General features: G+C 34.8%; 2 protein-coding genes across 2 annotated transcripts; both read right to left on the bottom strand.

Moving 5' to 3' along the window:
- Window positions 1–3,498: 3,498 nt before the first annotated feature.
- Window positions 3,499–52,820, bottom strand: LOC111064555 (aminopeptidase N). Its single transcript, XM_039435137.1, is given in 16 exon segments — window positions 3,499–4,795; window positions 11,555–11,636; window positions 12,665–12,716; window positions 12,719–12,807; window positions 15,566–15,733; window positions 18,580–18,779; window positions 22,683–22,693; window positions 23,580–23,784; window positions 26,255–26,520; window positions 28,038–28,194; window positions 28,890–29,073; window positions 30,642–30,951; window positions 32,333–32,493; window positions 35,120–35,421; window positions 37,177–37,377; window positions 52,585–52,820. Coding segments are annotated over 15 exon segments (2,523 nt in total). The 5' UTR covers window positions 37,372–37,377; window positions 52,585–52,820; the 3' UTR covers window positions 3,499–4,654.
- Window positions 40,813–41,256, bottom strand: LOC111064558 (dynein light chain Tctex-type protein 2B-like). The gene has a single exon (XM_022352307.2). It carries the CDS (start codon window positions 41,254–41,256, stop codon window positions 40,813–40,815), a length of 444 nt encoding a protein of 147 aa, XP_022207999.2.
- Window positions 52,821–61,163: the final 8,343 nt, after the last annotated feature.

Here is a 61,163-nt window from a genome sequence, read left to right as displayed (position 1 = left end):
CAGTCGATGTTTTTAGCTTGATGCTGTGTCCCTTCAGCCCACTCCACACCGGGGCAATAGTGGCATCCACTAATAGCCGCCAGTATACAGTATTGCAAAATTCCATCACAATAATACATTAGCAGCATGTAAACTAGGACCACTCTGTGTTTCTTGCAGAACAACTAGAATCAACACTATAAATGGCCATATTCAAACCCCTTATTACAGGGACAATAGACGGGGCTTCAGTTACCGTCACTAATGTCCAGGTCTAGTGGACGCAACTATTGTCCCTGTGTGCAGGAGGCTGTTTGATAAAAATGAGCAGCAACTCTGTTGCTGAAAATGTCATTAAATACATATGATCCTATAAAAAAAATCTCGAAATACCTATATATTTATATATTACATTAGAAATCATCTCAAAGATGATGCTTTCAGTTCTAACCCTTAAAAATAACGACCAAAACTAACTATTAGGAAACTGTGTTCTAAAATCTCTAGTGATCTTTAATAAATATCTAATCACACGTGTAGATTATCGTCATGTCTATCGAAATAAACTCAAGAGCTTTCGATCCTTTTCAGATATTGCAGCGTTTAACATTCGAACTCTGTTCAAAAGTGATAACAATTTAGATTGAGTGTACGAATTACGAATAAATGTTGTGAGATAAATATGAGAAAATACACTAATTTCCAATGATCTCAAAAATCCATAACCATTCATTTTAACCAAGATTAAATGTATTTGCATTGGCGTTTGTGAAATATATGTACCGGTAATGATAATATTTTTTTTATTTAATGAACTAGTACCTTTTTTTTGTTTCTCTGTGATACTCAAATGTAATTAGGGTATGATTCATACGGAGTACTATCAAGTTTCTCCATGAAAATTAAATAAGTACAGAAAATTTAATTTTCCTCTATACATGAGTGGATTTGTGTAAATGTGTAACAATGAATTAAAAATAAACCTATCATTTTATTTTTAACGATGACTATTTTTGCAATTTAATCAGTAACCTACCACCCACTGCATTTTTTTAAACTCACCATATTCACGGCATACCAACCAAAATTAGAGTTTTGAAGGAAATAAAATTTTGAAAATTTAATGTTTGTATTTAACCACCCATCCCTGTTGTTTCTGCCTGAAGAAATTCATTATTTTTGACAAATAAAAACATTATTGGTATGCCTCAATTGTGCCTCTTGAAGCAAGGAATACAAATCTGCAACCAGCTTTATAGAATTCACTACCGTTCAGAAAATATGGCCTTCTGAAAATTAACTCATTCTGTATAGTAGCTAGAGACGCCAAATTAGGCACAGCCATTTCTCAGTTCTAACTCTATCTATGGTGCAAATTTCAGCCAAATCTCAAATACTTTTTTATCAAAACGCACGATGGATACATGGGTCTTATGATCTTTGATGCGAGAAACACGAATCTGGAATCGTCGTGAACCACACTGAGACAAGAATTGTCTCATATTTGGCTTAAATTTTGTCATATCTCCCGAACGGTAGGGAATTTTGAAAATATGATTCCAGATTCGCGTTTCTCGCATCAAAGACCATAAGATCACAAAGTTTGAGCGATTTTCATTTTTCACAAAAAAATGATTGGTAGCATGGACTAACGTGAACCACACTGGACCATCGTGAACCACACTGAGACAAGAAGTATCTTAGATTTGGCTGGAATTTGGTCATTTCTCCTGAACCGTAACGAATTTTGCAATTATGATTCCAGATTCGCGTTTCTAGCATGAAAGACCATAAGATCACAACGTTTGAGCGATTTTCATTTTTCACAAAAAATTGATTGGTAGCATGGACTAACCATCGTGATGGTTCACGAGACAAGAATTATCTCAGATTTGGCTGAAATTTGTTCATATCTCTTGAACGGTAAGGAATTTTGCAAATATGATTCCAGATTCGTGTTTCTAGCATGAAAGACCATAATATCACAAAGTTTGAGCGATTTACATTTCTCACAAAAAATGATTGGAAGCATGGACTAACCATCGTGAACCACACAGAGACAAGAAGTATCTCAGATTTGGCTGAAATTTGGTCATTTCTCCTGAACGGTAACGAATTTAGCAAATATGATTACAGATTCGTGTTTCTCACATCAAAGACCATGAGATCACAAAGTTTGAGCGATTTCCATTCTCCACAAGAAATTTATTGGTAGCATGGACTAACCATCGTGAACCACACTAAGACAAGAAGTATCTTATATTTGGCTGAAATTTGGTCATATCTCCTGAACGGTAAGGAATTTTGCAAATATGATTCCAGATTCGTCTTTCTCTCATGAAAGACCAAAAGATCACACAGTTTGTGCAATTTCCACTTTTCACAAAAAATTTATTGGTAGCTTGGACTAGCCATCGTGAACCACACTGAGACAAGAAGTATCTCAGATTAGGCTGAATTTTGGTCATATCTCCTGAACGGTAAGGAATTTTGCAAATATGATTCCAGATTCGTGTTTCTCGCATAGAAGACCATAGGATTACTAAGTTTGAGCGATTTTCATTTTTCACAAAAAGTTGATTCGTGAACCACACTGAGACAAGAAGTATCTCAGATTTGGCTGAAATTTGGTCAAATGGTCATATCTCCTGAACGGTAAGGAATTTTGCAAATATGATTCCAGATTCGTGTTTCTCGCATAGGATTACTAAGTTTGAGCGATTTTTATTTTTCACAAAAATTGATGATTATTATAGTATCTTAAATTTGTTTGAAATTTTCACCATATATGTAGCTTCACCTGAAAAATGTCGGAACCAAATTTGACACTCTGAGCTACTATACAGTGTGAGCTATGCAGCTTTTAACATAAAATTTGCAAATTTTCAAATGAACGGTAAGGAATTTTGCAAAAAATGATTCCAGATTCGTGTTCCTCGCATCAAAGAGCATAAGCTCACGAAGTTTTAGCAATTTTTATTTTTCACAAAAAATCGAGAAAAACCATGGACGTGCGTCTTTGAAACAGAAAAAAAGTATCTCAGATTTAGAGGCTGACCAAACAAGTGTCGTGCTATTATATGATACATTTCTCTACAATACAGGGTGAGTTATCCACTGAAACATAAAATCTTACCTCCACCCTCAGATCAGAAAATTCACTGATCTTCAAACGCTTATAACTGAAGGATGGGAGTGAATTTCGCCAATGTGATGACATTACATTGTTCCTATCGTCAAGTACTGTCATTCCTGAGAGTATGAGCCATTTTATCTTTGACGATTTTTGCAAAAATCCATGATGGATTCCATCAAAAATGCAAATTTCCCACATTTGCTCGATATTCGGGATAAAATATTTTATGTTTCAGTGAATAACTCATCCTGTATTGTAGCGAAACGTTTGATATTATAGCACAACACTTGTTAGGTTAGAATGTCACCCAACAATAGTTCAGTAATAGGAAGTAATTATGTTATTACTGGATACTACAATGGGGATCACAAAACATTCCACTATTATTTTCATCAATATTTTTTAATACACATAAGTTAAGTACACATTATATATTTCCATTAGTGATGTGGTAAAATGGTTTTATAAAAAACAATATTCAAAACATAAAAAACTAATACTAAAATACCATATTTGTAAGCAACAAACAGTTTCAATCGAATAAAAACTTAGTTTAACAAAATTTGATCAAGGGTGAATTGGTGGATTAATATTTGTCCTGAATTTTAAATGTGAGTAAGGTAGATAAAAAATATTACTAACAAAAATGATAATAGGATTGAATATTAAAGTTATAAATGGAGTAAAAATAGTTTCCGCTGTAATTTAATGAATGAATTAATCAATTCCATTCTAAAAAAATTACGAGGTCTCGATTTTCAAAAGTGGAAAATATGAAAATTTGTTTGGTACAACAAGGTACAACAATGCAAAGTTCAAATTTTGTTGGATGGTTTAGATGTGAACTGGTGAAATAAATTGAGCACAACATAGTCCTGATTAAAAGCCTGCACTATAAAATAAACAATGCTAAAATTCTGTTCTAGAATTTATAATAAATTAAGATTTATTAATGGAAAAACAAATCCTGGATCGAAGAATGTAGAGATCATATTCCTGGTTCACAGCTTTGCACAATACATTAAATAATTCTCAAATTTTGTTCAAAAGTTGACATTAAATTAAAACTGGTACTATAAAGTGCAACATAATGCTGGTTTGAAGCTTGTAAATAAAATAATTCACAAATTTTGTTCGAAACTTTACTAAAAAACGATTTTTTTTCAATTCTGTACAATTCTAGTTGATTAACATGATAAGGAATCTGTTTTGATGAAATCCTGGTTTATAACCATAGAATGGAATCAAACTATCAGAATGAAATAATGCTCAAATTTTATCGAAAGTGGAAATTCACCGTAATCTAGTTTCAGATAGTCTTGTTTTATAGCTTCAAATTGAATTAAATATCATAGAATGAAATAACGCTCAACATTTGACGATAAATAAAAAGATTTAAAAAAGCGTGTACAACAAATCCTGGTTGAACAACTTGGTACACAAAATTAAGGCTTGAATTTTGTACGCAAAATGCCTGATAGTTTACCATTTATAGGGAAGTCACAGATATTTATTTCCAATATTTCCATGTGCTCTCTTTTAGAGCGTAACCAGCCGCTGTATTTTCGAATAGTAGTTTCCGAACCAACGGATATTGACGACTGTAGACTCAATACTCTGCGTGGTCGCCAAAAGTGAGTATTTCAGGTAATCCTTGTGTTGCTCCACAAATTTTTTCAGCTGCAAAAAAATCGAAATCAAGTACTATTCCTCTCATTGATAGACGACAATCACAAATCACAATAATCAAACAATAATATGATTGAGAAAGAACAACAGTCATAGCAAATATAGCCCAAAACTGACTCTTTCCCGAATTTTCATTTCCAACAAATAATAAGTTTACATTTTCACTTTATGTACTATGAGATTTATTTCTAATAGAACAAATTGAGAAGCTAACCTGAATAAACAAAACTGTATCAATTTCAAACAATTGAAATTCAAGTAGATTTAGTACCCACCCGGTTACACGTACGTGTATTAAATTTAACCACTGATTAAAGATCTCGTGGCATTTAATCACGATTGAATTTAATGGACGTACATGCAACCAGGATAAGGAATAGTGCACCATTGGTTAAGTAGATCTGATAACTACTATTAAACTAATTAAACATACTACTAGCATGAGTATAAATAAAATTAGAAATCTAAGTCCACTTTTAAAATTGTTTTGTCATTACTAGCATTATTTAGGGCCGGTTTCCGAGCTCGGGATTTGGCCAAGTTCTAGACTTTAAACAGCTGGAGTCAGAAAATTGGCTATCCAAAACGGGGCGTAGTCGCAGTAAAACGACTAACGATTTTGAAATTAAATTTCAAAAAACCAGAAAATTAAACACAAAATAAAATGAGGAGAAAATAGTGTAAAGTTTCAGCTATTTTGAATTATTTAGGAATGTTTCTTTCGTCAAGGAAAATCGTTTCCAATTATAGAAATGAGAAAATAAGGATTATGATAAAAACTGCGACTACGCCCCGTTTCGGAAAGTCAATTTTCTGACTCCAGCTGTTTAAAGTCTAGAACTTGGCCAAATCCCGAGCTCGGAAACCGACCCTTATTGCTAATACACTAGCATGAGTTATGATGGAAGTAGATTAGATAAGTAACGAGCTCTCGGTACTCCTGTCGGAAGGGTGACTGCTTGACGCAAGCTCCACTAGCTGACTGATATTATGAGTATTCTAAAATTAATAAACTCTCGCATTGGAACAGCTAAAGGAGGAAAGTTTCTAATTTTTTTCTATACAAAAGTGTCATTTATTTAGGTTTAAAATAGATAGATTGGTAGATTGGTTTGGTAATAGGTAGATTTAATAATCTACTTTGATAATAGGTAGATTGGTTTGTAATAATACTATAGTCAGGTCCACGTTATAATGGCAGTTTTTAATTAGCAATGGTATTGCTATCCTTGTCTATAATTCAACAATGCGGATAACGCTATCTCTTTCACGCTTTGCTCTGTTGCCAGATCGTCTTTAAACAATGTAGAATTAATAATTCATTAACAAAATATGTCATCTTAATCATGAAAATTCTTTATGAAACTATTGATAAAATTTATTTCTTCCTTATTAAAATATAATTGATTATTTTAAGCAAGAATTAACAGTTAATATTACAACAATAAACCTGTATCAGCTACCGTCTATAGAGGGCATTGACAAGACAGAGGATCGGCAACGTTGTTCTGTTATCTTTTCTCCACTGCCATTATAACGTGGACTCCTCTGCCATTATAACGTGGACCTCACTATAGTTTTACTATAGTAGGGTCCACGTTATAATGGCAGCATTTGATTAACATAGGTGTTTCTATCCTTATCTATCATTTGACAAAGCAGATAGCACTATCCTTTTCTAGCTCCGCAACGTTATCAGATAGTTTTTCAGCAATGTAGAAATATAATCAATCAACAAAATATTTTATCTCAATCATTATGTATTGTTAAATTATTGAAAAATATTATTTTCTTGACGTATAAAACACCAGGTGATTTAAAAAGGAGTTTACAACTTTAAAAATTTTTATAAATCTTATTAAACAAGGTACTGAGCTGGTTTTGGTGTTGTTTTAAAGGAAAACACTTCAAGTTTTTTACCCTTGGACTAAAGATGTTCTATGTGACTTTCGTTGGTTATCCTGCAGACATCCCATCGATAGTCGATTTCTTCCCAGACTCGCACTAGCATTTCAGGTGTAACTTGCTCAACAGCAGCGCAAATCCTTGCTCTAAGTTCAGGTAGAGTGGCTGACAAAGGAGGTACCATATCTTCTATGAAACCCCACAAGAAAAAATCCAGCGGTGTTAGTCTAGGGAACAAGGGGGCCATGCAATTGGCACATTACGGCCAATCCACTGATTTGGAAAGCGGTCATTAAGAAAATCCCGTCAGTCAGATAGTGTGGTGGTGCGCCATCTTGCATAAAGAAGACATTTCGTTCTCGGTCATACTCATCGATCTGTGGTATCAAACATTTTTGTAACATATCAAGGTAACTTGGCCTCTGGAAGGAATGCAGTCGATCTAGTTTTAGGCGTGACATATGGCACTGGAAAGCCAGGTAGCGAGTACACAAACGCTGTGGTCTTTTTGCCTTCGCCAAATGTAATTGAGCGATTTCCATCCCACCAAATTTGTAATTTAACCAGCGATTTATAAGTAAAATTACATTCCAACGTTTTTAGTCGTTACATAGAATCTAGACTTTAAGATTAAAGTTCAACTTTCAACTCAGAATTCAACTTTTTCGATGAAACTAAAAAAAAAACATTGTTTTTTTTCTTAATATAACTTCGCTTAGATTTATTATAAGATGTACTAAAAAGGGTGGATTTTATGACAAAATAACGGGGATAATGGTTAAGTTACTCTATATTGGTTTGCAATATTGTTCATCCAACATATATTTTAGTAAAAATAAATTAAAATGTACATCCATGTCGTGACAATTAGAAGTTTCCCCAGTCTGTGACATTGTAAAAATGCTAGTTCTACGGAGGCTATTCCACAAAATCACTATAACTATTTTAAAACTAATTTAATAAATCGCAATAACTATTTCAATAATTATTTTAAAACGGCTACTAACTTAATGGAAAAGTAACACAACATTTCAACGTTTACTCCGGTCAGCTGCTGTTTAGGGTTTGTAGTCACACTACCGAGTCGTCAACAACATGGCACCACTCGTTAATTTCCCCCTACGCCTCAGACCTCAGAAGCCAAGTTATGAGCGGTGAACAGTACAATATGCCGATTTTCAAACCAAAACACACAGCTAGCACGCTCGGGGGTCCAGTGAAGGCAGCCATCTTTGATGTAACAGCCGCTAGCGCTTGTGCGGCGCGACCAGGCGCTTGTGCGGCGCGAGTAAAAACTTGGAGCATTTTGCTTTGAAACAACACCAAAACCAGCTCTGTACCTTGTTTAATGATATTTATATGAATTTTTAAAGTTGGAAACTCCTTTTTGAATCACCCGTATATTTGATTACTTTCAACAAGAATGCACAGTTAATATTACATCAGATAAACCGGTATCAGCTATCATTCAAAGAAGGAAGTGGCAATAATCGGCAACGCTGATGTCCTATCTTTTCCACTGACATAACGTAGACCTCACTATAATATAAACTCCTCTTCAAACTGGATTCGCTCACACCTGTGACTGGCACAGTGAAAATATAATTTCAATAAGTTCTCTGATTGGACTATTCACACTCAGCACGGCCGAGCAAGTATGGATAGTCCCATTTGAACTTATTGATATAATATTTTCACTGAACCGGTCACTTTCACTGTCACTGGTGTGTGCGAATCCAGCTTAAACAACACACTCTCAGTGTGCTAATGAAAAATAAATATCTACATTCTAACGGGGTATCACATACACCTCTTTTTGAATCATGTCGTTCTCTTGCATGCGTTTCATTTTCTGCTATCCAAAATAAATCACGTTTTTTTCACAATGCCTTACACCTGGTGTAAAATGTGAGTCTTGTACTGTATATGAATCCCAGAAAAGTAATTCTATATATTTATTTATTTAAGTTAATTTAAAGTACTATAATAAGTACTAAAGTACTATAATAGTAATAATAATAGTAATATAGGTAATACTTAGTATAAGTATAAGTATAATATAATATAAGTATACTATTAGTAATACTACAGTACAGTAACTATATTACCCACAGTATGGCCACTGACTGTCACGCTTCGATTGGTTAGCTCGGTCACATGGTACAAATCCGCCATTAAGATTCCAAACAAACTTTCAAGTCCTATCTTATAGCATTAGAAATTTTGAACTTATCACTTCTTTCACCGATTGTAAACATATTTTGAACTCACGATGAGTTTGATATATCATTTTCGAAGGGAAATTGATTATACTTTAATATAGGCAATAAAGAAAATTTTAAACACTAATAAAGCTTGTAACATTAATTTTCCTTCCTTCGGACTCATCGCAGACCACTTCTAGAGCTTTCGCGGACAACTTATTGGGAACCAGTGATCTAGATAAATATGCAGAAAGATAAATTTCAATTTTATTGTATTTCCTCATCCAATTTATTGGATAAGGAAAACTACAAATAATCCAATTTCAAATTACTTTTTGCGGCTCAATTAAATATAACATTTTAAGAAATTTTTAACCGTGATTAAGTAGTACGTCTTGACTTCTATTATTGATTCTCTTCAGTACTGAGTACCCTACCCATAACATGTTCAATAATTGGTCAATAGTTATTGATATAATATGGATTTAGAGTTGCATTACCATGAGCTTAAGATTTGAAATATCACTAAATATGAATAATAATGGTTATGGGTTATGTGTTTTCTTTTTCAATTGCTTACAAATCATTAAGTAGAACTATGGCTAGAACAATTTGCTTTTTCACAGTTTATATCCAATATTGTGTTTACAATATTTTTAGTCAGACTTATTGGCTGTCAACTAATAAAACAAAATATTTGAATGTTATGGAATCTATTGTGATGAGAATTCCATCATATTTCTACAAATAGATATGAGAACTTTATTATTATTTGTCAATGGAACAAAATTTATTACAATATCATGACATATTTCAAAAGTTTTTTGGAGATTCAGCTTTTAGGTTACGTTACCTACCTTTCATTTTCACTCGCTATTATCTACGAATCACTATTTCAAGTTCCAAAACTATATTGGGAATATAGAAAAAACATTAAAGAAATTATATGGAAGTTAATAATCACAAAAATATGCATTAATAAGTAAAGGCAAGCTATTTTACTTATAATCGCCTATAAGCTCCATTGTAAAATTCAAATATTTGGAATCTTCATGGCGGCGGCGGCGGGGAAAAAAATTTCCAATGGCCATACTGTGGGTAATATAGTTACTGTAGTAATACTAATAGTACTAAAGTACTATACAGTAGTGATGTTAGCAAACCCTACATGGATACTAGTCATGTGATCACGGTTGCCAAGGTGACGGTTTTAGCAACGAACGTTTACAATAACTACCTAGTTAGAGTTTTATAAGAGATGTTGGAAGATGAGTTTGTATTTTTATTTTTATCTTGTTCAATGTACACTTTTAATGGATAAAGTGTCAATTACAAAAGCACATTTACAACAGTACTATAATTTTAGTACTGTGAGTTTACTGTAAGTTGGTTGTGAAAAGAAAACACTTAAGCTGCGTTTACACCAAAGTTATCAACAAAATGTTAATAACTTAATCCTCATAGATTCTATTAGATTAAACATAACTCAACATACACATGATGAACATATTTATTTGTCAAGTTCCGTTTAATTTAATAGAATCTATAAGGATTAAGTTATTAACATTTTGTTAATAACTTTGGTGTAAACGCAGCTTAAGTGTTTTCTTTCCGCACACATTCGGTTCGTTTCGTTTTCGGCAGATTCCGATAAGTGTGAAACCGTAATCCGGTTTGAATTTGGTACCGAATAGAAACCGCATAGAACCGAACGCCCACTTGACACTAATAAATTCCATCAGGTTTAAATTCGTTTCTAGCGAGGAGCTACTTTCACACACATTCGGTCCGGTTTGGTTTGATTTCTGTTCGTTTTCGGCCAATTCTGATAACTGTGAAACGGTGATTCGGTTCGAATTCGGTTCCGAATAGCAACCGCATGGCGCCGAACGCCCACTCGACACGAATAGGTTTTATCATATTATTCGAATTCATTGCTAGGAAACAGGAAAGAAAACAAAGTCTTTCACACATGCTCGGGATTTTTTATTTTAACCTGATATCATGATTATATGTTTCAAAATCTTCTATGTCAGAATCATATGGTCAATTCATTTCAGTTAGTTCACTGGAGGATTTTTTTTCTCAATGAATAGTTTGCTAAAAAAATATGAAGATAAATTAAAACTCAGGGAGAATTTTATTATTTTATTTTTCCATGAAAATTACATGATTTCATTAATGGAGAGAAGAGATGAACGTTATGTACCATGTGTCAAAACAAGAAACAAATTTTCAATTTAAAAAATAATCACTCTGAACGTCCAAAATTAACATAATCAAAAAGAAACTATTCAAGAGTTCACAATTTTGAATTAACTTGAAAATTTTGTAGTTTAAAAAATCACATCTTTCTATTTCAACACCAGATAACACCATGTTATATTTTAAAACCAGCATGAATATTGTGAAAATCCAAACACAGCTGTGTCTGAGAAGAAAAAACCTTACGAATTAAAATCTGATATGTATGAAAGTCTCATTTGTTTTCGGCAACGAACCGAAAACGAACCGAGCCGAAAGAAAACGAATGTGTGTGAAGCTAGCCTTATGAAAGAAAATCTTCGTACTAAACTGAATACTATAAAATATTATGTTTGAATAAGAGACTAAATTAATGAAAATAAATAAATGTACCAACCTCTGTCAATTCCTCATCATGAATCATGTGATCAGCGACTGTTGAAACGTATCTGCCAAGTCTTGTGGTCTTTGGGCCGTAGCTGGTGGACAAAAGTAAATATTAGTGGTAGAAATATATTGTCTAAGCTTATGGTCATTGGGATTATAATGTACAAATTAAACATAAACTGGAAATTAATACACTAGATACCCCCTGGGTTGAAGAACTCGCTCATGAACTGTTGTATTGATCTCTGAGATCCGCAACTTGAAATTATATAGAGATGGTGAGAATTATTATGGAAACAGCTAAAAATATATTTCTCAAGTAGTAGGTTCCATGGAGATCCTATTCCAATTGAAAAAAAATACTTTCTGTCGTTTTAAAACTTTTGTCCGCCATCTTGGATCCGTCATGTGGATACAACTTCATTTCGAATCCAGTTCCATTTTTTCAAATGGGAAGGTGGTCATGTGATACACCATGATTTCTAGTGAAATTGGAGTGGCCGTAGTCGAGTGGATTAGATGCTGGCTTTGTAATCCAGAGGCCCGGGCTCGAATCCCAGCCCGGAAAGATATTTTTCTCGGGCCACTCCCGTGTTTCGGATGGACACGTTAAATCGTCGGTCCCGGCTGCCTAAAAAGCAGTCGTTAAGTCATGTCAGAGGCCCTGAAATTGATCAGTTGCGGCATGAAAACTCTGATACCAGACATGAGCCAGCCAGGTCACACGATATTATTATTATTATTATTATATACCATGATTTCGATACAGAATTTCAAAGGAAAATTAATAGCGAAGCCTGCACATCGATATCTCAAACCGTTTCAATGATCTCAACATTTGAAGATACTAATAAATGATATAAAAATGAAATGAATGAGTACCTATACATTGAATAATCAAGTGTTAGTAAACCCTAATAGTAGCTTCTCTCAAAAAGTAATGATCAAAAAAAAAAGAAGGATTTCCCGAGTAAACTTTTTCATTTTGATAGTTTGATTATATACAAATCGAAAAACTTTGAAAAATATCACCAGTAGCAAGTTTATTTTTAGCCTTTGCACAGCCTTAAGAAATTTTTGGAACCATAAACTTACAATAAGATAAAAAATGTCAACTTACTAGTCATGAATCTTCTTGACATTGCTGTAGAGGAAAGATTTGGCGAGGTAGTACCCACATCATTCCTGGCCACCGCTGAGAAGACAGAGGAGCTGTCCTGTCGCCTGATGGCTGACATAGGGTCGATCGACATATCCAAGTACCTGATCAAACAATTGACACAATTTAGTTTGCAAAATAGGTTCAAATTCGAGATTTAAGCGATTTTGGACTTGAAACCTGTTGAATAATCTCTCTTTTGTAATGTCAATATTGTACAAGATGAAAAAAATATGAATAAAAATAGAAATGTAAGTACCCTTATTGAAATTGATGATAACCTCGACACATATATTATATTATATAGTGAGGCTTCATTTTGAAAACCTTGAATATTGTTATATTATTGAAAATGTATGGAAAATAATATGTAATGTTCCTGAATTTATGAATAAACTCCTCTGTATGTGTCGTCCAACATCCACAAAAATTATTATTATTAATTTTTCAATCTTTATTATATCAATTATTATTATTATTGACCGAGCAAAGTGAGGTCTAAGATTCAAGTCGACGGTTTGGCATTTCTCTTAATGTTTAAATGTTTATATGTTTATATGTTGCGCATTTACGGCATAAACGTAATAGATTTTCATGAAATTTGACAGGTATGTTCCTTTTTTAAATTGCGCGTCGACGTATATACAAGGTTTTTGGAAATTTCGCATTTCAAGGATAATATGAAAGGAAAAAGGAGCCTCCTTCATACGCCAAAATTAGAGTAAAATCAGACTATAAAATAATTCATCATAAATCAGCTGACAATTGATCACACAGATGTGTGGATAAGCCAGTCTATTGCTGTATTTCCATAAATTAATAAGGTCTATAGTTTCAATCAGGTACTTGTGGATGAGAATACTGCGTGAGGTCTACTGTTCACATAACTACTAGTATAATATAAGACCAATTTAAGTTACCAATCAAATGGGAATATTCCCAGACAATGATGTTATGTAGTGAAATTGATTAAATAAATAAATCACAACATGTTTCGGCTATATGATGCCATTATAAAGTGATTGGAAAATAAATAAAATGACGTTAAATAAATACTATTGCAAACTTACTAAAGAAAACTTATGAAGTTTGCAATAGTATTTTTATTTCATGTAATTTTATTTATTTTCCAATCAATTCATAATTGCATGATATAGCCGAAACATGTTGTGAGTAAGTAATTTTTAAAAGGGTACTTAAATTTATATTTTTATTTAAATTTAAGAGTAGTCCTAAAAGAAAAAGACAAAAATATATGAATATCTGTTTAGAATAAAAAATAAAATGTTGAATTTCAATATTGGAGTTGATGTTCTAGATTAGACTAGAGGCTATAATGTCAGCAGCTGATGAACATTGGTTTGCTATCCTTGTCTGTCATTAGACAAAGCAGATTGTTCTATCCTTTTCCAAGTACGCACTAACTGCCGAATCGTTGTTTGGCTATGAAGAAATGTAATGAACTACCAATTTATTTCATCTCAATTGAAAATTGATGATTTATTATTAAATAATGGGAAAATTGACAATAATATCTATTTGAAATAGAGTTTACCATTAATGACTAAAACCAGCAATTAAGATTACATAAGTTGTATAAAATCTAATCAGATATCTACTGAAGAAGGCAGTGGTAACAGAGAATTGGCAACACTGTAGTCATTTCAACTGACTTCATAACGTGAATCTCACTATAGTACCGGATGCGACAGCAAAACTTCCTTTTTTAAAGTGAACGCCATTTAGTCTAGAGCAAATTTGGTCTCGTTAGAGAGGCCAGACCATAAAATTTTCTTCCCGACATGTTCAGTCGCCAACATGCATTAGAACAATGAGAAGCGTTGAGACTTTTTTTCGAGCGGATGTTCTATGATCACAACCCCTCGCGCATTTCGAAATAACTTTAATCTAGCCCCTTTGGCTATTGCCCCGGATCGGAAATCAATTGTTACGTTGGTCACTACATTTAGACAAACTGCAAGTGCGACAAGACGAAGAACTGAAGTCACTTGGCCCATTGAGGCAGTGAGAGTTTGAATGTTACGATCACCACAGCGTTCTGTGCGCAATTATTCATTTCCATCCATACAAGATGGCAATTGTGTTGGAACTTTCTGAACGTGACTTCAATTGAGGTGAATCATCAAACGCCTCATCTCAATTACGAGCGATTTGGAGTAGCCAGCCCGATTTCTCGATTTGGACCCTTGTGATTTTTTTCTATGGAAGATTTTGAAATTCCTTGTTTATGTGAACCTTCCAAGGACCCTACAAGATTTGAAGACCAATATCAGGGAAGAAATTGCTAACATAACGCCTTTAATGCTGGCAGGAGTCATGACAAATGTCAGAAATCGGTTTACTTAGTGTATGGAGAATGGGGTACGTCACACCTTCCTGATTTGATTTTCAAAACTAATTGAAACAAAACTTTATATATGTGTCTACATTACAAAAAATAAAAACAAACTTTCTGATTCATATTAAGAGTTTCATTCACTTTTAAAAGAAGGAAGTTTCGCTGCCGCATTCTGTATATTGACCAATCACAACTGACTTCAAAACGTGACCTATCTTAGTGAGGTCCACGTTATAATGACAGTATTTGATCAACTTCGGTAGTCGGTGGTACTATCCTTTTCTAGGTCCACAACGATGCCAATTATGTTTTTGACAGTTTAGAAATATGATTAATTAATGCAGAGAATTGGCATCGCTATTCTTCTATCTTTATCTACTGCCATTATAACGTGGACCTCACTATAGTTGCGACCTATATTAATCAATCACACGGCTTCATAATCTAGGATCAAATTATAACCCTCTATGATGTTCAATTTCAATCACTTAGGATGCACTCACCTATTGAGCAGCCACACATCCCTGGTGCAGCCCAGCGCTGACAGGATCAGGGTTTGTTCGTTGCCCACGTTTGACTTCTGGTAACGAGTCCACAAATAGTTCCATTCACTCTCACCACCGTGCTTCACTCCCAGGCAGTACACCAATCCTCTCACATCGTTCGGAATTCTGCACAAAATAAATCATCTAATAGCATAATTAAAAATCAAATTTATTTCCAAAAGAATGCATAAAAAGTATCCATGGAGATGTTAACACCGCATCTGCGTGTGGTTGGTAAACAAACTTGAAATAAGTTAACATGACAGAAAACATGGAAAATTAGAAAGAGTCACTATTGATAGTGTATTTCATTTCCATAATGAAATGAAATTAAGGACTGAAAATTCTGTGAAGTGAAGAACTACAAGATTAAGGCTCAACTCACACTCACGCGACTCAGGTCGAGAAGAGACTCGACTCTAGTTGAGAGTATGTGTTTTCAAATGGTGACACTCAGACCAGTCGATTCTAGTCTCCGCGACGTCACCATTTGAAACACTCAAGCTCTCGACTAGAGTGGAGTCTCTTCTCGACCTGAGTCGCGTAAGTGTGAGTTGAGCCTTAACCTATTTCGGACTATGTGTAGCCCTGTCTAAATTTGAAAGAGGAATAGCAAAGGGTTACCTTATTGTTTCTCTCTCTATCATTTTGATTATGTACATATTGTATCAATGAATGAATAAATTTAAAAAAAAACACCAATTTTGGCAATTCTACATTATTTTATTCATTATATAGGACCATGGTTTAGTGGTCAAATAGGTTACATCATCAAATTGACTATTATTTTCTATGACGGTAAGAAGCTTCTTTTTATCATAAATAAGTGTAGAATTGACAAATCTGTGCGTTTTATTTCCTTCAGAGAAAATTAGTTTGATAGTAAAACTCTATACAAACGTTCCAATGGTTGAAAGGTTGATGCCCGGTTGCACAAAAGTGTGTTCAATTGTAATCATGCCACAACAACAAATCAGAGAAAGGTTTTTTGAGAAGGCTTCTCTGATTATCTTGGCATTAAATCACAATTAAAATATGACCGGCTTTTGTGCAACTGGGCTTTCACGCACAATTTCCAGTCTAAAAATATTTATGCAAACATGGAAAGATATGAATAAACAACAAAAATGAAATAGTAATATTTCAGTTAATTATCACTGGCAATTACTATAGACCGTGCAAACCTCAGTTTGCAGCATGGAGCTTTATGGCCAACGTTATATCTTATGAGAATAGAAACACACTGTTGCCGTTTTTAACGCTTTCTTCTTAAGATATGAGCGTGGGAGTAAAACGCTGAAAAATGTAACTTTTAAACCACCCTCATCCCCTTACAACATGAGTTAGGAATAAGGACTTTCGATATGTTCTCCTCCTAACTAGCCTCAACAAAGCTGCAAAGTCAAAAATTGTGTTTAAAACATTCTCTCCAAATCCCTTTGTCAATTGGTCTATTGTTGCAAAAATTAAGATTTCACACTCAACACTAAAGCTGCTACAAAAGGTGTAGGGAAATTCTTAAAAGTGTGAAATTATACATCAAATTGAAGAGAACTTAATCTTCTGTAAGTTCATATTCAACATGGATTTTTCCCATCGATTTTTAAAAAGTTATAAGAGCGAAAATTGAAAAACAATTTGAGGCAAATAAGTTTTTTCAAAAATGTCACACCTTCAAGAACGGATATCTCGAAAACTAGAAAAGATATAGAAAAAGTTGTAAAATGAATATTGTGGGAAATTATGTAAGCTTTAATTTTATAAAGTAACAGTTATGTCCGTGAAATACATAGTTTTTGAGTTGTATACGAGAAACCAAAAAATTGTACCTTCGAACCACCCTTACTCCCTTAGAACAGGGGGTAGGGGTGGGGACTTTTGATATGTTTACCTTCTTACTACCCTTAACAGAACTGCGGGGTCAAAAATTGTCTTCCAAACATTTCCCTCAATACCCTTTCTTGAGCATTCATTGTCTGGACTATACGCTCTCTGTTTCACACTCTGTGATAGCTCTGAAAGCTCTGGCTTTCTGACTCCAGGGATATCTGGCAGTACTGTACTCCATAAGAGCAATGATTTTTAAACAATCCATAAATTTTAATGGATGAACACCAATTTAAACAGAAATATTTTACTCAATTATCAGTGAAAACCATCAATAATATTGAACAATGGTCGTTTCCTCACGAATGGATAAACATCAAATAAAACGGGAATATTCCACTCAATTATCAGTGGAAACTATAAAATATCGAGAACTACCTACTTTTTACGCTCTTTTTCTCACACAATATTAGCTCTCAGGCTTTCAGGCTTCTGTGAAATTTGGCAACACTGTACTCCATAAGAGCAATGCTGCGATCTAAGGCTAGGCGCACACCAGTTGGTCAAGACAAGACAAGACATGATCAGACACGTTTAGTCACAATACTTCACATAGTTAATCATTGTGACGAACAAGAAAAATAAGTAAGTAAGTTGCTAATGAAGACATGTCTAAGGCTGGTCATAATACACCATAGACAAGACTAGACACGTTTAGTCACAATACTTCACATAGTTGCTAATGGAGTCATGTCTAATTGCAAAGACAAATCAGTGTGTGTTGCGTCATAAGCAGCAATGTGAAGTATTGCGACTAAACGTGACTAGTCTTGTCTTGACTAATCGGTGTGTGACCAGCCTAATTGCAATAGCTAATCAGTGTGAGTTGCGTCATAGCAACATGTGAAGTATTGTGACTAACCGTGTCTGATCATGTCTTGTCTTGTCTTGACTAGCCTTGTCTTGTCTTGGTGTGCACCTAGCCTAAGGCTTGTTATAAATAATCTAAGCCAAGTATCAAATAACATATTTATACAAGCCATAAATTTGAATGAATAAACACCAAATGAAACATAAATATTTCACTCAATTATCAGTGAAATTATATAAAATATTGAGTAATTGAACATGAATCGTTTACTCACGGATTATTAGCATCAGGATCAGCCTCTGCCTTCCACTTCTTGAAGAGAGTGAGTGCTTGGCTAATACAGTCCTCAGTTTCCATGCGACATGCCCAGCCCACAATCAGACTCTTGAACTTGATCTCCTCAATGGCACTGGGAATTTCGGCAAAGTTGCCATACTTCTTGTACGGTTCGGTCAACAGCCCTCGCATAAATCTCTATAAAAAACAATTTACAAGTTTTTTAATCAATATTGTGGTTATTTATTCATACACAACATATAAGGCACATAAATCTCAAATATCTGTACAAATATATACTGTACACTAAATATGTACCGTAAAACCTACACTATAAAACATATGTACTACTCACATGTACTATTATGTTGAACCAAGGATATATATCTTAGTTATTATATGAAAAAGCAGTTCACTTAAAATTTGTACTGATATAGTATAGGCACACTTCCAGTGTTATAATTATGATATAGTATACAGGAAAATTTCTACTTGTGCATCCTTGTAGGCTGTTCGGGAACGCGCCAACTAAGCTCCCCGACAGTAAAGCTCCTTTTAAAACCACTTTCGAGGGGATTTACTGACGGCGTCAACTGAACTCCTGAGAGAGGAGCTTAACTGACGGGGAGTTTGGTTGTCGTGAGCGACCGAGGAGCTTAGTTGTCGTCTACGGTCCCGACAACTAGCCCCCTCTGAACCAGTAGGGAATTTGCTGTCGGGGAGCAACCCTATTACACTGAAGGATGACTCGATTATCCAACCTTTCATTTTAGCCGACCTTTCCAATGTGCAGATAAAAATAGAAAATGATGACACACAGATAAAATCAGCGGGAATTGTTTTTTTCTAATGACGATATCTGTTTATTTCGGCCTTTTATAACACCATGGTGGCTTTTACTTTAGAATCTCAATATAACCTGAGATAACCTGAATATAATAGCTTTACACGGATCGAATAACTCTGAATTCTTCATCCTATTTTCACATTAAAATTCACCTCAAATTATCTGTTTATAACGGCCTCTTATAATACCATGATGATCTTACTTGAGATAACCTGAATATATTATTTCAATACAGATGGAATAACCTTGAATTCTCTATTCTATTTTCACATTAAATCCTTAAAATTATCAATGAAATTCAACAAGGTTCGAATAGCCTCAAATTCATCATATTTAAGGCGGTTTCCGAGCTCGGGATTTGAGTAAGCTCTAGACTTTAAACAGCTAGAGTCAGAAAATTGACTTTCCAAAACGTGGCACAGTCGCAGTTTTTATATAATAATCTTTATTTTCTCATTTCTATGATTGGAAACGTTTTTCCTTGACGAAATGAAACATTTCTAAATAATTCAAAATAGCTGAGACATTACACTATTTTCTCTTCATTTTATTTTGTGTTCAATTTTCTAGTTTTTCGAAATTTGATTTAAATGTAGACTGCGATTACGCCCCGTTCTGGAAAGCCAATTTTCTGACTTCTGTTTAAAGTCTAGAACTTAGCTAAATCCCGAGCTCGGAAACCGGCCGAGGAAAGGTCTTAACTCAACATAAATTCTCCACTAACTTCAACAAGCATGGATAACATTAAACTTTTTACCCTACATTATTGACCTGAACCAATTATTATTATGTTAGCACAAACAATACAATGATCGGAAAAGAAAAAACGCTATTGCCCAAAAACTTCTTCAATTTCCTAATTTAGTTTCAAATTGTCCAAATATTATACATAGGTTATGTCCATTCCAATTTCTACACCAAATCACAATCTGAAAATATAAATTAGAATACAAAAAACAATTTTAAATTTGGATAGATTGATTATAAAAATCTCGTAGAAACATTAAAAAAACTTTAAATACACAAAATAAAGGATAAAACTACTTAAATTTTGAGCACGAAAATATCACAAATTAATAATCGTGGACTGCGACTACGCCTCGTTTCGGAAAGCCAATTTTCTGACTCCAGCTGTTTAAAGTCTAGAACGTAGCTAAATGCCGAGCTCGGAAACCGGCCCTAAAAGTCTCAACTCAACATAAATTCTCCTCTGTTGCATATCCATACATTTTCACTATTAAAATTAAACTTGAATTTTAAAAACACTTATGGAGTGAAAATGCACTTACATTGGTAGTGACGATCGTTTCGACCTGTTGTTGGTCATCATCAGACTGTAGGAATTTACTCTAAATTAGTGTAAATAGATTAGTTTTAAGTTATAGTAATATTACTATTTTAGTAATAGTGATAGATTAGTGATTAGAGTAGATTCCTATCGTTAGTCAAGTCAACAAATCAGATAATGTTGATCAAGTCGGTTCATCAATTATTGCCAGATAATACTTCTCGTGAGATCTACACATAGTTCGAAATAGGTTAAGTCTTGTAGTTGTTCACTTCACAAAATTTTCAGTTCTTAATTATTTTCACAAAGTAGATTTCTGAATTTAGATGCTTCAAAACCAAACAGAAGAAATATTTTACATTATCATCACTAAAATAGGAAATATCCACATATTAGAGAAATAATTTTGCAAGACCAAAAAACCAACTTAATATTCTAGAATGATAAAAACTTAATTGTCTGGAATGTATGAGGATTTACAAGTCTGTAAAATTGTTTTTAATTGTGATTGTCTTCTATCTAACTACAGTTAATGGATGTGACCATAATGAGATTGTCTTCTTCAGTATTACTAGCCGGTTACAAAAGTGTTCAATTCTTTCCTCTTACTCCTCCCCCTCTTCCTCCTCATCCTCTTTTCCCATCATCATGCTCCTCCTGATCCTCCTTCTTCTCCTCCTCATCCTCACAATTGCTATTGTCCTCCTCATCACCCTGCCAATCGTCATTGTCCTCCCCCTCCTCCTCCTCCTCCTTCGCCCAGCCTCAACCTCCTCCTCCTTCCTTTCCAAATCATCATCCTCATCCACCTCCTCCTCCGCCTCCCAATCATCACTATCCTCTACCTCCTAATCCTTCTCCTTCTCCAATTCTTCCTACTCCTTCACCACCCAATCCTCACCCTCTCCTTCACCTCCTCTTCCTACATCAACTCCCTCCTTCACTTCTAAATCCCATACTCCTCCTGATCCTCCTCCTCGTCACCACTCCTCTTCCTCACAATCCTACTCCTCCTCTTCCTCCTCCCAATCCTACTCCTACCCTTCCTCCCCCACACCCTTCCACCACTCATCCTCCTCATCCTCGTCTTCCTCAACCACCTCATCCTTATACTCCTCCTCATCCTCCTCCTCCTCCTCCTCCTCCTCCTACTTCCATCTCTCTCGAGCTGCTTTTTTCGCATTTCAGCCGTCCTCCATTATATTACTTCAGTGCACTGCATAGTCCGCCTACAAACGTAAATATAATCAAGAGTAGGCTACTTCTCTATTGTCTCAAGAGAGACAAGTTTTGAGTTTCAAGAGACAGAGTTTTGTTCAACTCAAACTCAAAGTACAAATTTAATTAATGGAAGATAATTCCCAACTCCTACATAACTGCTTTAAAAATAATAGTAAATACATTTGTCATAATTATATTGTACTAGCCGTCAAATTAGATCAGCGGGCTCGCTTCGCTCGCCATATCAGGCGATATAATATTCCCAGGAATAGCTCTGATTGAAGTAGCAGTGCCCAATCAATTTTTCCGCGATAAATGCATTGAAATCTTCAACTTAATGCCAACCTGACAAAATTATTAATTTAGTTACCAGTTAACAACTGGTTCGAAGAGGTACTCTCTCTAGATTATAGTTCTATATTAACATATGGTATGGACATTTTTCAATTATAATTAAGAGATTGGAATAAGAAGAATATACATGCTAAAAGACGAACTTAAACCCCTTAAAAACCATCCTTAGAGTTAAAATATTGCCAAAATATTTCTTAGTGCGCCTCTAAAGGGCCAACTGAACATACCTACCAAATTTGAACGTTTTTGGTCCGGTAGATTTTTAGTTCTGCGAGTGAGTGAGTGAGTGAGTCAGTCAGTCAGTCAGTCAGTGAGTGAGTGCCATTTCGCTTTTGTATATATAGAAGAAGATATATACGTTCCCAATCATTCTAAACAGTCGGAGAATTACAGTATTAACACCTACAAGCAACATTTGAGTAGATGGTTATTAGAAATTGGCAGGGATGCTGCAGAGCAACTGATTCAATCCGCCTTCTTATTCAGAACTTGAACTCATAGTGAATTTGCCATTTATAATGGTAGTATAGCCTTTAAGCTACTATTTATATATTTGTCTGTATATACTAATAACCAGTATGGAATTTCATTGTGTGCAATTTATATTCTTGATTTGCTGAAGAATGTTTGTAGATTCAATTACTTACTTATTACTTATTATCACATTGTGTACAAATACTTAACATGAGGAAAGGCACAACAGGCTCATGCCCAAAGCTGTCCCATTCCCATTACAATAGTTTCAATTATAATATGTACAAAACATGAGAATATAATCTCAATCAACTTGAAAGAACTCACTCTCCACTCACAGACTCAAGTCTTTGTGGAGAGTATTCACTTTTAAATGTGTAAATGAGTTTTATAAATTTGTATTATATAATTATTATTGAACGAAAATCCTAAATAAATGCTGCAAATCACCCCGAAGACCTCTGCTACTGCAGACATTGACAACAGGGCTAACAGCTAGATGAAAATTCGATGAGAACTACTATCCAAAAAATGGTAAAAATTTTTTTACTATTTATATAAATTTATAGTAAATTTTTAATAATTAATTTAATAGTAATTTTTTCCATCTAGCTGTTAGCCCTGTTGTCAATGTCTGCAGTAGCAGAGGTCTTCGGGGTGATTTGCAGCATTTATTTAGGATTTTCGTTCAATAATAATTATATATTAATTAGCATTTGAATAAATGCATTCTCTATTTAATTCCTTCAATTTGTATTATGTTTCTGTGAATAAAAAGCTATTTGATTTGAATTGGAAATAGTAGCCTACTGACCAGCAGCCTTGGTGTTGAATACGACCCACTCATCCTTGGCCCCAATGTCGTGTATTTCGGCATCCTCCTTGCAGTTGAGCCACAGCTTGGGTTTGGTCTCGTTGAAGTCGGCCTCCTTGCGGGTCGTGTAGCTCAGCGGCACCCACCAGCACGACTTCTCCTTCTCCAAGTCGCGGCCGGTCAGTTTCACCGCCAGGTAGCGTTTCTGCAAACAAAAGGGAAATATTCAGCACAAAAAAATAAAATTAAAATGTTAAATGTACACAGGATATTTTATGGAAAATTTGACTTTTAAATAAAAAGTATAAGGCTCAACAACTCACACTACTTCGACTCAAATCGTACGACACCAGTCGAGGATACTCGACCTTACGACTCGTGGAGCTACACGAGTTTTTTGCTCATTGTTACTACTTCAGTTCCATCCTACTCCATTTTATAACCTTACTTTATTAAAAATATATAGGTGCGTACAGACTTTCGCTCTGCTCCGCAACCGAACGTCACTCCAGCAGAGCGATTGATGATCGACCGGCGAGCAAGAGTCGTTCGACCGGGGAACGCGAGAAGATCTAACATCTTCCATAACGTTCATGATGGGTGCGTGGGCGGTGCGACTGTGGTTGAATGGTATATCTCCTTGCTGCTGATTTTCCCGTGCATATTCTAAATTCACAGCATTTTAAGTTCTATGACTCAAGTTTGGACGTCGTTCGTACCGCGACATTATTATTAGAATTAAAATTTTGTTATAGAATTAAAAACGCAATGATTATAACAGCTGATTTTTATTTCTGTGTGTGGCCAGCTCACAAATCTTCTCCCATAAGGATTACATCTAAACTTTGAAGGACCATAGGAAAGAGTCGAATTATAAATTTGATAGGCCATAAACCTGGTCCTGAACATAACGAACACAACTAAAAAAAATAATCAAATTCGGTGCACACATAAAAAAGTTATTGAACGTCAAAATTTGAGGCTCGATTTTTATTTATATAGATTGTCTTATCTAATCCTTATTATAATTATTGAAGCCTGTGAAAGTCAGAGTGGTGTAAGTCATTTTTTTTTTTTAATTTCCGAGTTGAGTCCAGTTATGGGTTCTAGAATTATACATCTATTACCAGAAAAGTGGTGTAAGTCATATGATCCAAGGAACTGTCCAGAGAGAGAGAGAGAGAGAGAGAGAGAGAGAGAGAGAGAGAGAGAGAGAGAGAGAGAGAGAGTCATATTCATTATAGTGTTCAGAGTGGTGCATGTAATTAACACACCTACAAAAATGTTAATTGATTATTTTCTTGGTCAAATCAATAGTCATTAGTGAGAAAAATACATGCCTGTGGCCCTGAAAACATTAAATTCATCACCTTCTCACTTGGGAATTAAGTGAATAGCTTCTACTAAAACCTTTAATTTCTCAGAAGAAGGTTGATATGACTTACACCACTCTGACTTTCACAGGCTCTTATCTAAAATGATAAAACATCCCTTTCATAAAACATAACCTCACTTTCATTAAAAATGCACGGTACTATGCAACTCAAGTCGACGCTCGACTCAGTCTCACAGTCGTGAGGTCGCGGAGACTAGAATTGAATGGTCTGAGTGCCACCATTTGAAACCACATGCTGCGTCGAGACACAGTCTCTTCTCGACTTGAGTTCACGTAAGTGTGAGTTGAGCCGAAATGTAATAAAAATTAAATTTTCATTAACGGTTGTTAACAATGAGCTCGATTTATCTATAAACTCAACTTCGGTACAACTCTTGTACAATACCTATGTGAGCTCTTGTAAATTCCCACATGAGCTCTAGGCTTGTGCGTGGGTAATGAGACGGATGATGATACGATATAAGTGGACCTACAGCTTTAGGTGGGTTCCGAACCACCAGGAAGCGATTTTCAAACTCATAAAGCGGGCCATTCACTGTCCGATTTGTTGTCCAACATCCAATGACTTATTAAATAATTTTGATCCGATATCGGACCGTAAAAGAGTATTTTTGTTCCTATATCTGACCGTAAATGAGTAATTTTGATCCGATATCTGACTGTAAATGAGTCGTTGGAAGTCTGTTCGGATGTTGGTATTCTAGTCGGAGAGTTGGATCAAATAGAGGTTCAACACGAAGGTCCGATATCCGACTAGCCTTTGTTTTACAGCCGATTGAAGTTGGAAAACACGTCGGAGCGTAAGGAGTGGTGAAACTATCTTAGAAGTAGTCAAAAAAGCTGACAACAAATCGGACAGTGAATGGCCCGCTTTAATAAAATTCTGAGGGCAGAGGGCGATTTTTCGATATTTTTTAAATCGTATCGGACTTATAAAACATAACGTGTCCAGCCTTAAGCCACATCCACATGTTGGCCCTATGAAGGCCAATGTCGACCAGCGCCAGTGTGTGGATGGATGGTTTGCCTACGATGGCCTTCATTGGGCACTGGTCACATTGCAGACTGGGCCAGCGACTGGGCCAACATGTGTACGTGTAACTGGGCCCGGTTGCACAAAAGTTGGTAAAATTTTAATCGTGATCAATTCACAAAACCAATCAGAGAAGACTTTTTTGAAAAGACGGTTACTCTGATTGGTTCTCGTAGAATTAATCACGGTTAAAACTTGACCGGCTTTTGTGCAACCGGCACTAGGTATTAGAACGATATAGCATACCTGTGACACAGTAGCAGCCCCCTTCTCATAGTCCCTAGTAACAGTGACGACCGGATATCCGGTCTGCAGCGTCCAGGTGTCCATGATCTCCTTGACAGTGAGCGCCTTGTCCAGTGATCCCGCCTTGTGCGCCTGGTCAGTGAGCGCCGCCCACAGGTCGTCCTGTTCAGCATTCGAGTAGCGATGAGCCTTCAGGTAGTTGGACACACCCTGTCTGAACACCTCCTCACCCAGGAATAGGTTCATCATACGTAGCAGGTATGAGCCTAGGGGCGCAAAAAAAAAGGGTGACAATATATTCACAAAACAACATATTATAATAGCCACCAAAAAGTTTCAGTAAATTATACTATAGAGGAAAGATAGCATAAGAAGATATACCACGGCTTGGGACGTTTATGTTCAAAATTTCATGCCAATTTTTGTCAAATCAAGCCGATTACTGTCGATTATTACCATTACTATTTTGGCCGGGTGAGTGTAAGAACGTCACAGTATAAGAGACTGCCAGCGTCACATAGCTTCACAAAAAAAACTACTAGGACTATCAGATTAAGTTAACAGTGAAATTTGGAACAAAAACGACCTTTACCATTGGATATCTTGTTATGTTTTCTCTATGGTTACAGTAAACTATACACATATTTTAAATTACAGCAGACTATCTCTAGATTGGTCTCGATTTCTTTGGGAGAGTCTCAGTTCCTAACAATCTCAGTTCATCTAGTGCCTATTTTGACAATATTTGAAACAAGTGAGGAGTGGAGTTGAGTCGTTCAGTTTGTCGAATCTCACGGCATCAAGTTTATGTTGCCGGCTGATTCACAGAGAGTGTATAAGTTTGTCAAGTCAGCTACACCCTTACAAACTTACGTGGATCATTTGCTAATAGTAATATAACCTATAAGTGAAGTTTACTGTTATGTTTATTTTTGTTTTGTTCATGTTTATGTTTGTGTGTCATCACCTATCTATCAAAGGCCCGGGTTCAAATCCCGGCCCGGGCAAGATATTTATCTCGGGCCACTCCCGTGTTTCGGATGGACACGTTAAGCCGTCGGTCCCGGCTGCGTAAAAAGCAGTCGTTAGGTCATGTCAGAGGCCCTGAAATTGATCAGTTGCAACCTGAAAACTCTGACACCAGACCTGAGCCAGCCAGGTCACTCGATATTATTATTATTATTATCACCTATGAATTTGAAAGAAAAATAGCACAAGGGCTACCTTATTATTTTATCTACCAATGTTATATATAGGCCTAACATCAGTTTTATTTGTATCGTAAATAAATGGATAAAATAAGAATGAATAAATTATAAGTATGTTATTAATGTTTCAAAAGTAAAAGCGTAGGTTAGGGGTTTGTGTTCTTGCTTTCAAATGGCAATAACATGCTTGTATTTACCGAAATTTTTTGATAATTCAAATAATATTTTGAATATGATATATCGAATATATGATACTGTATCAACTAAACTTTCTGAAAGCAACAGATACTTGAGGAACTGAGGTTTCGACTAAGTGAGAAGCTAAGTAAAAACCCGGCTGATTATTGATTGAGTCAACTTCACCAAGTTACTTTGCCCGTCGTTTACATTAGACCCACGTTTACAGTGTTTTAGCGTCAAAGGTTGAAAAAATTATTTCCAATTCTTCCTGTTACCTATCACACTTCCATTTACAACTGAATTTGCGTTAGGAGTGATCAGCACTAAAGTTCAGGTATAGTAGATGACGTCAACTAGATGTACGATCAACTTCTATACTTCCAGTAGAAACATACCTTTCTTGTAGGAAATAGTGTCAAAGATCTGTGTGATTTCACTGGGGTTTCCAATGGGTACAGACACGGGATGAGATGCCTTCAAAGAGTCCAAAGAGAACACAACCAACAGGTTATCCACTGCGTTGTTGTCGTACGATTTCCAGTCTGGGAATTCCTATAAAATTAACCAGATAGTTATTGCCAAAAATGATATTTCACTGATTTCCTTTTTTTATAACACATACAAGTTCATTATTGTCTACTTATGTTCAGGTTTATTGTTTCTGTTAAGAAAATATTAGTTCGAGTATTTTGAGATGAATATAATTTGTGAATATTCATTACATCTGTAATGAATATTATATCACCTGTGAATATTCATTACAGACGAATTAATTAAAATAAATTCAAATAATGTGTAAGAAAGTATGTGTAATATTCAATGTAAGTATTTTGTGTTCAAATTTTGAAAAATCAGAACTATAGTAAGTTCAACAAGTCCACACCCATCTCATTTTAAAAATATTGCCTAGCTGATTAAACTATAATTTCAAACTATACAAGAAACTAACTAGATTGTATAGGCCTAACATTAGATTATTCAATACTATATTATAAGAGTATAGAATTAATAGGCCCGTTAGTAGGCCCTACAAAATCTAGTTACATTAATAATGATTAAATGCCACAAGAACCAATCAGAGAAGTATTTTTTGAAAATAATTTTTCTCTTATTATTGTGGTATTTTATCACGGTAAAACTTTAATAGGCTTTTGTGCAACCGGGCCTATCAGTTGTATAAATTTACAATCTAGTATTGAATAATCGAATCTATAGAGTTTACAGAGAGGTATGATGACTGGACTCACATGCTGTACGCCTAGGGTGGCAACAAAGGTGGCGAATCCCTCGTTGAGCCAGAGATCAGTCCACCACTTCATGGTGACCAGGTTGCCGAACCACTGGTGCGCCAGCTCGTGGGCAATCACAGATGCTATGTACTGCTTGCTCGCCGTCGATGAGGACTTCTCGTCAAATAGCAGGGCTACTTCCCTGCCAATCAAAAATATTATTCAACTGACAATAGAATTTGTTCATTATATCATAAAGTGAGTAAATATTGAGTAAGTAGATTATTTCTGTGATCTCTAATTATATCAAGTCTTGAAGTATGACAGTATAGTCCCCGTGATGTTGCTTTGTCTACCGGCGGAGGGCCACTAGAATTCAATACTACCCGTTCAAAAACGTTGACAATTTTTCAATATTGCTCCAAAAAAAATTTAATACTACAGTGTGGTCCAAGTAATGATGACAGTGAATAAAGATAGAAGAATAGCGATGCCGATTCTCTGCATTAACTAATTATATTTCTACACTGTCAAAAACATAATTGTCATCGTTGTGGACCTAGAAAAGGATGATACCACCGTCTTTGTCGAATGATAGACAAGGATAGCAAAACCAAAGTTCATCAAATACGTGGACCTCACTATACCTCATAATTACACATTTTTGTCTTTTGAACTTTTAACGTAAATCTACTCATTCCGAAGATGGATATAATTTAATAAGAATAAAACTTGACTTGTAAGAAATCAGGCCCCAGTTCTCTATAGCGCCGGCGTTGAGATCGGGAATCAAGCCTTCCCTAATGTTTTTGCTAAGGACCGAAACAGAATCAAATCAGAACCGAGCCCAAAGTTTTTCTAGAACTTGAATCCGAATCAGGTTGAATGTTTTTGCTAAGGCCAGAATATCACAACTCAATCACAACTGAATCTCAGCTGGACAACGACTGAGATCGGGAATCAAGCCTTATGTTTTTGCTAAAGCCTGGAACAGATTCGAGCCTAAAGTTTTTTCTAAAGCCTGAATCAGAATCAAGTTGAATGTTTTTGCTAAGGCCAGAATATCACAACTCAATCATAAGTGGATCTCAGCTGGACAACGACTCGAGCCTCAACCAAAAGTAGGAACACACTACGCTCGTTCAAGGATAAATTGATTTTTTGTATAATCAAGTTATAACCATTTTTGTAATTTGTTTAGTACTGATGATGATGTTATGTTTCTGCAAGTTGACCGCGAATACTGGTTAGTTTAGTCAACTTAGTTCCTATATATTTTTTTTCAATTGTAATTTGCTATGTTTTTGTGGAAAGAAATAAATATTTCATTCATCCAATGATAAAGAAGTAAAGGAAAATGAACAAATTGTAACTGAGTTTATAGGTAATAGGTAACAATAGGCAACTGAGTTTACCTGTAAGTGATTAAGCCTGGATGACACACCTCGATCTCAACTGAAGCCTCAAGGAACTCACTACGTTCACTCAATGATGAATGAGTAGAAGGAGATTTTAAAAAAATGGTGCAGTAATTGAGTTTACCTGTAGGTAATCAAGCCCCAGATCTCCATACCGTCGTTCAATGATGAAGAAGTGGAAGAGAATAGAATAATTTATAAATTGAGTTTATCTCTAAGTAATGAGCCTCCCAGTTTTCATCACAGCGTCGTTCAATGATGAAAAAGTAAAAGGAACTCCAGTACTCCATAGCGTAGGTAGTTCAATTATGAAAAAATGGAAGAAAATACGCAAATTTCAAACTGTGTTTACCTGTAAGTAATGAGTCCCCAGTTCTCCATAGCGCCGGCGTTGAAATCGGGAATGGCGACCATATCCTGTTTGGGCAGCGGGTACTTGACGTCGAAGTACTCCTCGAAGTAGGCAAGGAACTTGGGCCCCACCTGGCGGGCGAATTCCACCTGGTCAATGGCGTCCTTGCGCGCCCAGATGCGGAACGACACGTTGTTGTTGGGCGTCGGGTCGCCGTCGCGGAACTCGAATTCCGACACCATGAAGGCCACCAGGTAGGTCGACATTGGCACAGAATCGCCGTAGTGGTCCCAAACCCAACCGTCCATGCCTACAAATCAAATCAACATTATTCTTTATTCCAAATCAAACATGCAGCAAGATCACACAACATTTTGCAATCAGTTAGGTGGCCGTTCGTTCATTGGTTTGATCGGTCCGTAGAGATGAGGCCTAAAAGGTAGTATCATCTTGGAAATCCATAAACAGAATAAGAATAGGTACGTACAAACTAATGCACCACGAACACGCACATTCCGCTTTTCATCAGCTGATGCTTATCATATCAGTATCTTACTGCTTCTGTACAAATACAGATGTATAATAAGCGTAGCATCAGCTGATGAGAACCGAAATACGCATATTCGTGGCACATAAGTCTGTATTCATCTTAATAAAAATAGCATAATTTTATGCAGTGCGAGTTAGGGCTGTTCGGAACACCTTTTTATTTTTATTTAAATTGGATAATCTTTTTCAATATAATTGTTAAAATCATTATAAGAGTGACAAAAAGTGGCAACTGAAATTTTTAAGTGCTCTAATAAGCGAGTTATGGCTTGTTGAAGTGCTAAACTCTGTTTTCTTTCCAGATCATAAACGATTTCGAATTTTCCAATGGAGTTTCTTTTAATACATTCAGTAAATCATTGGCTTTGTTCTAATATGCGTTTTTTTCGCGATTGATGCCAAAAATAAACAAGTTAACGAGTTTACAAAAAAAAAATTTAAAGAGAATTGAAAACGTAGCAATTTCGTCAATCATTCATCACATTTCATTCACAAAATCATTACTACATCAAATTTATGTGATTGGGAGAGAATCAGTGGGATAAACCCAAAACTGTTTCTCTCCCTAATTTTTAATAATAAAATAGTCTAAATGAGGTTATAACACGAGTGATATTTATTACAATTATTATAGTCTGAAGTCGTCATTTCAGTGTTAAAGCATATATAGTGAGGTCCACGTTACAATAGCAATGTTTGATTAGCAATGGTATTGCTATCCTTATCATACAACAAAACGGAAAGCGCTATCTCTTTCTCGCTTTGCTCTGTTTTCAGATCGTCTTTTAACAATATTTAATTGATAATTAATTAACAAAATATTACATCTTAATATTATGAAATTATTGAAAAATATAATTTCTGGCTATATAAAATATATTTATTTTAAACGAAAATGAACAGTTGATATTACATCAATAAACCTGTATCAGCTACCGTCTATAGAAGGCATTGACAAGAGAAAGGATCGACAACGTTTTTCTCCTATCTTTCTTCACTGCCATTATAACGAGGACCTCACTAAAGCAGCACGTAATGGAAAGAGGAATTCTATGTTATTGTTGCTTCTCCTTTCCAATGAACTGGCTTCTGTTGTCATGAAATTCAAGCTATTCCTGAAAACAAGTGGTGAACAAACTGACCTTCAATGTCGGTGGTGTTGATCAATGGCATGTTGCTGATGGACTTGAGGTGCTTCTTGTGGCCCAGGTTGATGGTGAAGACAGCCTTCATGGCTGGCTCGTCGAAGCAGGGGAATGCGCGTCTCGCATCCGTTGATTCGAACTGGGTGACTGCTAACCATCTGAAAATTGTTTCAAATACAATTGATTCAATTACTATCACGATCTGTAGGAAGATTCAGGTTACTATATCAATTTCATTCACCAGCCATCTGAAAAATAAAAGGTGCGCCACAGAAACTTACTTATTTTGAAAAATTCCCGCGCAGTGAATTAGTCGTGTAGAGGAGCAGGAGGGGCGCATCTGGAGGGGTAAGTTCTCAAATTTATCCTCCCTCAAGTAAGAAGCATCATGCTTTGGTCTAGAGAGCAGCGGGCCTTCGCAGTTGAGAGCTTCTTTTCTAATGGTCGATCACTTGTTGTTGCTACGCAACGTGCCTTCCGCGCTCGATTTGAAATTCCTCCTCACAGACTCGTTACTGGCCGTAATTCGATTCTGTCGTGGGTTAACTCATTTCGAGAGCGTGGAAGTATCGCTAAACCCAGAAATGGACTTCAACGAACCATCAGAACTCCAGAAAATATCGAAAGAGTGAGGCAGTCAGTTTTGTGCGTTCTCCCCGGCTCGCCAATACGCAGCTGCTATGGCAATTTCTGACTCCACTGTTCGACGAATTTTCCATGAAGACCTTCAATTTCATTCCTATAAATTGGCTGTTGTTCAAGAATTGACTGAACGCTGAACCCGATTTTGTTGCCCGTCAAAATGCATGCGATATGCTGATTGACAATCTGTCTGAAGTCGCGATCATTTTTTTCAGTAACGAGGCTCATTCCCACATGATTTTCCTCAATGTGATTTTTTTAAAGGGTTATTTGAAATAATATGGTTTATGTCGATCGACCACGGATCACAGCACACCTCAAGAACAACATTAGCGACGCCATTGCCAACATACCGATTGATATACTGTAGCGAGTGTATATAAATTTCAAAAATCGAGTTCATCAGTGTATGTCCAATGGTCATTGATCTGATGTCATTTTCAAGACTGAATGAAAAAAAAATTTGGAAATTGTATTCTCATATAAAAAAATATAAAAACAATTACTAAAGTACTTTTGTTTTATTGGCCTTTCAAATAAGTAAGTCTCTGGCTCATCTTGTATATTCCCCCATTCGTTCCATATTCATTTTTTCATTTCTAAGCATAACCTAGTTCGTATAATGTCTCTCTTTCGCACATATACAGGAATTAGAACTCCTGAGGTTTTTTCCAGAGATGACTTTTGTGTAATACACAATTCTATTAAGTATAGATTATGCTTTTGCTGAGGCTGATGCCCACAAGATCGCCAGGCTTATGCGTGGGTAATGATATAGATGATGATGATGATGAGAGATAAGTTGGCCTACAACTAAAGGTAAATGATGAACATGGATGAAGCTGAAAATGAGGTGTTTTTCACAATGCAAGGAGCATTGTTGTCAGGTATACCTGGATAGATATTCTTGATCAATAACTAAAATTCATCAATTTTTTTTTTTTAATTTTAGTCATTTTTGAAAAATTATAGGCCTAACTCCTTACTCATGGGAGATAGACATTTCCGAATGATCACATTTTATACTCTGAAAAAAGGCGGGAACAAATTTTTCCGTCCGATTACTGAAAATTAGGCGGAAAAACCTGAAAACTGGAAAATGAACCGAAAATACGAAGTTTTTGGGCCACTCTGTATCTAGCACAGAAATTTTGAATGAAGAAATTGGTTCTGGGCTTCTCTCATTTATCCAAATAATATATTTAAAAAATCAGAACTACAATATATTATATTGCAAGCACTCCCCCTTTTTTATGTCTATATTGACTGGACTATTACAGGAGAAAGAGTTGAGGATTATCTATCTAAACCACCACTCACTTCCTGTAGGACATTATTTGTTGAGAAGCAAATCTTGACTCTGCCATCCTTGTATGTATTTGCCAGCTTGAAGATGATGAAGAGGAATATCTGTCAATATTAGGTCAATCGCAAAGTCTACGATACTCGAGAGAAAAATAACTTGAGAATCAAAAAGTTCAACTATACTTCCTCTCAAAATAACTGAGACTATATGTCAATTGGGCTTTTTAATTTTCTTCCCAAAAATGTGAAAACAATGGAAATCCAATGTTTTGAAATATTTATTGATAAAGAGGTGCATGTATAATGTACAAGAATTCTTTTATACTGATTTTATGTTTTATTTCGCATGATTTGAATATAATAATAATATTATTCGTATATCTTTTATTGGTGGGGAGTTCCTGACTGAAGTTCCAGCTCGCCTGAATATAATATCATTTGAGCCGTCAATGGGCCTTACGACGGTCATAATTCAGCCGGGGCCGACAGTTTAACGTGCCCATCCGATAACACGAGAGTGACCTGTTCAAAAACTTTTGGCTCTGAGTGGGTTTGAACCCGGGATCTCTAGGTTGCTAATATTGTTCTATGTTGGCTGTAAATTGTATAGACGTTGTTGTGAAACTTTGTGTTTTTTGACAACAAATGATTTGATTACAACGGGAGTAGCAGGCTCATGACTCTTAATTTTCTTATCGATAGCACATCAGCGCAGCCACAGAGCCAATGACTTTTCAATTCTTTACAAGGAAAATGAAACTAAATTATAAATCAAATACCAAACTCAATAATACCTGACGATTTTCAGCTGTTTTTGGTGACTATCATGCTACTCACTTAGTCTGATTAGCGGCCCGATCGAAGTAGCTGGACCTATAGTATCCGGCCAGACTCTCAGTGAGCTCGCCGCTGAAGGGGATGTTGATCATGTACTTCTCTCCAGCCGTCAGCTGACGCTGCAGTTTGATGATGTAGAACTCGTTGTCGGTGACAAACTTGGTGTTGGCAATTGGCACGGCATTGTTGGCCGATTCACCGCCGCCATTCTTCGGCAGCCACTTCACGCTCACCTCCGACTCGGGAATAGTCAGGTTGCGCGAGTGCAGAATGATCGAGTCGGTTGCCTTGTTTGCTTTCACCTAAAAGTAAATGATAAATAAATCTAGATCTTAAAAAGTCTTGGAAAAATCAGATCTAGAGGAAGTTTCTGGGAATTTAAGTTCGTAATAGAAAAGTAGATACTAAGGACCGGTTTCTGAGCTCGGGATTTAGCTAAGTTCTGGACTTTAAACAGCTGGAGTCAGAAAATTGGCTTTCCGAAACGGGGCGTAGTCGCAGTTTCTATTACAATCTTTACTTTCTCATTTCTATAATTGGAAACGTTTTTCCTTGACGAAATTAAACCATTCCTAGATAATTCTAAATAGCTGAAACTTTACACTATTCAATTTTCTAGTTTTTCGAAATTTAATTTAAACGTGGATTGCGACTAGGCCCCGTTTTGAAAAGCCAATTTTCTGACTCCAGCTGTTTACAGTCTAGAACTTAGCTAAATCCCGAGCTCGGAAACCAGCCCTAAGAGTTTTTAGAAAATTCACCTGTAAATTAACAAATGTCAATCTAAAAAAGGTTTTCCAAAAAGGTAATGTAATCCGAAACTGACAATTCCTGAAAAAGTTGGGGAAAGAAATATTTCTGTTGATGACATGTTTGTCAAAACATCAATGAGTCATGTTTTCTCGAGAGATCATTTTTATTTTTTGTTTATGTAACATTGTTCATGACAATGATGTGATAACATTGATAGATAAAATACTAAGGCAATCCTTGAGCTATTTTTTCATCCGAATCTAGATGATGACACAGTCCAAAACAAGGTTAGATTTTTTACACACGATATCTACACGATTTTAGACAAAAATGCAAAGTATATATTTTGAATTAAGATGGATTAAATTAATATAGGTGATGTAAAATGGTAGGGTTGAAATACGGTTTTATTTTTTGAGAAAAGAACCCTTATTAGTTGAAATGTATTTGTGTTTGTTTGACTTTAAAATAATCTATTTAAAATATCGAAGAATCAATTCAACTTTGAAATGTATGATACGGTACCATATTCACAAATCAAAAATTCAGTCATAAACACTTGAATTAAGAACTGGAATAAATATTCCCTTCTAATACCGTACTCACTACCTCCGTAACAAAGCCATAGTGCATGGCAGGTGGTTGATGGTAACGTCAGCACAGGTAGGGCTCCTACACCAATAAAAACACTAGCTGATATAGATTAGCTGAAATCAACACATTTTTATTGGTGTAGGAGCCCTACCTGTGCTGATGTCACCAGAATGCACTATGGCTTTGTTTATGGATGTAGTGAATTTATTCAGACGATTCGGCAGGGCAGGCAGATCTCAGATTGGCTGATTAACAGCTGATCCGGAATGTCAATCCAATCAGCCAATCGGAGAGCGTTCTGCCCTACCGACTCGTTTAAAAAAGCCAAAAAAACACTTTATGAGGCTTATTAGCCTCATATGAGAAAAATAGAGTCTTTATTTAGACGAGTCAGCTAGACAGGAAGCTCTCCGATTGGATTGTCGTTCGCGAATCAGCTGACCCCCGAAGCTGGCTGATTGAGAATCAGCCAATCAAAGAGCTTCCTCCCCTACCGACTCGTCTTAAAACACCTAAAAAAACCACTTTGTGTGGCGTAGCCCTAAATCTTGCAATTCTATAAATTATAAATTCAAAATACCAAAGCTCAATATAATTTTAGAGGTAACTAATCAACAATAATAAACAAAATTAATAAACTTTCTAACTCTTGAGCTTTAAAACAATAAAAAATTAAGAGTGATACATTTTATTTCATAAGTAAAACTCACCCTTATCCACACTTTGCCCTGGAAAGTGTAATCACCCTCCTCCAAGTTGGTAATAATATCCACAATGTAATGTTCAGGAACAACATTGTCTGGAAGACGGTAACCAGCTAAAGCGTTGGATTCTAGACTGCCACCGAGAACGAATAATACAACCAAAAATCCGGCGGTGTCCAACCACCGTGAAGAGGTAGCCATGATCAACTGAAAACAACAAAAACAAAATAATGGTAAGTAAGGTGAGAGTAAAAATATTCATAAAAGAAAAATATTAAAGATTAACATTATTTTCAAATTTAAAGAGACATTTAATCAAAAATTTTTGTTGTAAGTTGTATTGTATTTTCCTACTTTGCTTTCAAATAGTAATAGACTGCAGAAAAAATGAGATTTATTTTCCGAATAGGCGTACGGTATTTTATAGCCTAATAACTAATAAAACAAACTATAAAACTTACGTTGAATTTTGTAATTTACGAGACGAAAAAGATATTGAAAATAATGATGAAGTTGATAGTCTGTTGATAAGAATTTCTCTAGATTTGTGAACTTCATGATTTCACTTGAATTGTTTACAATTTGGTACAGTTGAAGCAGAAGAAAGTAACCACTAATAAACAATGTATTTATTTGTTTATTGGATTTCCATGAACTATAATCACAGGATACATGATGAACTAATAACTGAATACATGATGAGCTAATACAATCAATTAAATGAATGTTCTTTTTATAAAACAATCGAAAGATAGTTTCACAAAATTTTAAAAAGTACGTTACAGTTTCATAACCTCACTTTTTCAACAAATGACGGAAAGACAAAAGTGCCTTCTTGATTTTCTTACGTTGCTTACGAAACTAGATCTTTAGTAGGCACTGTTTCTTATTTCAACAGCTGTTTGAACTTTGGAGATGGCTGCAATTCAAATCCCGGGAATTTTAAAAGGAAGGGGTTTTGATCAAAAAATGTTGTAATGCTATAAAAATGCCATCTTGACAAAGAAATATTTTAAAAAGAGGAATATTCTTAATGTTAGGATATATTATTTGAAAAAGGTATGTTTGTTAAATTATTTTTACACATTATCGTGTTTTAAAAAAGTAAAAATATAAAAACTATAGTGAGGTCCACTTTATAATGGCAGTGGATAAAGATAGAAGAACAGCGTTGCCTATTCTCTGCCTTAATTAATTATATTTCTACATTGTCAAAAACAGAGTTGGCATCGTTGCGGAGCTAGAAAATGATAGTACTACCTGCTTTGTTGAATGATAGACATGGATAGCAACATCAAAGTTGATCAAATACTGTCATTACAATATATATGGACTACATTACAATAATTATATATTATTACAATATAATGGATAGCAACATCAAAGTTGATCAAATACAGTCATTACAATACATATAACGTGGACCTCACTATAGAAGAAGAGTCATTTTATAATACCAAAAGAGACAATGCCTCGATTGCACATAGAAATAGAGAAAGTCTGCAACTACTGTATTAGAATTAGAAATATTTACTATTATAACAAATTTACATATTTATTCATGTATTACAATATTGCAAACTCAAAGACGTAAATTTTTAGTTATTGTTTTGTAGTATTTTACTTTATGTATCCAATATAATAACTACGTAGAGACCACTCATTATAGGTATTACAACTCGCATCACGAACTTTCTCAATTTATCTTGATCATTACTTCACCAATATCATACAAAATAATATAATGATAATACATTATCTATTCAATTATACAGAATGATCTATATGAGCTGATCTTATTCAGGATAACATTTCGCTATTAACTTTCTCCACTAGAGAAATTTGAAAGCTTTCGACGTAGTAAGGTAGTCTTGAAATTGAAAGCATGATGTGTGTTACAATACAATGACAACACTGATAGCTATAGACTGGTTTTAGGACTGATAAATTACATGATTTATCTTTAAAACTGAAACAGTAAATCTATTTTTAATCAAATCAAGTATTAAAATAATGTTTTATAGTTTCAAGCGTCTGCCAAGTTCCAAAATATAACAGTTCTAGGACCTTGAACTGTGACAACCACCGCGATGCCAAACAGCTGTTTGCCAAGAAAGTGCCGTTCTCCCGTTACGCAACTAGTCACGTGACTTTATTGGTCACTACAGTGGCCAACAAAAGGAACTGTGACAGGAATGGTTGAGTGCCCAATGACCTTGCCTCCGCCCGCGAGGTCTTTGAACGATAACTCTTGGCTACAGATTTTATGAATTGACTCTGTGAATAATAAATAGAGGGCTATGGAAATGGAGAAGCTAGAAGATAGAAGGAGAAGGAAAAGGTTTACAAGTAGAAACAGGATAATTGAATTAGGTCGATTATTAATAAGTGTAATATGAATTGTGGAAATAAGAGAAAGCTGAGAAGAAAGATTCAACTGGAAGAAAAGGAGTAATGAGAGAAGGGAAATAATACAGAGAAGGATGATGATCATGAAGAAATAAAATAAGATACATAGAAAGACAATAATGCAGTAAATCAGTAAAGAATTAAAGGATTGAAGCCAGGAGAGTAAGGTATTGAGCACGAAAAATTTGTCTAAGGAAGAGAAAGAAATAACACAAGATGAGTGGTTGAGAATAGAAAAGAAAACTACAAAAAAATTAATTTCTTACTTTTTCACAAATTTCTATAATAAATAGTTTAGCATTAATTAATGTATCTATCGGTAGAATCTATTAGTAGTGGTATCTAATAACACAATATATGGATTATGGAAGTTATTGCATTAAGCATTTGAGTTGTAAGAAGGCAAATGTAACCAACAGTTACGGCATAAAGCTGAATCTGCACACAAAGTGACAGTAAACATTGAAAATATAATTCACATAACCTTTAATGGTATTATTCATACTAACCCAGCTGGGCTGAGTGGGAATAGTCCAATTGTAACACATGGAAATTATATTTCCACTCTCACTGTTGTGTTCGAATCCAGCTTAATAAAGCTGATAACAGAAGAGAGAGATTGATTGATTTATTTATTGAGAGAATGATATAATTATATGAAATAGTAGTAAATTAATTGAAGTTGCTTTCCATGACGAAACTTTATATAATAACTTTGTTGAAGTTCTGACACTGTGTTACTTGTAAATATTTGAAAAAACACTTACTTTTGTTGGAGTACTGAGGAATCAGGAGTGGAATGCATTCCTCAATACTCCAACAAAAGTAAGTGTTTTTTCAAATATTTACAAGTAACACAGTGTCAGAACTTCAACAAAGTTAGTAAATTAATGTAAAACTAAAATGTATTGTACAAGATTTGACTCAAGTTAAACATTAGTTGAATCATTAGAAAAAATTTATAAAGGAGTAAACACAAAAATCATTTTTTATTGAGGATAAATAGGTACGGTAACAAAATCTTTGAAGAGAATAACAGAGTCAAAAATCTCTCAAGTCTCTTGCTAATAGAAACTATTTTCCCCTCCTATTCTCTTCTTACTGACTATCAATTAACAAAAAATAATCAACTGTTTCACAAAACTTAATCAATTAACTAACAGTTCCAGAAAACTTAAATGAATACACTTTTTAACACTTAGCCTATAAAGGCTGAAGCTTATTATTATTATTCTATTGGGTATAAATGCCAAACACGCTAACACAACAGAAAAAGTTATCAGTCTCCATCGTATCGAAAATCATAGAGTCCGTTTTGGGATCCCAGAGACACCTGACAGCCCCAGTCGTTCCCAACCCGTTCAGGAGCCCACCGACCACCACATGCACCACAATCCGAAATTTGGGGTTCACCACACTTTTCACCTCTTTTCTCACGTGGTTTGCGATTTTCACACAAACAGTTGCTGCGAAGTTCTCACTGTATTCCTCGAAAGTCATTTCGTCTCTGATTGTGGTTTCTATGATTCTTCTCACTTTATCTGTGTTGAAACGTTCTGTCCATCCTGGGTAAAATGCAAAATTGCCTACTGTGAACCCCCGTTTTTCGAAAGGCTTCATATCGGGGGCCACCACATTTTCTTCACTGCTATTATCGTCCGCGTCGTCTTTAAACATTTTTGTTTATCTTTTCAATTTTGTTTACTTTCGTTCTTCCTCTCCTCAATACCGCATTTCCTTTTGATACTTCTAATGAGGCTATTCAAATTTTTCCCCGTTCTCAATCTTTCATCTTTTTCTAATTATATTCCTCTCCTATGATGTATTTTGGATTTTTTAATATTTTTGATTTTGTTTTGTTGGAAGTCTTTTTTTCTCTTCTCAATATTTGTTTCTTATGATAACTGTTATGGTTTTTTAAAAAGTTATTTCTTGTTCTCAGTATTCCTTCTTCCTCTGAATAATTATTCCTCTTTTGTTATATCTTCTATTATAATTTTTCTTTTCATAGCATTTTTCTGTGTTAATCTGAATTTTTCCTCTGAATCCTTTTTTCTTGTATATCTTCAATCTTCTCTATTTTATGTCTTATAATATAATTAATATCCTGTTTCAATCTCACCTTCCCCTTGCAATGTTATAATATGATATCTATTATAATCTTTATCTTTTGAGCTTTTTGTGTTTTACATTTATCGTGCTTTGAAACTGTTTTTGATTATTTTTTGTTGTCATACAGATTGTGAGCAAGTTTCCATGTGAAACTACGATATTTTTGAGATTCATAGTAATCAATACCACATGATTTCGATAATCATATGGTACCCAACACATCAAGTTTACAGTTTCTTTGGCATGACTATTTCATTCACATTATCTTGCTCACTACTGTTCCAATGTTCTTGCTTATTGAGAATACTTTTATTTCTACCGGTAACACATTATCATCTTGATTTCTTCTATTCAACTTCCTCCCACCAAAGCTTCAGAGAAAATTTGCCAATAAGTTTTTATGATATATAGGTCAGAAGCCAGGTTACAAAGAAATCTCTGTTGAATTTAAATATTGATTAAATTTTACGAGAACCAATCAGAGAAGGCTTCTTTGAGGAAAATGCTTCTCGAATTGGTTCTCGTGTCATTTAATCGGGAAAGATAACAGACTTTTGTACAACCGGATGAGAGTGAGAGAATATACTAAAACTAGGGCCAAGCGACATAAAGCGTTTTTTGAGGGGTTTTCAGACGATTTAAGCAGGGCAAGAAGCTCTCCGATTGGCTGATTATCAGCTGATTCCCGAACGCCAACCCAATCAGCCAATCGGAGAGCTTCTTGCCCTGCCGACTCGTCTGGAAATTCCTGAAAAAAGTGAAAAATCTAGGCTTTCAGATGAGCTGTGAAAAACAATGGGTTCAATAATTGGTCACTTATTGATTTCTTGGGCATGTTACTATAAAGGTATCGTGTTCTATCACTACCTTCATAAACAAAGCCATAGTGCATTCGTGTGACGTCAGCACAGGTAGGGGTCCTACACCAATAAAAATTCGTTGATGTCAGCTGATCTATATAAACTAGTGTTTCTATTGGTGTAGGAGCCCTACCTGTGCTGACGTCACACGAATGCACTATGGCTTTGTTTACGGAGGTAGTGGTTCTAACAGAAGTTAGCGCAAATGGAGATGTCAAATTGTATGTCACAAGTGAATTGATAATCAAAAAATATAAAATATTATGATAATCAAATATAACAATAATTATATTATATAATAATTATATTGTATTCGAATTATCAGGTATTTCTGAGGTATAAGGTAATATATATCAGGTATCAGGTAAGTCTCTGATTCCAATCTTTGATGAAAAAGTGAAAGACTAGGCCTATCCTACACTAGCAACTCATGTTTCTTTCACCTTCAAACAGGTTCGATACACGCTTCAATCTCATTAGCCTAATGCTTCCCGAAGAAAAAATAAAAAGCTCCCCCAGACATGAAACGTAAAGAATCCTGATCCATGTAAAAGTCTCGTCTTTTATCGTTCAATGCCACACATAAATCGAACTGATGAGCCTGATTGATAGAGGAGAAAAGGCTAGCCTTTTAAGCTGCTGTCATGCTATAGCGGAATTCACTTAAATCTGTCAGCATTGAATGAATGGGAAGCATTGATGCTATTCATATGGGGCGCTGACAGTTTCAAGTGAATCTCACTATATTGATTGATGATTCAAACTGTCAGCATTGGTTGGATGGGCAGCTTCAATGCTATATCTATATGGAATGATGACAGATCAAAGTGAATTTGAAGGGTGTGGTCGCCGGGGCTTTTTTAGTCCATTTCAGGCAGAGCCACTTAGCCTAACAGCTTGTGAGCTCCGTTACACGAACAATGGATGACTGAGGAGGAAGTGAGGAGTTTAAGGAGATTTGAAGAGGTGTGATGGGGATCAGGAGGAGGAAGAACACGCCCAGCTTTCAGTTATGTAGTTGAGTGCATTGATCTTATTATGGAATCGGTTTTAGATAATCAGGGACCTGTTTTGAGAAATTTTAGGGGCCCATGTTTCAGGAAACCGCTCCGTTACATAGGGCTAGGGAGTACGGTGAGGGATGAGCTCTGTGATAGTTTTTTCTTTTCTTGGATTGTTATACTCCGTAATAACTTGTAGGAAAAGCAGACACTAAAATAAATAGAAATTGATAGTATTAAAGTTTTAGTAGGCCTACGGGGGTCTTTCCTGAGTATTGCAGTATTATAAAATAGTTACAGGTCCCAGTTGAAGTGAAAGCATAGAGTAAAGATATCAGTCTCTTTCCATTCATACTCTTCAGCCTATAGCTTTTCTATTCGTATTCAGATTTCGAGCCGAATCACTTCAATGGGTTATGGATTCACACATACATTATTATCCTGCTCATTCTATGCCTGTTAGACACAGGCATAGAATAAACAATCTTATAGCCAATTCCATGTATCCGTTTTCTCTGACAAGTATCTTATCCTATAGTGAGTTCCACGTTATAATGGCAGTGTTTGATTAGCAATGGTATTGCTATCCTTGTATCATTCAACAAAGCGGATAGCACCATCTCTTTCTCGCTTTGCTATGTTGCCAGATCGTCAACAATGTAGAAATAATAATTGATTAACAAAATATTCCATCTTTATTATGAAAAATTCATTATGAAATTATTAAAAAATATAATTCCATGCTTAGTAAAATATAATTGATTATTTTAAATGAGAAGGCATTGAATGACAAGACAACGTTGTTCTCCTATCTTTCTTCAATGCCATTATAACGTGGACCTCACAAAAAAAAATCCATTTTATCTGTCTAACAGTTTGAAATCACAATATAGTGATCACTTATATTAATATGAACGATGACCTTCTTGATACGTTCATTCGAAGTGAATGGAATTTAATTTATTTTAAATTTTCTGAAATGTGTGTTGTAATGAATCTCCAAACGCTAACGTGTAGAATAAGCTTGAAAGTAGGTTTATATTGTCTTACACTGACCGTGAAACTATTGACAGATAGGCTATTAACCTTTTACAAGCATGCAGCTTAAACTGGCCGATAGTAAATGAAAAAGAATTCTGAGTTTTCTCTTATTCACTCCTATCTCATCTCCTTCCCTCATTCTGGCTCTATTTATTTTCTTCATCTGCCTCTTTTTCCTCTTCATCTATCTCTCATTTCTTATTTCATGTATACACTCTTGTCCTTCTTCCTTTTCTTCTTCGTCTTCCTTGTGTCTCCTGCCTTTATTGCTTCTTCTTTTGCACCTCTTTTCCTTTGATCTATCTCTCCTCTCTCATTCTATTTACATTCTTGCTCTTCTTCCTCTTCCTTATGTCTCCTTCTGCCTATATTGCGTGTACCAAACAATTGAACTGGTCACTTGTTATTGTATTTACCTTGGTTCTTATTTGTTTCACCTTGTGATTTCAGTACTGGACAGAGAACACTGAAATAATCACAATCTGAGAAAGAGGGAATGGAGAAGAGGATAAAGACGGAAAGAAGAAGTGAAGAAGATGAAAAATAATCATGATCAGTTCACTCATTTAACAGTATAGCGTCAGTTCATCTACCTATGAAGTTTCTTCACAAAAAAGAATTAAATCTATATAATATATAAAAGCGAAATGGCACTCACTCACTGACTGACTGACTGCTTCACTCACTCACTCACTCGCAGAACTAAAAATCTACCGGACCAAAAACGTTCAAATTTGGTAGGTATGTTCAGTTGGCCCTTTTAGAGGTGCACTAAGAACGGATTTGGAAAAATTTCCAAAGATACGCCCAAAATCTGCGTTTTTGGCGAGCGAAGCGAGCCCGCTGATCACATTTATGGACGATCCAGTCGGGGGTCCAGGGGGCGGAGCCCCCTTGCTAGACGGATATGGCCAGCGAAGCGAGCCTGACGGCTAGTATATTCATATGTATATGCACTCATAAGCCAACAAAAAAATTTGAGACATTTGGGTTGCCCTGAGAAGGATTAAATAAACATAGAATATAGAATAACCTACTGTTTATTAGGGTGGTTCCTGAATATAATCCTTCTAGTTATCCATAATGAGAGAGGGATGTCTCTTTTCTGTTTAGGGCTACTTGTATAAATAGAAATACAAATCTCAGTACCCTTTTTTGAACTATTTTATCACAACATGTTTCGGCCATTCATGACATTTTCAAGTCATTTTAGGAGAGAGGGATGATCTATTTTGTTCAGACGTAGGCCTACAGTAGGCTATTTCTAAATCTAGTTCTAGAACAGGCCTATTGAGTTTATTCTCCATTTCCACTGAATAAATTTAATACAACAAATCAATTTTTCTAACAAATAATGAAATTTGTAGCCCACACGAAATCCGCATCAGGATTGACCTAATTTTGAATGTATTGACCTAAATACACAGGTATTTGGTCTACTAGAGTTCTTCAATATATAAGGAAAACTTTCCTGGTTACTTTTTCTGTTAACAGTCCTCTTCAACCACTTCCCTGTAGAAAGATTCACATCAAACTGTACCAGCATTCCTTATAAATGCAATCAATTCTCCCCATCCATCCAATGTTATCAGCTTAAAATGAATGTGACAGCTGACAGCTGGTCCCTCAGCCTAGCCTACATTTTCTCCAAGACTATCGCGATGTTTAAACCAAATACGGAAAGTGAGAGTCGTCAAAGCTTCTCAGAATTTGAATTGCAAATCGGCAACTGGTTTGCAAATTTATTTATGACAGGCAGAACTTTGTACCGCTCAACACCTGGAGTCGACTGGTCCAGCTTATCTCAACAGATGGAAGTTCTCATAAAGACAGAATTATTGTTACAAGGATTCGAAATGGCATGAAATGAAATTGTCACAAGAAAAAATGATGGGATCTTGTGACTTGTTCGAAGTATTCGTGTCAACGACCTCAATCTAAGTTCCTATCAATCTTACAAGCTGGAATAACATTTAGAAATTGTGAAAAATTGAAGGATATGGATTAAAAACACTTCAAGAACATGTATGTAGAATGACATATTATGTATAATGTAACATATATGTATTTCATTTATGTTGTTTGTATTGATGCACGTATATGTAGAATGAATAAATAATGGTACATGAATATTGAATTAATAAACTAGACCCACGCTATTGGATGAATATAGCATAGAATGAGTTGCATATATTCATGCAAGTGACCTCGATATGTTCGTTTTAATATTGCAGGGATTATTAATTAAATGGAATTGGATTGGAGTCTAATAAAAGTTATACCTTTTTAAGCTAGACCTTTCAACTACAGTATCATTTAACAATAGTGAACATATGTCTCTAAATCGATGCGTTTTCTTCCCTTGTGTTGCTATTGATGAAATCATCGTATTTTGAGAGAATTCATTCGGATACAGAGATATTATGATTGCTAATTCTACAGCTTCTCAGTTAATTGCCGCAATTGTGGACGCAAAAGGTAAAACTATCGAACAAAAACCGAAAACCGTATTTATAAGAAAATTATACAACAGCACTTTTGTAACTAATTCTTCAACTACAAGTAAGTGTAAATGAATCACTTTCAAATTCATGCAAATCCTAGTTTAAACTGAATTATTATGTCTAAAACTAATTACTGTTCAAAGTAGAATTTGCATGAGAACTCAACATTTCCACATTTTAATGTACATGAGTATTATTATAACGACACATCTTTCAAAAATATTTTAAATCATCAGTGAAGAAAACCCTGAGGACCCAGCAATGTCAAAACATTTTACTGCTATTAATTTCACAGATGAAAATATTGTCTTCATGGCAATTAAGCCAAGAAAATGTACCATCTACGAGGTCTCATGCTAGGCTATCCACTCAAGGTAAGATTCTGTCTCTCTGACTTTCGCTAAGTCATAAACATAAATTATTCTTGTGTTCAGACTTTGTCAACGGGACTTAGTTATACTAATAATTGTAATTTATCATAATTTGCATGCTTGAAAGCAACGAAACAGCCTTGCTACGGTCCGATGAACAGACATTGACCTAATGGACAGTCTCTGTACCATGACAGAATTCTAGCAACTTAATTGGCAAAGATAGTAATCGTATCGATTTACTACATCTACAAATTGAACTACTGATAAATAGTATCATAAAATAGCTCATGTTCCACCATGTATCCCTGATCCGAAGGCCTGTCTTTAATGATTTGAAGATTTTACAAGTACTTCAACTACTGTTAACTGCTCAATAATTGTCAATTTTAATGTTTTCAAGTAGTATTCTACACCTAAATATCAGCTTAAGCATCCTATAACTGGGAAATTATTACTTGAGAAAATGATCAATTAATATTTTGCAGGCATCAAGCTGTCACCATTCCAACTGATGATCCGAGATCACGTCACTTATCTAACATCCTGAGCGAATGGATGAAATATGATGCTAACTGCTTGGACATTCACTTCCCAAATCAATTCACATTTTTAGTCAATTTTCTTGCAGTCTCTTCTTTATTAACTGTTCATTTTTATACTGTACTTCATGTTTTTTATATTTACCGTAATGTAAATAATATTACTATTTATACTACTAGTAGTAAATATAGCCTACTATCCAATATTACCATTTATACAAAATTTTCCTCATCCTAAATGACTTTCTCTTGGTGAACTTCATGTCCAATTTCTACGCTCAATTGTTTTTTCCTTTCTTTAAATTTTCTTCCTAGTGGCCCTTCAAGAGTGGACTATATAGGAAATCACCACAAAGTTTGAATAATGTCTTCAAACATCTTATATTTGATTTCAAATTTCTTTATATCTCACTTTCTATCTCTCCTGTTAGAATAGAAAACCCAACAAAGTTTTAAATTCAATACCGTTCAAAATCTCGCTTTACATTCACTTGCATTCAATGTCAATAATTTATTATTGAAGAGTCTAATAGGACAGAACATGTGCAGTTTACAATTCCGTTTGTTCGAAATTGAGAGTTCAAAACCATTGACCAGAGTTTTGCCTTGGCCTTCAAATATCAAGCAGTGATCGTTTCACTCGTTCATCTATTTAAATAGCCAGACTACCAACTTGGTTAGGTCGACGATCTTTCAACATACTGTACGCATTCCTTGATTGAAACAAAATGCAACTCAGGGCTAAGAATGATTCATTACTGTACAATTTGTTTTTTTGAAAGGGAATTATCGTAAGAGATTTTTGTTGTAATTACATCTATAATAAGGTTGACTATAGTGAGGTCCACGTTATAATGGCAGTGTTTTATTAGCAATGGTATTGCTATCCTTGTCTATAATCATTTAACAAAGCGGATAGCGCTATCTCTTTCTCGCTTTGCTCTGTTGCCAGATCGTCTTTTAACAATATGGAATTGATAATAACTTAACAAGATATTTCATCTTAATTATGAAAATATTCAAAAATATAATTTCTTGCTTAATAAAATATAATTATTGATTATTTTAAACGAGAATGAACAGTTAACATCACATCAATAAACCTGCATCAGCTACCGTCTATAGAAGGCATTGACAAGACAGAGGATCGGTAACGTTGTTCTCCTATCTTTCTCCACTACCATTATAATGTGGACCTCACTATAGTATTATTATGAGAGATATATTTGTGAATGGATAATGGACATAAAATGAACTCTTTTGTGGAATCAGCTAGCTGGCTGACTTCAGGCGTTCCTCATCCAATTTTCCGCATTCACTTTCGTTTAATGATCTTAATTACTCTTCAACTCACGCTACTTCATTCAGAAACGGTTATTAGCTATCACGTCTTTATTTTCAATTCAGGTAAAATCGATAATCTATGAGAAATCCGTCAAAATAAAATAATTCTAAGGTAAATGCTACTTATTTTCAAAATTTTCCATTAAATGCATATCGTCCGGTAAAAGAAGAGTGATAACTTATTTATTCATTTCAGGAACTTACTTATTTGACTTATCTACTCCAGTATCTGTGAAGTATGAGTCTCTTTCAAGCTCTTGAAAAACTTCCTCAAAGTTATTCGTCACAGTTTTTGTGGCTCAATGTTTTCTCAAACAGACTGATGATTGATTCATTCCAAATTTGAGCTCATTATTACAATATTCAATATTATCTAAGCATCATCTTGAATATTAACGCTTTTCCACTTTATGTTTTATAATTTGCTTTATTATATCCTGAATTTGCTGCAAAATATCAGCGATTACCATCTGCCAAATTGTTAAATTCTTCTCGAGCGTCTTCCAATCCATTGCTGTCAATTTCGAACCTTTTATGCGTAACTTTTTGTCTTCATCTTCCATTGCTTTGATGCCTTTGCCATCTACATTGTGAAATCTATTTGAATTATTTTCTCTTTCCTTGCCCTATTACAATAGGTAAGGAAAGTATTGCTTTCCGAAAAAAATTAAAGTACCCCAATTTCTAAATTTCTATACGTTTCAAGGTCCCCTGAGTCCAAAAAAGTGGTTTTTGGGTATTGGTCTGTATGTGTGTGTGTGTGTATGAGTGTATGTGCGTCTGTGTACACGATATCTCATCTCCCAATTAACGGAATGACTTGAAATTTGGAACTTAAGGTCCTTACCCTATAAGGATCCGACACGAACAATTTCGAACAAATCCAATTCAAGATGGCGGCTAAAATGGCGAAAATGTTGTCAAAAACAGGGTTTTTCCCGATTTTCTCGAAAACGGCTCCAACGATTTTGATCAAATTTATACCTAAAATAGTCATTGATAAGCTCTATCAACTGCCACAAGTCCCATATCTGTAAAAATTTCAGGAGCTCCGCCCCATCAATGCAAAATGTGATTTTGGATTCCCAATTATCAGGCTTCAGATACAATTCAAACAAAAAAAATTTCGAGTGGAAAAGATTGAGCATAAAAATATCTACAATTAATGTTCAGTGACATTTCCACCTAAAATTGAAAATAAGCTCGAAATTCGAGAAAATGTGATTATTCAATAATGCAAACTGTTGGAAATTCTATTAAATCATTCACTATGAAGAGATAGCAGACTTCGTGTGTCTCCAGCGTTATTGTCCTGTCACCAGGTGGCAGATATTTGAATAGTAGACTTGAGATGCGCGTGTACACCAGCGTCAGGTGTTTAATTTTCATTACGGCAAGGAAAGTTGTGTGAGTGCGCCACACCAGATTTTTCTAATAGCTCCATTTCTAACCAATATTATAAAATATCAATATTGATATGTTCTTCCTATGATAATTTAGAAATTATCACGAAAAATTATTCTCGAAATAAAAGGATCATATAATTTCTTCACTATGATTATCATGTAATCAAGTACGATAACTTATTATGGGTTACCGATTAGGAATATTTTACTAGTTTGAATATCCAGGAATGTTCAATAATTGATTGAGGGTTAATGATGCAATGTTTGTTTTGTTTTCAATGTTTATGTTTTGTACAAAAATTAGTTATTAAAAATGGCCTTCTTGAGGGGGCTCGCTTGCTATATACAACAAGGAAGCCATCTTCTGCGACTCTATATTTGCACCATCTCTTACAATATTAGTTTAGCCTCGTTGCCAATTTAAATGCAAATCTGACCGCGAGAGAGGGACGGAGAAAGAGAGAACGAGACATTGAGAAAGGGGGAGAGAGCAAGAAGAGCGAAAGAGAGAGAGAGTGAGTTTGTGTGAGAGAGACTTTCTAAGGCAGAGATAGCGTGGAAGAAAGATTGATATTTTATCGATAATAATTTCGACAAGAGAGATAGAGAGAGAATCTATAGTTTGAAAGAGATGGAATGTGTGAGAGTGAGTGAGAGACAGTAGAAATGGTGGAGAACAGAGAGAGAGTGTGTGTGTGTGTGAGAGTGAAATAGTTAGAGAAGAGAGACAGGAGTAGTCCAAACTTAATTTGCTCGCTGACAAAATAATTTTTCCGTCACTTTTCCCAACGAAAGAAAATTATTATGGTTTCGCTGGGAGTTTTCTTCACCAGAAACCTTGATTTCGAAGGCTACTCAGATTTTCAATTTCCCACCCTGTGAATCTTTTCTTGACTCTGGGTAGAAACTTCTCAAGCCTTTTTGATAGATGATTATTCTGGGCGATTATTGTGAGAATATACACTTTCAGATTCCATATAAACTTTAGAATTCAAGAGAAATATTCTTGATATTTGATTGATTGTTCCATGTGCGAAGATTTTTATCAAATTGATAAACGGTACTTGATCAAAACGGAATTCCCAGGATAAAAATATCAATGTTGGTACGGTAGCAAAAAATTGACACAATTATTTTCACAATGCGTATAAAATTTGAAATCAATTCATTAGTTGCATTGAAAATAATATTTAATCATTGATTGACATGCATTCTATTTCTGTTGAGGAAAATATTACTATGAAGCGTTCTCTCATTGAAAAGTTACTGTTTATGGATCGTTAAATAAAAAAAATATTTGATGGTAAATAAATTTATACGTTGCATTTATCATTAGGCCTGAAAAATCAACAGTTTTCGAAATATAATTGCTTCATTGGCAATGAAGAAGTAAATGATAAAAAAAATTATTTATAGCTATGAATGGAGACTGGACGAAGATGAATTTGAAGACAATTATTACTATTTAAACAGGTGAAACATGTTACTGAATAATCACAAAAATAGTCTGTTTAAGTGATTTTAATGTAATTGGGAAGTTGTTGGGAACATTTATACTATTCCCACTCAAAAACTATTCCTCTCCCGAATTTAGATAACGGTAATAAATTTATTCTTCTGCTTCTTCAATGATATCCTTTTTGATAACAATGTTTGTCTTATCCTATCTATTTAGTCTATGAAATTATGCCTTCATGCATCTTAAGTTTCTATTCTTGAAGAATCTTCAACTCCTTTGCAGACAAGTTAATAAACTTCATATATCATCAGCTATATTAAAATTCTCAATATCATTATAAGATTTCAAATAAAATAATTACTTACGGTTTAATGATCCAGTTTTCCAATTCCTCAATTATTCCCGAAAACCAGTTGACGGTCAACGAATAATAGACACGTTAATAAACGCGTTGACGGTTAGGTCAAACACGTTGTGGACCTATATACACGTCAAACGTGACGCGTTCCGTCGTCAAACGCGATTTGACGATCCTTCAGTCCAGCTCCAAAGTGCGTCCGCCACAAACGTTAAGCGCCAACTGAACTCTTGTAGCGACTGAATTTCACTCCACTACTTCTGACATCTCGCGCGTCATTGGTCGAGACCGAAGAAAGCTCTCCCTCCCACCCATCATCAGAATTGTTTGTGAGGAGGGGGTTGGAAGGATGAAGAGAATACCTCTACCCAACCCCTGCAAGAAAAGTTAGCGTGACAACCTCTAATCAATGTCGTGGATTTTATCAGGGTTGATAGAAGAGGCGAATCAATATTTACTGGAGATTAATTTATGACGAGTGAATCTTTCTCCATCAATAATAATTGAGAATTAAGACGAATATTTGATTTCCATCTTGAGAAAGGACGAAATATTGGTGGAAAAAATCAGAGATATCCTATATCCTAAACTATTAAACGAGCAACTTCTGTTTATATGTTTAGATGTTTTTATTTCACCGGATCTCGAAAACGGCTCAAACGATTCTCACGAAATTCAGAACATAGTAGGTTTATAATATAAAGATTCGATTGCTCTAGGTCTCATCCCTGGGAAAACTCGCTGAAGGACATTGAAAGGATAAATATTATTCATCCTTGGAAAAACAGCTGATAATAATTATTTGGTCGTCTGTTGGTGATGGAAGTGAGTGAGCGAGTTCATGTGTATGGGACTGTGTCAAAATTATGACTCACCTGTTGAACTTTTGTAATCATTCAATCAGGTACTTAGTGCCGGTTGCAAAAAGCTGAGTTATTTTCAATCCTGTTAAATTCCAGTAGATCCATCGTTTTGAAATGGTCTTCTCTGATTTGGTTCACGTGGAGTTAATGAGGTTAAAAATTTAACCGGCTTTTCTGCAACTTTGTGAGGGGAATTTTTGCATTCCTCTGGGAATTAATGTGAATCAATTTACTGTGATTGGATAGAATATTTCTGTATGAATGTTATTATAATTTCTTCTTTCGTAATACATTTTTATGCTTTTGTACTCCAGAGCGAAGCTCGGTCCCCGATCAATCATCAAAGACGATTTGATAATCATCAAATCAAAGTTTTTGATAATGCTAATCAACTCAATTATTATTACCGTACCATACTTGAATCCATTTCATCTACTTGAATCCATTTCTTAGTTTTTGATGATGCTAATCAACTTAATTATTATTACCGTACCACACTTGAATCCATTTCATCTTCACTCATCATCTCTTCTCTACATTGGTCTATTCATGATATCATTATAGATAGAAACGTTTGTATATTTGTATTGTATTCACCCCCTCATGATCACCTAGAATTGAAATACTTGTAGAAAGTTGCCTTCGTGATAATATTATTTATTAATGATCGTTTCTTGTAGAACGAATTCAGTCTGGATTTGATTAGAAAGGATTTTGAACCAGCAATATTTGCAAGTTATCAGTTGGATTTTAAATTTGAAATTCAGGTACAATATTTTCAACATTGGAATGTCGTATATGTTACTGTACATTCCTCATTCCAAGTTCACTACTACCATAGAGAAACAATAGCATAAGTAGATATACCATGGTATAGGGCGTTTATGTCGCAACTTTTACTGTTATCTCAAGCCGATTACTGTCGATTATTGTCAATTTTTACTGTTTTGTTGGGGTGAGAGTGTATGAACGGCACAATATGAGAGACTACCAGTGTCACACAGCTGCATAAGAAAGAACTACGTGAGCTATCGGCTTGGGATAAGAGTAAAAGTTGCGACATAAACGCACTATACCATGGGATATCCACTTATGCTATCGTTTCTCTATGCTACTACTTGGAAGTTCGTGATCTTGAAAAATCATACCAAATTTAGGTTCTAGGGATAAAGATCGGAAGGTCATAGTTTTCATAATTCGAAATTACTGCAAAAGAACTCATAATCTCATACAAACTAAAGTAATTTTTTATTTTGGAAAATGATCAAAATATTAATGACTAGCAGGTAACCCGTAACGTAACCGCAAGGGTGCAATTAAAAACTCAAGACCTAGTAAAATCTTGAAGAATTTAAAACAGGCCTATAACCATCCTCGGTAAATTAAGAATCCATATGCAAAATTTGAAGTTAATTAGTCCAGTAGTTCAGACGTGATGATGCGTCATTCGTCAATTTGATTTAATTAGTGAATTTCATATCCCGTATAAGCCAATTCATTTTTATCTATTTCCTGTATAGGGCTACTTGTAATATAAATATAAGGAAAATAAAAATCTCAGTACCCTTTTTTTAAATATTTCAAAAAAAGGGTACTGAGATTTTTCTTTTCTTTATATTTATAAGCCAATTCTTTCCTCTATTATAGAAAATCGAACTATCAGTTTTAGTTCATCAACATTCTTAATTCATCGGTTCAACAAGGAAAGAATCGGTGTTGGCTATTAATTTCATTTTAACAGCCTGTCACATCACAGTTCGACATACGTTCTGTGTGAACAGTCCGATTAGTTGCTGTACAAATCAATTAGTTTTACAGAGGTCATGTAAGAGCGAAAGCAATTAAGGAGAAAGGACATTCGAATTATTCACCTCTTGAGGTCAACTTCATAGTAATTATTTGGTCAGCTAATAAAAAGAAAGAAAGGTGAATCGAATGCTAATAAAAATGCTGCAGGCCTATACTACAAATGAAACAAACGTACTGTATAAGATAACTGTATTTCCAATTATATAAACTTATTCGCATATTAAAATAATATTTTTTTTCTGTGTCTGATTTTTATGATTATAATATGTATTCAATAAATGGAATGAGAAATCTAATTCTGTTGTTGGAATAGTGACATAAATATATGAACATAAATGGATTAAAATTGGCAGGTATTCCATATGGATTTAAATTGGCAGGTATTCCATTTTAAGCCTACTATTGAAATGAACAAGAATTGGAGAAATTCCACTTTTGCTATGAAATTGAATGAAAATTCAAAAAATCGAATTGTAATAACCATTCAATAACGGTTCAATTTCCATGTTGAGCATTGATATAAGAAAATCCAGCCTTATTTCTCTAACATGCCTCAAACTAGAACTAGAAAGATGAATATTATTTTCGTTTAAATGATTACTGAGTTTTAGTAACAGGAAATACAGACTATCACAAGCCAACCAATGAAAGACCTGCGAGTTCGTCGTGATTGCAGTAGCCAATAGGAGTTGAGTAACACAGAGTTCAGCCTATCATAAGCTGACCAATGAGAGAGCTACGATTCCGTCGTCATGACAACAGCCAATAGGAGTTGAGAAACAGAATAATCAGCGAATTACGTGCGAGTCTCTATGCTTCTTGTATGAACTACAAACTCGTATATTCCTATAAGGGTTATTAATATTAGAGTACAGTACTTTTATTTATTTTGTAAAATATTTTTTTATATTTTCATTATTGAAGCAGCGATTCCCTTGTTTCTTTGCTGAGTTGATGAGCGACAAACGACAGTGCTGTGTTTCATAGTGAGGTCCACGTTATAATGGCAGTGGAGAAAGATAGGAGAACAACGTTGCCGATCCTCAGTCTTGTCAATGCCTTCTAAAGACGGTAGTTGTTACAGGATTATTGATGTTCATTCTCGTTTAAAATAATCAATCATATTTTATTAAGCAAGAAATTATATTTTTCAATAATTTTATAATGAATTTTCATAACTAAAATGAAAAATTTTGTTTGTAGTTAATTATTGATTTTACATTGTTTAAAAACGATCTGGCAACAGAGCAAAGTGAGAAAGAGATAGCCCTATCCGCTTTGTTGAATGATAGACAAGGATAGCAATACCATTGCTAATCAAACACTGCCATTATAACGTGGACTTCACTATAGTAAGAACGAACTCAACATTTAGGAAAACTCTAAACTCTGTCTCTATCTCTATTCTCTCTCTTTCTCTTTCTACCTTTCTCTCAATTTTCTCTGATCAACGTTCAAACTCAACATACAATAATTCACTTACGAGTAAACACACATTTTATACATCGCATAGGCCTATAACACACACATAGAGCGGAATAGAGCCTTATAATACAAGTAATTGCACAAAGGAAACCAGCCATATTGTTTGTAACTTAATTTTCATTAGCATGTAGCTTCAGGTGTTATTAGTGAATTTCCAAACTGCAATTAGGTAATGAATAAACAATGTCCTTCCGGCACTGGCTGCTCTACCATTGACCTTATCAGGCTGTCAGCATCTCAACAACACATGATAAACCAAAACAAACCCCAAACTATGCTACGATTCACTACAAACTGTCAGAATTCTCCATAAATAGTACCAATGCTTTCCATTCAACCTTATCAGGCTATCAGTATCTCAACAACAGACATGCGTAAAACAAAACAAAACTCAAACTGTTATAAGATTCACGTTAAACTGTCATCATTCCCTATAAATAGCACCAATGCTACCCATTCAACCAATACTGACAGATTGAATCTTCCATCGATATAGTGAGATTCACTTTAAACTGTCAGATTTTCATGTAAATATCATAAATAGTTCCCATTTAACCAATGCTGACAGATTGACGAGAGTCTCGCTACAGCTTTATCAAAGGATGTCAAAGCTGTATCCTCAGGCACGGGATTTGAATCAAGTCAGCGTTCAACGAACTTTCGTTCAGCGAACGCAGAAAACTTTATTTTGACTGTGGTTGTGTGTTATTTTGGTTTGTTTCATGTTTCAATTTTCTCATGAAGCTCCTCATCCCATGATTTATTTATTTTTATTATTATTTTCACAAGAAAGCACTGAATGGGAGAGAAAAACTAAGGATACTCCTTGTACTATTTCTCTCCCAAATTTGGATTAGAAAGATTTTGAAAGTAAGAAATAAGGTTATAATTTTACTTTGAATAATAATATCTGATTAATTTTCGATTGGTTGATAATAAGCGTTTGGAGAATTTATCAAACTACGAAAGTTTGACTAATTCAATTCAAACTTAGTCTAATAGAAGTTTTTATTTGAACTATAGGCTACCAAAGTCTTCAATTCCATTTATGATTGAGCTTTGCGCATTCAACTGAGGAACAATGTATTGAACTTTGAGAATAAATCATCTACACTATAATAAGAGAAACGTGGCTTATACACGTACGGGATAGGAAAATTATGTTTGACGCATCATCATCACGTCTGAACTACTGGACTGATTAACTTGAAATTTTGCATATAGATTCTTAATTAACCGAGGATGGTTATAGGTGTATTTTCAATTCTTCAAAATTTAATTATGTCAAGTTTTAAAATAGAGTCTTGCAGAGCACGGGTTACCTGCTAGTGTTAAATATATTATTATCGAGTACTTTTCTATTTTCGATTTCCCTCGACCACATTGTGATTAATTTATTTATCAATATGAATAAGACTTCCAGGGACGTAAACTTGTGAAACTTAGAACATTCAATTCACAATCTGTTATTTTATATTTTTCACGTAATTTCAAGTTCTTCCTTGAAGCCTTTCCTACTAGCAGCAATTTGTATCGTCGAATAATTTTACCGCATTCATAATTGATTTATCAAGCATTCAGTGTCGTGTTCACAAGCTCTAAGTTTTGGATATAAGATACTTTTTTCTTGTATTTAGCAAAGATAATTGAATGTGGGGAGAATTTCTAGGTTAAGATTTCAACGGAAAAAGCGACGATAAAAAAGTTTCGACCTTCCAAAATAAAATGTATTTCCAATAGATAATATTATCCACTATAATAAGGGCAGATCTTCAGGTAGAATGAGATAAGACTTCAAAGGGAAGTAAAGAGATGATGAAATATAAGAGTTACCGATACGGATATTGAAGAATGAAAGAAGAAAGAGGAAAAACTGGAGATTGAAAAGCAAGTCATTTGTCACTAATGATCTATCAATGACCCTTTTCAGTCCAACGGTGATTTCCATAGAACTCTGTCTATAACAAAAACGAACGTCAAAATGTTCCATTACAGCCGCTTAACTAAACTAATCTACTCTCTTCTCTTTCTAATATCCTCCCTTCTCTCTTGTTCTCTCTAATCTCCTCTCTTTTGTAGGATGTGTCTCATTAAAAATGAAATTCCTGGAAAGTTGATAAGGACATCGAAAAATCAATCTGGATCCAATGAATGTTTGGAAAAGTTTGTTTGAAGAGGAAAAATTCAACTTATTTCTAACGAAGTCTTTTACGTCGCTGTTTTAGATTGGTGGAAGATCAATAAACTCTTAAACTGAATGAGTAGTCTAAATAATATTCTATAGATTTATAGTCTATCAGTCCATCAGTCTATCATGCATGTATCATTCTATGAGTCTTATATCTCATGTATCTATCATGTCAATAGGCCAGCCAAAAACTAAATTTGAAACTGTTTATAGTTTTCTCCAGGTGCTTTGAGCTTAAGGGGTGCCCTCAGGGGGCATCTATTCATTACCATCTACACTTAGAATTAAGTCTTTAATTGGAAATTGGAGACTGAGTCAAAACAATAACAAAAGAGAGCGCAATATTTGTAAACCGTAATTTATAAGTACACATCTCACTTCCACTTCAAATTTTTACTCCCAATTATTGAATAAAAAACAACATTTCGAGACAATTTTCAACAGCAATCAACCCAGTAGTCTACTGCTAAATTTATGTCTCCTTCTCCTTTCAACACACAATAAAATTTATCTTTCAAAACCTTTCTCTCTCATTTTCATTGATGAATCGATCGATACACAGATTTCTATCCATATAGAAATCACTATAGTGAAATTCAATTCATACTGTCAGCATTAATTAAATATGGGAAGCATTGATGTAATTCATTAGGGATGCTGACAGTTTAACGTGAATCTCACTATAGAGAAAGTACTATAATCTGTCTCAGAAATCATCGATAATATCAAATTAATATGTTGCGAAATATTCTCAGTTTCTAATCTAAGCCTTGACATAATATCCAATCAAGCTAATCTGAGATGGCGCTGCTGGGAGTTAATTGAACTCAACTGGCATTGTTGCTCCATTGATCACTAATTGATTACATGTCATAAAAATAGCAGTTTCATAAATTTATCTCACTTTCGATCGCCTCTCAACAATGATTCGTCATTTTTATCATTCGTCATCATAATAATTCGACAGCTCCATTCATCCTTGTTAGCAGAAAATTTTTAACAAGCTGCAATTTCTTTACAATTTTATTACCTAATCATTTGTTATTTCATGGATATTTTTAGCGGAAAGCTACTCACCGTTCAGTACTCCTTTATGATGGTCAAGTTGAATACTAGTTGAATTATAATTCTATTTTCCAGGCTTTTGTGTCTGATTTTAGACTAACTATATCACTTTTATTTCCATCTAATCATTATTCCCCTCAATTAAAAAAGTATTACCCATTGTTTCTAATGGAATGACATGATTTGAGCTGAAATAAGTGTGGTGTGATAATTTAGGTCAGCTGAAGACCGTGAAGAATGAAAGAAAAATAATAGGATATTTCATTTTTATGTTGAGGTAATCAACAATTGAACAACTAATGACTGCTATGATAAATAATAAGTCTTGTATGATGTTTCTTCCATCAAAATAATTGAACCGACCTGAGGAGAAAGGGAACATGTCAAAATTTTTAATTTTTTTATGGTTGAAATGCGTTTTTTACTGTGGGATACATCGATTGGAGTTGAAAGGGAACAAGTCATGTCAGCACTCTCTTTATTCGAGAAACAGATATCGTATTTTTGCTGTACTGGAGTGAAAGGGAACTAGTCATGACACAAATGTTTCCTTTTAACGCCGAACATTCGGCGAAGATTCATCATTAGTAGACTCTAAAAGGAATTTAACAAAAACCTCAATTTTAAGGGGTGAATCTTATGTAGGTAAGTGCTTATACTGGATTAAAATTGTTGTCATAGAAGAGTTTGCACCCTAATGACAAAAAAACAATCTTGAAATTATCAATACTTTTATCTGTATTCAGTTTTTTCTCTCCCCTGAAAAATTCTGATTTTTGACATGTTCCCTTTCTCTTCAGACCGATTCAATTATTAGCGCAAGGCTTCTCTTATCCCAGCCACGCCAAAAATATTGTTTGAAATATTATTGTTTTGTTTTTTGTTATGTTTTTCGGCAATAAACATTTATTATCATTATATATTATTTTCTTTCATTTCCTTGTATACCTGAAGAATAAGCGTTTCTGTAGGAATGTATTTACTGGATTACATGACCAGTTCTAGTATACATGACCACCGTAGGCCTACATGATTACATCAAAGTAGGTGGATAAAGGTAGGTAGATTAGCTGGATTACATTTTTATAATATTTGAATATTATCAATAGACTATCACCCATTAAATGGTTCTTTGAAACTCACTTCCAGATTAATCATAACTCAAGTTCAATCATT

The sequence above is a fragment of the Nilaparvata lugens genome, chromosome 8, assembly GCF_014356525.2.
Source record: "Nilaparvata lugens isolate BPH chromosome 8, ASM1435652v1, whole genome shotgun sequence".
Lineage (NCBI taxonomy): Eukaryota > Metazoa > Arthropoda > Insecta > Hemiptera > Delphacidae > Nilaparvata > Nilaparvata lugens.
Note: the sequence above shows the minus strand (reverse complement) of the source record. Positions and strands in the feature narration are given on the sequence as shown.

Excerpts from the sequence above, each read along its gene's own strand:
- LOC111064558 (XM_022352307.2), bottom strand. The coding sequence starts at position 41,256 with ATGTTTAAAGACGACGCGGACGATAATAGCAGTGAAGAAAATGTGGTG.